Below are 64,633 nucleotides of genomic sequence, written 5' to 3' on the forward strand. Positions count from 1 at the left end.
GAGCTTTGTCGTCCCTTCACTTTCCTTTGTCGTTGCTGGGAAGGTCGACTTTCCTTTCCCTCTTTTGCCCTTTCTGGTCATCTCGTGGGCCAGTCTTTGACGTTTGAGGTTCGCCTACCTCTATTGCTGCAAGAGCGTCCTCTATGTTCATGTATTTTTGAGCCTTCATGAACAAGTCTATCATTGATGCCAGGGGACTTTTAGAGTGCTACTACGAATTCTTTGGATCTCAATCCTGCTTTGAACGTGGTTAGCTGCACTTGATCCTTTGCCTCATCTACCTCCAACACTTCCCTGTTAAACCGATTCACGTAGGATTTTAAAGACTCTCCTTCTCCCTGTTTGGTCGTTAGTAAATGATTTGATAGTCTTTTTTGACACTGTCCTCCAACGAAGTGACACACAAAGAGGCTGCTAAGCTGGTCAAAATCATCAATGGAAGACTACGCCAACTTACTGAACCACACTTGAGTTGCCCCTTTGAGGGTGGTCGGGAAGGATCGACACACTATTTCATCAGGGGTCTATTGCAGGCTAAAGGTCATCTTGAAGGTGGTGATGTGATCTAGTGGGTCTTTCAACCCGTCATACGATTCCAATTGCGAAAGCCGAAATTTTGGCGGGAGTGTGTGGTTGAGTACCCTCTGTGTGAATGGAGAGTTTGTCCTTCTCACCATCCTGTCCAAATTCTTGGTCGTTTTTCCTTTTATTATATTTTTGAGCTCGTCCATCCCTTTTCTCATACTTCTCATGAGGTCATTGTTGGCCTCGTCAGACCGCTTCATCCTCCTTAAGCCATCTCTTCCTTGGCTCCCTTTTGGATCATACACTTCGTCCTCATTCCTATTGTTTTCAATCCTTTTTGGCGAGCGATTTTCTTCATGTTGCAGTCGTTGTCTCATCTCACGGTTTTGCTTTGTCAATTCCTCCATAGTGGCCATGAGAGCTTGGACTTGCAATGCTAGGGCGGCTGACTCTAGTTGTGCACTAGACTCCATCTGGATGACAGTAAGGGAAAATCAATGTTTCTGTCCTTAGGAATAGGAGAAAGAAAAAAGTTCCCCACAGACGGCGCTAAACTGATGAAACTAAAGTTGTCAGTCGAGGTTGGAATGTATTTAGTTGGTAAAATAACTCAGTATCCATCCCCTTTACCTTTGGTGGAGCATGGTATTTATAGGTCAACCTCCTAGCTGTTGGAACCACCATTAATGGTGGTTTTAATTTCTGGGTAACTTTTTTAGTATTCAATGTGGAGGGAAATGGAATCTCTTGATATTTAATGTGCGAGTATAAGGGCTTCTGAGCTGTTGCCTGGCTTTGTCCAAACCATAACGGTTTTGGCAATAATGGCAGCATTTACTGCTCTACCCTCGTCCTCAATTATGTCTAGACAAACCTTTTCATTGGGCTTATCAAGTACTTACAAGGCTTATAAACCGAAAACTCATTCATTAACTGACCAATGTGGTACTTTAAAGTCACTCACTAAATCATTGGTGCTATATATTGATATCAAAATTTTCACAAAAATAATTCACCTACTTTCTTACCAATTCTCTAATCTTGGGTCCACCGTACACCACATATCTATTTATCAAAGCAATAGTGTGGAAAAAATGGTTGGAAAATTTATGTCAATGATATTTGTTCAAAGCGAGTTTTGCTTAATGATAAAAGCAATGACATTTTTTTTTTTTTTTTTTGGATGAAGACGAAAGCAATGACATTGTCTACCTGTAGAGGCCTCTCGATCATACTTTTCTAGTTTCTTGCGACCCACAGCCTATTGACTACAAATCCACACAGCCAGTTTCTTTGAATTCAATAGAATATCACTTTTCTTTGAAATTTCCCCATTTGCTTCGATAATAATAATAATAATATATCGAGTTCTCTGACAATGGTGGACGAGGTGATTCTGCTGGATTTAAAAAGAGAGTTGATTAAATTAGAAGTACAGAAAAAATTGACAAGGTAGAACCAAAAATAACCTTTCTAAAAGTATTTTAAATAGTATAATTTTGAATAAAATAGAATAGAGATGTAGTAGAATACATATGTAATTTGAGAGTAATTTTTTAATACTCTCGAGATACAGAGAATGATGCTCTCTGCTCTTATACTTATGGCGGGATTTACCCATTAAATTTATGGTGGAGTATACTATAAATGTGAGAATAAGGAGTACTATTTCTTGTACTCGAGGAGTACTTAAGAAACCAAGCTTTGTTCACATTGGTGTCCCATATATATGTGGTCACTTTTTCTTTTCTTTTGCGAGTGGTTCTGGTGCCACAATTTGTGCAAGTTGTGGTTGGTGGAGAGGTGTCCTCATATGGATCTACCATCACCCCTCCACCTACTACACCTCGCCCCATGGGCAAGTTGTGCCACAAGTTGTGGCACCAAACTTATTCTTCTTTTGCTGCAGCTGCGTAGGCAAAATATTATAGGCTTGGATTATTAGAGGTTCGTTCCATTCAATTAAAAAATATTGTGGGAGAGCATAGGACAAATGGGGGTAGTAGTTTTTTGGCCCAGCAAATGGTATCAGCCAACCTTTTTTTTTTTTTTAATCAGTGGTATCAGCCAACCTTGATTTACCAACGACAGTCCACTAGTCATGTTATGTTTTTGAAGAGTAATATTACATACAAAAAAAACTAATGAAACTAATTTTTATATCAATTAAGTTGACAAATTGTTTTTGATTCTTATACAAGCCTATTTATCATTGATCACTTGTTTACTTACCATGACAATTTGTCACATCAATAATGGTCAAATATTTTGTGTCAGTAGAGTCTCTCTTTGAAGAGAGTCCAGTGTGATGTTATGTTTCTTTTTAAATAGAGTCAAGTAGTCATGTTGTACTTTAAAGAGAGTCCAATAGTATGTAATGTTAACATTAAGGAGAGGCAAGTAGTCCCTCTCAATCTCACACGCAATCAAGAACATCTTATATGGTCCCCCTTGCAAAGATTTAAAGAAATATTCTTTTAGCCCGGTATACGTAATTTGAAATTCATTACTGTTATTGTCCATCCTATTATATAATCTATGGAAAGTGTTAATAGAATGTGTGTGGACCTTAATTAGTCTTATCTCCTTCTACACCAGGTTCTATTCGATTGAGACCTTAAGGGGTTTCAGCACTGAGGCAGAGTGTCCTAAGATTTTTGCATGGGCTAACAGGTATATGCAAAAGGACATTATCACCAAGACCCTTCCTAACTAGAAGAAGGTATACGATTTTGTTAGACAGTTCAGAAAAGGGCTTGGTTTGGACTTTGGAGTAGACTATTTAGTGGTTAGTCCCAAATCTAGAAGTGCTATGTTATGATCTTATCATCCCACATGGATTAAGTGTAAGATTAACCATATGTTTATAAGTTCTTAAGCACTCTTCCCTTGCCAATCAAAGGTGAGTTATATTCACGGGTTTGTAACATTTGGTATCAAAGCCAACCACCACGTCAAATAATCGGATGTAGCTCATTGAATATGAGATCAAATGGGTTGTGGCTTTGTGGTCAAATCTCGGAAGGGAGCAACCTGGAGGCTAGATTGAAATATCAATCATGTCCATCTTTTGTGCACCAATATTCTTTCATATGGGATGCTACAAGAATGGGTAGACTTATTTATGCGTTTGTTTGTGTCTAAACTAATTTTTCTGTGCTAAATCTCATCATACTCCAATTTAATTTTGTGATAAGAAAATGCATCAATTTAGAATTAGGATGAATAAAAAGATATGCTTTTATTTCTAAAAAATGTAGAAGTGCATAACATGGGCATCAATATTAGCCAATAAATTAAGAATATATTAAGGATCAAAGATCAAGATTTAGAGTGATATGTTTGAACAAATTCCTACTATTTTAACTGTATTGTGCAACTATAGATGAAGCCTCAAAAAGGAAAATTTTAGAACAACTTTCTTTTCTTTGGTTAAATGATTGAAATAATGGTGTAGTTTATCTTGCCACTTACACTCTTGTAGGCATTTTTTTTTTAATTAATGTTATGGAGTTTATCTTTGTGAGCTGCTGATCTGTCATGATGAAATATGACATGAAGAAACTTCTAGTGCATAGTTACTTAAACCAACAGAATTTTGTGTCCTATCAAGGATCTTAAATTTTAGTATCAATTTTAAATTTGTGTGCTTGCTACAATAACAGGAAGTTAGCCAAATGATAGGATAATTAAATAAGGATTAATCAACTACAATAGTATAAACAAAAATAGTTAAAAGTAAAACAAATAAAATGGACCAACCATGTAATTGTAAATAATAGTTAATGTGAAATTTCCAGGTCTATTACAACCTTTCATGACATATTTGATTAACAAACTACGGTCATTGTTACAAATTCATATGGACTTTGGACTTTGGATTGTTCACCCATACTTAATGGTTTAGAATCTTGATGTTGAAATAGATAGAAGGTGAATTTTCTCTTTAGAATCATGTCTATCCTCTTTGAAACTTCAACTATATCATGTCCTTTAATTTGTTTCACCCACATGAATCCTGGCATCAAAACTCAGAATAAAAAACTATGGTCAACACCATAAATTCATTTGCTTTAACATTAGATCCTAATCACTCACCAAATACAATTATTCCTACAAATCAATAACCATTTGAGCCAAAAATCAAAACTAAAAATCATTTACATTCGAAGACACAGAAATCAAGAATAAAACAAAATTCCACCCCTACATAATGCAAAATGGAAAGAGAAGTAGAGACAAATCAACTCTTTAGAACAAAATGTGCAAGAGTTTGTTAACAGAGGATTGAGACAATTGAAGAGATTCCCAAAGATCCAAAAGAGAAGACAATGGAGCTTAAATAGAAAAAGTCTATGACCATAAAATTTTTCACAGCCTTTTATTATAATTGTGAAGTGATAAACTGTGATTGATGAAGAAACAATAGTGGAACATGAGTAAGTGATGGTTAACCACGCACAACCTGCAATATTAAAATTGTGACAAAAAAATTGTGGAACAATTTGTGATCATAGAACTACTCGCTTAAATAAGTTATCATTAATGTAGCCTTATTTTTGGTTGAGGATTGTGATTGGATATCTGGATGAAAGAGACGGACAAAATTCATACGTACATGCTCACCTTCCAAATTTTATTCTTTCTCTCGATTAAAAAAAAAAAAATTTGAAGCCATAATTACGTTAATGTAATAATTCCTAATTAAAATTGGGTTGATTGGATTCACCAGGATTTGTGTTGGACCTCATTCGTATTTTAGATACCAATAACACTATCAAAGACTGTTGAAATGACAAATTCCTAGAAATTGAGGGGAGTTCAGGACAAAAAAATTGTTAAAGTTATCATTTTTATAAGGTACTTGATGTTAAGAAAAGATCTTTTATAGGAAGGTTGGCTAGAAATTTCTTGTAAAAACACTAAGTCCCTTGGTTCATAATGAAATTATTTTAATCTTTTTTTGATTCCAGATATTCTTTCCATTAATATTTGTATCTTTTTTTACTTCTTTCCTATTTTTGTTCTTTGTCTCTCTAATGGACAAAATGGGAGTACAAAGAGAAGCCTGAAGTGCCTGAAAGGCCTGTGGCAATTATATCTAACAATTCTAACCATGCACGTGTCCCATGTTAATTCTTTACTTTTGGATACGCGTTTGGCGTTGGCATTTTAAGTTTTGCGTTTTCCCTTCTTTTTTTTTTTTTTTTGGGCACGCGTTTAAAGGAATAGTGCAGCTACCGTTTATAAACAGTAGCAATACTATTTGACTTTTCAATCTTTTTAGCATATTAGTGGGTTTCGTGAACAGTATACAGGACCCATAAATCTCACTTTTCAGTAATTTTCTCATCAAAAATAGGTCTCACAGTACTATTTATACATTTAAAAATTATTTTATTATAGTATTTTTAATTTTCAATTTTTAATTTTAGTAAAATAAGTTCTATCCCTACCGCCCTTAAAACCATAGTTTGGAAGATTCTGACCAGGGTTGGGCTGGGCATGGTTGTAACTTGCAACGAGGTTTGTGTGGTCAGTGGTGGTTGATATGTCATTGCCAAAGTGATAAATCATATGACAAAAGCAATGACATCATCTGGAATATTGCGGAAGGATCAAGAAGCATTAGAAATGTTATTACAATAGACTTGACTTGAAAAGGCATGTCATTAAATAAAAACAATTACCTTATCAAATATATATATATATATATATATAATAATTACTCCTTCAATATAAAAATAAAATAACATTTCCATTAATTTATTAAAAAATTTATATCTACCTTAATTTAATATAAGAATCTAAATCTTTTTTATTTTACATAACAATTTTTTCATTCACATAACCATTATTTTTAAAATATTCACCCAACCATCTTCACACACATCAGCCAAAATAATAATTAAAAATGAATAAAATATGCATTTCATGACCACGTAAATTTGAACAATATATATGTATATATATATATATAATTTTAGACAAATTGATATAAATAATTTTTTGAATTAGTTAATGAAAGATTTGCATTTATACTATCTGACATATACCGATGCAAGTACCCATCATTTCATAAGTTCAAAAAATTAAAATACTTAGTGTAGGGTCACGTTCCGCGACGAACCGCTGTAGTATTGGGTTCGCACGTGAATGGGCCCAAACAATATCATTTGTAGAGAGTGGATTCGCAAGGCTAGGCCCTAGTTACCCAGCGGTGGGTTTTTGTGGTGTTCATATGTGATTAAAGTGCCTTCACCCTTGGAGTCTTTCTCCTGGAGGTGGACTGGAAGCCCTTCCTTTCTGGCCAGTCTTCCCAGCCCCCTTCTCTAGATTACTTATTTTTTCTTTTATACTAGTCTGCATTCACTTTCCTTCGTCCACGTGTAGGGTCGACATTTCCAAGTCTGATACTTGTCCCGTCAATCCAAACCCAAAGTCGTTGGGGATGGTTGATAAAGCTGACGAATACGACTCTGTTAGGTCAGAGCCTTGCATGGGAAGGGCAGCTTTTCCTAGATATTTTGGATTTTCTTTCAGGCTTGTTCCTATACCGTTTTTGCCCTTCTTCTCGGTGGAATTTTGGGTCTGCCGAGGACTGAACTGTCCTCGGCAACATCTCTGGGCCATTTTGGGCTTTATGTTTTTGAGTTTGGATTGTAACCCTCTTTGGCTTGGGCCTTAGGGCTCCCCATGAATAAATGGGCTCGGCCCATAAATCGTTGGGCCCCACAATAGCCCCTCAAAACCCTGCTGTCCGACTTCCTGGTTGGAGAGGGGGGTTTTGATAATACCGAGCCTTTATTATAGCTCATTTAATTCAGCCCTTGACTGACGCTGGCGACTCTTCACCTGCCCAGGGAATGTACCGGTCTACAAGATATTCCCCTTGATTTGCGTACGATGCGTTTATGCCGTTTGGTTATCTGAAGCGCATATTTAATATCTTCCCTTTACGAGACCTCCCAGGTTCAACGGTTTTTGATGGCGTGGGGGAATGAAACGGACGTATTTATGTTTGCAGATTTCCTTGGAGATCTGAACTCATTAAGCACTCTTTTCTTCGTCCCCTATATAAAGAGAAGAAACAGGAGTGGTTTCTCCCACAAATGAATCCCTTTATTCCCACCAAAATTTGAAACCCTTAGATTCCTTCCGGAGTTTACTCTTATTCTCCGGTTATACCTTAACCTGAAACACACTCACCGTAGTAATAAGCAATGAAAGAACCATTCCCCTCCCAGAAACACCATGCTCTAACGAAGCTCGAAATGGCTCGATCAGGGCAAGGATGGCGGATGTAAGAACCAAGTACAAGAATTCTGGGCCTTAGATCCCTTGGGCTCACAATTTATTTGTAGTGGGTTTAAGGATTTCCTACAATGGGTCGTTCTCGGCAGAGAGACTCAAAGCAACACTCAGTTGAAATACTCTCTCCTTGACTATTTTCTCTCAATTTTTCTGAACCCCTTCTTCTCCCAACTTTCCTCTATTTATAGTGAAGGTTAGTGGGGAGATCATGATTACAATCACCGTTAGTGCTACTGAAGGTCCAGTATTATCTGGTTAAAGTGGTTGTTTAGGTGAAAGGGCGGTGCAGCATTTATGATCTTGGAACTTGGTTCCATTTTCACCGATTATGTTCGGCAACTCACGTTCCCGTGCATATCATGTCCTTCCGGATATGACTCATGCGCTCTTCCGGGAAGGATCAACCGGTCAACTCTGGGAACTTAATACCCAAAACTTGTTTTTACTCTAAGGCAGTGTCAAGAAGGGCATAAGGTAACTGGAATTTTCTGCTGGGCCTGCATCCAAGGCCGGTATGGGCTTGGGCCCGGGGCCTAAATGGGTCTGGGCCCAAGGACAGTATGGGCTTTGGAAGCTTGGTGCCGTACAATAGCCCCCCCTTGATTCATACTCGGTTGCCGAGGAGAATCAAGGAGCTGCCAGGGCCTTTTGATCCCGGGAACCCTCTAGCCTGGGGCTTCTGGCTGTCACTTCTCATTAATACTCATCTCAAAAGACGCGCCGTTTCGCGGCGCCAGGTGCAGTCGTCATTATTGCCTGACGGTTCGTGAACCGAAGCGGCGCGCAAATCAGTTACGCTTGGCATTCGTTGGGTCGCCCGTAGGCTGTGCCCATTTATTGCTTGATTAAGTGTTTCTTCTTCCCCCATTTCTTTTGGCTCTATAAATAGTCCTTCTCCACACATCATTCCATTTTTCCTTCGCCTCTGATCTTTAGTGCCTACTCTCCGCCGATCACATCTCTGTGTGCTTGCTCGCTCAGCGTTCTTTTCCTCCTTAGCACCCAAAGTAAGTCTTTCTTCCCTTTCCTGTTCCTACAGCTTTGTTTCTTTGAGTTCATTCTTGTAGTTTTAGGCTCTGTAGATGGGTTATTCTTACCTTCTAGATACCCCGGCTGCGTTGGCCACCTTTAGGAGTAAATTTAGTATTCCCAATGACGTGGACGTGGCCTACTGCCATGAGAGTGATATGGAACTCCACCGAGGGCAGGGTACAGCCTTCTTTCCTTTGATGTCCATTTTGGAGGGTGGGGTTAGGTTCCCGATAGATCCCCTCCTGATAAACACACTCACCTACTATGGGCTGTGCCCCGACCAGCTTCCCCCCAATTTTTACCGGGTAGTTAGTTGTGTCAGCCAATTGAACCAAACCTTTAACTTACAATTAGACCAACATGATATTAACCAAATGTACAGTCTCTGTGGGAGCAAATCCACAAATTATTACTTAAAGACGAGGGATGCTCGGGTACGGCTGATATCGTGCCTACCCGATTCGAACAGGAACTCCGCCGGGGAGTTCGTCAGGGTGCGCGGCAATTGGTTTGCCGGGGAGATCCATTGCCCCCTCACACTGCGTGAAGTGGGTTCGTACCATCCCCTTCTTATAATTGTTTGAGTAAAAAATTTTATTTTTATTTTTATTTTTATTTTTATATTGTTAAAAGCTAATGCGTCACCTGTTCTTTTGCAGACGGCAAAGTGTTTACTCAGGACCTCAGAGCCGTCCATACCAGGGACTTAAACTTCGTTCTCCGTTCCGAGATCTACGTGCATTGGGACGGGCAACTCCGGGCCTCACACCTGATCCTCTGCGTGGAACCGGTTTACTCTACTTGGCAGCCTTTCAAGCAGGCGTTGATAGTTGACAGCCCCCTGCTATCGTACATAGACGTCCGGTACGTGAATTTCTTGCCGTCGAAGCTTACAACCGGGGAGGCGAGGGAATTTGGTCGACGGTTCACTGCCGCGGACGAACTAGTTCCCCTTCGAGACGATTCCGCGGAACGGGTCTCTCGGCGCCTCAGAGAGAGAGCTCACGAAGCCATTCAACAAGGGGATCAAGCCCAAGAGCAGCCCCATCCCGAGGATCCACCCGCCGAGCCTCAACAGCAAGTGATAGAAGCGGCTAACTTGCTAGCTGAAGCAACCCAGCCCGGTGCAAGAATGGTGGCAAGGAGAGTAATGACCCTTGACAGGTTCGTGCCTAGTGCCCGGCCGAACAACCCGCCCCCGCCTACTCAAGGTCGGGGTCCAGCGTCTCAACCTCCTCCTCCTCCGCAGTCCGGACGGGCCCGTAAGAAGCAGAAAGTAACCGAGCAGCCTTCCACGGGCCCGGGGGATGCCGTAGTTCAGACTCCTCCCCGTCCAACTGGTGGAATCGTTATCCGCGAGCCGCCAACCGAAGCTGGCACGGGGGGCGCGTCCTCCTCCCAAGTGGCTCCAGCGTGGGAGCCTAAGTTCCTTTTGGACGGCAAGCCATTGCCCTCAACCGCCTCCGTTCGGATGTGGGATAAGGGCGAGGGCGGTCGTATCGCCCAGACTTTGGCTGGAGCTCTCCAACTCCCCGAGGACGTGCATGCTTTCGAGGATGGGTCCGAGGAGTCTGTGGGGCACCGGTTAGAATGGCACGCCATTGCGGTAATTCTTTTATCTCTTTACTTTCGTATATATATAGATTTCCTTTGGTTTCTTTGTTAACCCCCATGTTTGCTAGGCCGCTCAACTGGCTCATATCGTGGCTGCCCGGGCACGGGAGCTTGATGAGGAGAATGAGCACAAGAAGGGGGCGCGGGAGGCAGCAGTAAAAACGGCCAAGGAAAAGGCAAAGATTGCTGAGGCTGCCGAGAAGAAAGCTGCTGCCGCGGAGAGGTTCCGAGCATCGGCTGAAAAAAGGTGTACAGACCTCCTGGCCAGGCAAAATGAGACGGAACTCAAACTAGCCGAAGCCCTCAGCCTCAACACTTCCCATGCTGACGAGATAGCCGATCTCAGGGCAGGCTTGGCGGCCGCGGAGCAAAAGTGGTATGACGTAGGCTTCGCCGACGCCGAGAACTCCGCAGAGCCGGTTGTGGCTCGGGCTCGGCATACGGGTTTCGAGGCCGGGTGGTTTGCTGCTCTTCAGGCAATAGGAGTTCCTGAGGACTCGCCGCTGAGGGACCCCAGCCAGATTCCATTTCCGAACCCTGTACCTGCCGGCCAGGACGCCCCGGCTGCTCTAGACGAGGAGGAGACGGCCAGTATGAGGGAGTTGGTTGAGCAAATCGACTCTCATGCGGAGCCCGAGGAACTGGAGGCCACGAGCATACCTACTGTGCAGGAACTTCTTGACGAGGCCCAGCCTTTCTCCCTGATCGTCCAACAGGAAGTGCCACCACCGACTCAACCTCCTAGTTGATTTTATTTTAGCTTATTTTTATTTCATCTTTATTTGCCTATGTCACCGGGATGTGGTGTTTGAACCGTTGCTTTAATTTATTGGTTTTATTTGCCCATGTCACCGGGATGTGGTGATTTGAACAATTGCTTTTACTTGTTTAATTGGTAGTCCGCTTTCTTTTCCTGTTTCAATTTGTTGAATGAAATTATATCCGTTTGTGCTTTGCTTGAATTATACCAGTGCTATGGCTGCTTAATAGAATGGTACCCCCGAGAACCTGTTGTGCAGAGCTGTGGGTAGTTTTGAGAGCGCTATTTGGACTTAGTTTTTGTAAAAAGGGTTAGGTTTTTATCAGGTTTTGGTTTAACCGAGAATTGAGTTTTCGTCCTTCGAGCATTTGTTTGCAAAGTTTCCGTTTGTCCGGATATTTGATTTTAACCGAGAATCAAGTTTTTGTCTTCATAGATTTAATTGCAAGGTTCACACATGCTCGGTGATTTTGACCGAGCCGAGGGTCAGGTTCCTGCCCTTAAGATTTATTCGTCAGGTTTTCACCTGCTCGGCGATATTGATTGAGCCGAGAGTCAGGTTTCTGCCCTTAGGATTTTGTTTGTAAGGTTTTCACCTGCTCGGCGATATTGATCGAGCCGAGAGTCAGGTTTCTGCCCTTAGGATTTTGTTTGTAAGGTTTTCACCTGCTCGGCGATATTGATCGAGCCGAGAGTCAGGTTTCTGTCCTTAGGATTTTGTTTGTAAGGTTTTCACCTGCTCGGCGATATTGATCGAGCCGAGAGTCAGGTTTCTGTCCTTAGAATTTTGTTTGTAAGGTTTTCACCTGCTCGGCGATATTGATCGAGCCGAGAGTCAGGTTTCTGTCCTTAGGATTTTGTTTGTAAGGTTTTCACCTGCTCGGCGATATTGATCGAGCCGAGAGTCAGGTTTCTGTCCTTAGGATTTTGTTTGTAAGGTTTTCACCTGCTCGGCAATATTGATCGAGCCGAGAGTCAGGTTTCTGTCCTTAGGTTCTGCTGGCGATTCTCTTGGTGTGCGGCTACAGGGTCAAAAACAACAAAGACAAAAAAGTTCATCATACTCTTAATCTTCATAGAATACAAGTTTCGGCTTACATCGATGGTTACGCGTAGAATTTCTTCAGGTTGTTGGCGTTCCATGGTCGGGGGAGCGGCCTCTCGTCCAGGTCCTCCAAGTAGTAAGCCCCTGCCCCTGTGACGGCTGTGACTCTGTATGGTCCCTCCCAACTCTGAGCAAGCTTCCCTGCAGCCACGTCCCGCATGTTCCCCACTACCCTTCTTAACACCAATTCCCCGGCACCGAATTCCCTGGTCCTTACATTTCGCTTGTACCTTTGCGCCAGCTTCTGCTGATACTCGGCAAGACGTACGGTCGCGGCCTCCCTACATTCTTCTAGCCAATTCAACTGCTCCATCATAAGGTCGGCGTTCTGTACGGGGTCAAACCCGACGACCCGCGCACTGCATAAGCTCACCTCGGTTGGTATCACTGCTTCTGCTCCGTATGCCAGAGAAAATGGGGTTTCTCCCGTGGATCTCCTGGGGGTCCTGCGGTAGGCCCACAAAACACTGGGTAGTTCTTCTGCCCACCTTCCTTTCGCTCCATCCAACCTTCTCTTGAGCCCGTTCAAAATAGTCTTGTTTACTGCTTCAGCTTAGCCGTTGCGCTGGGGGTATGCCGGGGTTGAATACTTGTTCTTGATGCCGAGCTCGCTGCAAAAGGTCCGAAAAGCGTTGCTGTCGAACTGTAGCCCGTTTTCTGTTACTAGTGAATTCGGCACCCCAAACCTTGTAACTATGTTTTTCCACACAAACTTTTTCACGTCGGTATCCCGGATATTGGCCAAGGCTTCAGCTTCAGCCCACTTTGTGAAGTAATCCACGGCCACCAGTACAAAACGGCGGTTCCCAGTTGCTCGGGGGAATGGCCCGAGGATGTCGAGCCCCCATTGTGCAAATGGCCACGGGCTGCTGACAGGATTTAGATGTTCGGCCGGCTGATGGATCATTGGGGCGTGCCTTTGACATTGTTCGCAACTCCGAACGTATTCGGCGGCGTCCTTCTGCATCTGTGGCCACCAAAACCCCTGCGTCATTGCTCTGTGTGCTAAAGATCGTCCCCCGGCATGCCCGCCGCATACTCCTTCATGCAGCTCGGTTAGAAGCTCCTTGACTTTTTCAGGATGCAGGCACAAGAGGTAAGGGCCAGCGAAGGACCTTCTGTACAACTTTCGGTCCGAAGACAACCAGTACCTGGGAGCCATTCGTCGAATTTTATTGGCCTCGGCCTCATCCTCTAGAACTTTATCTTCGGAAAGAAAGTCTATGATCGGGTTCATCCAGCATGGTCTGGCCACCGCCACCTGCGCAACCTCTACTCCGGCCCGGTCGAGGGCAGTCTTCACACAGATGCTTGGTTCCCTTACAAGTTCAATCGTGATAAGCCTCGGGGTGTCCTCGGTAGCCGATGAGGCTAACGTGGCAAGAGAGTCAGCATGCTTGTTTTGCGACCGGGCTACCTGGGATATCTTTACCGTTCCAAACTGACCGATAATCTGCTTTGCCGTACTCAGATAAGCTTTCATTCGGGGATCCCGAGCCTCGAAGTCCCCAGTGATCTGATAAACAACCAGCCGAGAGTCTGAGTAGATTTCCACGTCCCTGGCGCCCAAATGCAATACTGCCCTTAGTCCGGCCAACAGGGCCTCATATTCGGCTTCGTTGTTCGAGGCTTTGAACCCCAATCTGAAGGAATGTTCCAGTCGCATACCTTCAGGGGTGATTATGACAATACCAGCCCCGGCCCCCATAGCATTTGATGCGCCGTCCACAAATAACCTCCACGGGCGAATCTCCGCACTACAGATTACCTGGCCTTCATTCTTAGGTGTAAATTCCTCGATGAAATCAGCGAGAATCTGCCCTTTCACCGAGCTTCTAGGTCGGTATCTTATGTCAAACGATCCCAACCGAGTCCCCCATTTAGCAATCCGTCCTGTGAAGTCGGATCTCTTCAACAGTGATTGCAATGGATACTCGGTGAGGACGAACACTGTGTGTGCCTGGAAGTAGTGTGGTAACTTCCTCGTGGCGTGTACCAAGGCCAAAACCAACTTTTCAAGAGGCAGGTACCTTGTCTCGGCATCGACCAAGGTCTTACTTACGTAATACACCGGTATTTGCACTCCCCGGTCCCTTAGTAATACAGCACTTACGGCATGATTGGTGACTGCAAGGTACATAAACAGATCCTCCCCGGGCTTCGGGGCCGTCAACCTCGGCGCCTTTGCCAAATACTCCTTTAGTTCTCGAAAAGCTTCATCGCAGCTCTCGTCCCACTGAAACCCCTTCCACTTCTTCAGAAGTTGATAGAATGGCCGGCAGCGATCGGCAAACTTGGAGATGAACCGGTTCAGGGCGGCCAACATCCCGGTGAGCACCTGCACCTCCTTAGGATTGCTCGGTGGTTTTAGGCAACTGATTGCCTCTATTTGGTCGGGGTTAGCCTCTATTCCCCGAGTGGAGATCAGATAACCCAGGAACTTGCCAGCCCCCACTCCGAAAGTGCACTTTTCGGCATTGAGGCGCAGCCTGTGTTGTCGTAGTATCTCGAATACTCCCCGAAGGTCTTCAGTATGCAGCGACTCTTTTCTGCTCTTTACTACCATGTCGTCGATATAAACTTCAACCGTGCAACCAATTTTTTCCCGGAACATCCTTGTCATCATACGCTGGTAGGTGGCCCCGGCATTCTTCAATCCAAACGGCATGACCTCGTAGTGATAGTTTGCGTTCGGGGATATAAATGCTGTCTTCTCTCGGTCCTCGGGTGCTAAGGCAATCTGGTGGTAGCCTTGGAAGGCGTCCAGGAAACTCATTCTCGGGTGCCCGTACGTGGCATCCACCAACTGATCAATCTTGGGCATCGGGAACGGATCCTTGGGACATGCTCTGTTTAAATCGGTGAAGTCCACGCAAACTCTCCATTTACCGCTCTTCTTCTTTACTACGACAGTGTTTGCTAGCCATATCGGGAAGAATATTTCTTTTATGACCCCGGCTTCCTTCAGTCGCTGGACCTCCAGGTTTACTGCATCAACGTGCTCCTTTGATGCTCTTCTCGGCTTCTGCTTTTTCGGAGGAAATGATGGGTCCACATTGAGTTTGTGAACAATGAATTCGGGGTCTACGCCGGGCACTTCATACGGGTTCCATGCGAAGACATCTATGTTCTGCGACAGGAACAACAACATCTCTACCCTTTCCCGGTCATTCATGCTTGTACCTATCTGGAAGTATTTGTCACTATCTGGGAGAATTCTTACCTTCAGCACCTCCTCGGCAACGTCCGCCCCATTTTCCTAGGGTATCTGTAATTGCTATGCAGTCTCTTTCTCGGTGTGCTCAGCTTGGCCGAGCTGTTCCTTTTCCCACTGGACCGCGGCTACGAGGCATTGCTTCGCCACCTGCTGATTCCCCCTTACCTCTACAACTCCGTACTTAGTAGGAAATTTTACTTTCACGTGAAGGGTGGACGGAACAGCCCCCATGGCGTGAATCCACGGCCTCCCCAGGATTGCGGTGTAAGGTGCGAACGATCGGACTACTATGAACGTAACTACAACTTCCTTGCCCTCCATGTCCACTGGGAGTGAGATTTGTCCCTCGGGAATCACAATTCTCCCGTCAAACGAGACCAATGGAGTGTTATACTTCGCCAAATCCTGGGCTTTTAACCCGAGCCCTTCGAAGAGGTCCGGGTACATGACGTCAGCCCTTCTACCCTGATCAATCATCACCCTCTTCACCAGGAATCCGCCTATCCAGGCTGCCACCACCAAAGCGTCGTCGTGAGGTTGGATGGTTCCTTCGAAATCATCTTCTCCGAACGAGATGTCTAGCCGTCCAACTCTCTTTTGCTTCTTGGATGATTCTCCCTCCGCGCAAGCCACTGTCATCACCATCCTTGCCGCTGCTGCCCCTCTCGGTGCGGCATGAATGACGTTGATTACCCCCCGGGGTGGTGGGAGGGGATTCCTTCTCTGTGGGGCGCCCTGCTCGGTCTCCCGGTCAGTGGAATCTGCTACAAACTCTTTCAGGTGCCCTGCCTTCACTAACTGCCCGAGATGATCTTTCAATACCCTACACTGCTCGGTGGTGTGCCCCTTGTCTCTGTGATAAGTGCAGTATAGGCTTTGGTTCCTCCGAGATGGGTCGCCCCCCATTTTGTTCGGCCATCTGAAGAATGGCTCGTTCCTTATCCGTTCCAGTATCTTGTGCACGGGCTCTTTAAACAACACATTAACCCCTTCGATCTGCACCTCCGGTTCCTGCATTCTGAAGTCCCTTTTCGGTTTTGGCGGCAAGATGCTTTGCCGAGATCTCTCCGTAAAAGGGGCTTTCCCCCTGCTTTGCAGCCGGTCATCCTCCAGGCGTTTGTACTCCTCTATGCGTCTCATCAGTTGCCTCATGTCCTCCGGGAGTCTTCTTGTCAGCGATTCCCGTAATTCAGAATCCTCGGGGAGCCCCATCCTGAAGGTGCTAGCCGCAATTTTCTCGTTTCCCCCACCAATCTCATTGTAGAGTTCCCAGTATCGGCTGGCATAACTCCGAAGGGTTTCCTCGACCCTCATTTTCATGGAAAGCAACGCGTCGACCGGTTGTTGCACTCAGCTGCATGTTATGAACCTGCTGCCGAACTCCTGAATCAGCTTGGCGAAGCTGTGTATAGAACCTTTCCGCAACCCATTGAACCATCTCAGTGCGGTAGAGCCGAGACTAGAGGGGAATACTTTACACATCAATGCATCGTTGTGCGCATGCAACGACATCATGTGGATGTAATGACTGACATACTCCACGGGGTCTGTCCTCCCCTCATAGGAATTGAATGGTGGACGCGTGAATCTGCTCGGCATGGGTGCCCGTTCAATCTCATCAGAGAATGGAGACCGGGCCGCCATCCGCAAGGCTCTGCTCATGGCGTCCATCGCGGCGTTGTGGTGCTGCCGCTCCTCTGGCGACTCTGACCCTTGGTTATCATATCCATGCGACCGGGAACGGTCCCGTCTACGACGAATATCCCGGGAGTGACGACGTGACTCTTGAGAATGGGATTGGTCTCGGTGTTGTTGTGTAACAGATCGGCTGGAACCTTCCTCGCCACGGTTCCTCCTGGGTTGGGGGTTGTGGTTCCTTTCGTGGCGCCGACCCCTTGCCTCCAGCTCCAAGTCCATTACCAATCTGCGCAACCGCTCCAGCTCCCGGTCTCTATCATCATGTTGCCGATGTGCTGAGACGTTTGAAATCGTCCGGTGCGTTTGGGCCGATCCTTCTCCCAATCCGGACCTTTCCTCTCCTCTTGAATGCTCCCTATCCTCCAGCCGCTTCTGCCTTCTCTCCCTCCACGTCGATCCCCGAGAAGATCCGGCGGAATTGCTCGGAACGTGCCCTCTTGAACGCTCCTCAGACATCTTCTTTGCTTGAGTCTCACTCGAACCACAGCTTCGTAGGATGGCCCCACGGTGGGCGCCAATTGTAAGAACCAAGTACAAGAATTCTGGGCCTTAGATCCCTTGGGCTCACAATTTATTTGTAATGGGTTTAAGGATTTCCTACAATGGGTCGTTCTCGGCAGAGAGACTCAAAGCAACACTCAGTTGAAATACTCTCTCCTTGACTATTTTCTCTCAATTTTTCTGAACCCCTTCTTCTCCCAACTTTCCTCTATTTATAGTGAAGGTTAGTGGGGAGATCATGATTACAATCACCGTTAGTGCTACTGAAGGTCCAGTATTATCTGGTTAAAGTGGTTGTTTAGGTGAAAGGGTGGTGCAGCATTTATGATCTTGGAACTTGGTTCCATTTTCACCGATTATGTTCGGCAACTCACGTTCCTGTGCATATCATGTCCTTCCCGGATACGACTCATGCGCTCTTCCGGGAAGGATCAACCGGTCAATTCTGGGAACTTAATACCCAAAACTTGTTTTTACTCTAAGGCAGTTTCAAGAAGGGCATAAGGTAACTGGAATTTTCTGCTGGGCCTGCATCCAAGGCCGGTATGGGCTTGGGCCCGGGGCCTAAATGGGTCTGGGCCCAAGGACAGTATGGGCTTTGGAAGCTTGGTGTCGTACAGCGGAGACTCAAGATTTGTCTCGCCTTTCTTTCAGCCAAAATCCGAAGCAGGGACTCGTCACGTCACATTTTTGGCGTGACTGAGCCGAGGACACACATCATCAGTACTACCCGTTCTCTCATGAGCATATCTAATATGGCGCCAGTGTGTTAGGAGTCAGGATTGGGGCAGGGACTAAGTGCCCCTGCTTCTTCCTCTCTTCGTTCACTGGTGCCTCCTTCCGCCTCTCTTTCTTCCTTCTTATCTTTTCCCTCTTCTTCTCCTCCTTCTTTTACTCATGTCTTCCATCTTCTTCGTTCATCTCCTCCATCTTCCTCATTCATCTCCTCCATCCTCTTCTTCCTTGTCCTTCATTTTCTTCTTCCTTCTCCTTCAACTTTTTCTAAAGAAAGTTCTTCTCTCAATATGAGCAATACTGAGGCAAAGATTGGAGAGACTTTGAAGACGAGTTTGAAAGACACCTGACTGTTTACTTATCTGTATTACGAATAATATTGTTGCTTCGGCAGTTTACCTTTTGTATAGGCTTGTTTAAGCCCCTCTTTGTACGTTGTAATAATTTTTCATATTAATAAAAATTGTTGTTATTTTACTTCGCATGTTCTGTTTCTATGTTTTACAAGTTTACAAGCGCTGCTCGGCACAATAATATAGCATTTGAATCAATGACAACTAAGGCCGAAATACTTGCTAATAAAAAGATGTCACCATAACTTTAATAGCATTATTTGACACAGCAATGCCTAACTGTGAATAACGATACTTACCCAAAACAATGCCGACATTAGAACTGGATGCTCTATGCGGTGTAGGATATAATCATCCGAAGACATATTTCCCGCAAGAATGAACAACCCCCGTAGGCTACCAAATAGTGGGGCGTCTCGCCATCATCCTAACACTTTTATCGGCCTCAACATTTTAAAGTATTTGAGCCGAGGGCTTTCCCCATTTGAGTACTGGGCGTCCCAATAGGTTTGAGTTCGAGGACTTCACAACACCTTGGTTCTGTCCAAAACCTAGTTTTGTCACCCAGGTAGTTGGTTTCCCCATAGGCTTGAGTCCGAAGGCTGTATTTCAGTTTCTCCCTTTCCTCAGGTATTTCGCGAGGTGCCGAGCAGGAGGTTGTCCTCGGTAACGATTATTCCTCGGCGTGGGCCATTGTCCCTGGGCCCCCATGCAGAACGGGCCTGGGCCGCGAATTCACTAGGCCCACAACTTAAAGGGTATTTATGTAGTTTTTGGTCACGCAGTACTTTTTGGCGTCCCAATGTTCGAGGTGCACCTTCCCGAGACTCCTTTAATCCCATGGTTGTAGGTGGCGTTGGAGATTGAGCCAGAACCATCTTGTTTGTAGCGTTCCTTGGGACGCGGCGTGAATTAAATGCCACTACCTTATCTCTTTAAATAAATAGGAGAGAAAGTTGCTTCACCTACGCACCAATTCTTCAGTTTCCTCCCAAATCACAACTCCCATATCCAGTGCTATCCCCCCTTAGCATAACATGTTTGAGGCGAGGGTTGGGGAAAAGAAACTCTCTCCGCCACAGAGGCGCCGTGTCCTCCTGAGACTCAGAATAGTGAGGTACGGGCAAAGGAAGCATAAATTTAAGAGAATACTCCACTTCGACAGAGGGGAAAGGGTGTTTCTCCCTCTTCTAGTCAAAATCCGAAGCAGGTTCTGTTCATGCCAGAATTTTGGTGTGTCAGAAGAAAGATTCTCCGCCATCAGCGTCTCTGCCCTGTCGCAGGCAAATTTTTGGTGAAGGCTTCTCAACTTCCGGCTCCCTGCACCTTTCCTTCAGCGGTGTGAGGCTCAAGTTGGGTTTCTTTTGCTGCCTAAGTTATGGGCATATAAAGGCATTGAGGAAGAACAAGGTCTTGGAGCAGTAGCCAACCTCTCCTCCGATCCACTTCCTCGGCTTTATCTTATTTTCTTGTATCTTTCTTTCTTTTTGGTTATGTGGTTAGCTTTAGAAGCCAACCTCTCGTCTGTACTGCCTCTTCTGCTTTGTTTTATTCTCTTGTATCTTCCTTTCCAATTATGTAGTGAGCTCTGACATAAGCTGATTCCAGCTTTTCATTGTACGCTGTACTGTTTCTTTGTTTTAGTGAAAATGGAAACTTACTTACTTGTTTTGGATACTGTTCTTTTGGCAACACCACTTTGTGAATGGGTGTGCTCCATGTGTTTGTTTCTTCTCGACGATATTTAAAGCAAGAACCCGTGAAATACAATCCAACTAATTCTAATTTGCCGACACTACTAGGCATAATAATAACAATTCGTAGTAAGTTGAACTTAGGAAACTAACCGAGATAATGGTTGAACGTTCTGTAATAAGTACGAGAATACTGTCTGAGAACGACAAATTCTAAATAATTCATCCAAGGGGATGACCGAGCATTGAATGACTTCGCTTATGCTTTTGGAAACATGTTGCTCCATTCCGTACTAGTCCCTTTGGTGTTGAGGATCCGAGGGCAAACTAGAGAATCCATGTAGTTCAGGAATTAACCCAATTGTTAATGGAGAGTTTTCCTCGGGGAGATTCTAAGGTCCACGTAACGTAGTTTTTCCTTTTAAACAGTTGGTTTCCCCAGAGGCTTGGGTCCGAAGACCATACAAGGCCTTGGTTCTGCCCAAAACTTGTATTGTCTTTGTAAGTAGTTGGTTTCCCCAGAGGCTTGAGTCCGAGGACCATACAAGGCCTTGGTTCTGTCCAAAACTTGTATTGTCTTTGTAAGTAGTTGGTTTCCCCAGAGGCTTGAGTCCGAGGACCATACAAGGCCTTGGTTCTGTCCAAAACTTGTATTGTCTTTGTAAGTAGTTGGTTTCCCCAGAGGCTTGAGTCTGAGGACCATACAAGGCCTTGGTTCTGTCCAAAACTTGTATTTTTCTTGTAAGTAGTTGGTTTCCCCAGAGGCTTGAGTCTGAGGACCATACAAGGCCTTGGTTCTGTCCAAAACTTGTATTTTGCTTGTAAGTAGTTGGTTTCCCCAGAGGCTTGGGTCCGAGGACCATACAAGGCCTTGGTTCTGTCCAAAACTTGTATTTTTCTTGTAAGTAGTTGGTTTCCCCAGAGGCTTGAGTCCGAGGACCATACAAGGCCTTGGTTCTGTCCAAAACTTGTATTTTTCTTGTAAGTAGTTGGTTTCCCCAGAGGCTTGGATCCGAGGACCATACAAGGCCTTGGTTCTGTCCAAAACTTGTATTTTTCTTGTAAGTAGTTGGTTTCCCCAGAGGCTTGGATCCGAGGACCATACAAGGCCTTGGTTCTGTCCAAAACTTGTATTTTTCTTGTAAGTAGTTGGTTTCCCTAGAGGCTTGAGTCCGAGGACCATACAAGGCCTTGGTTCTGTCCAAAACTTGTATTTTTCTTGTAAGTAGTTGGTTTCCCCAGAGGCTTGGGTCCGAGGACCATACAAGGCCTTGATTCTGTCCAAAACTTGTATTGTCTTTGTAAGTAGTTGGTTTCCCCAGAGGCTTGGGTCCGAGGACCATACAAGGCCTTGGTTCTGTCCAAAACTTGTATTTTTCTTGTAAGTAGTTGGTTTCCCCAGAGGCTTGGGTCCGAGGACCATACAAGGCCTTGGTTCTGTCCAAAACTTGTATTTTTCTTGTAAGTAGTTGGTTTCCCCAGAAGCTTGAGTCCGAGGACCATACAAGGCATTGGTTCTGTCCAAAACTTGTATTTTTCTTGTAAGTAGTTGGTTTCCCCAGAGGCTTGAGTCCGAGGACCATACAAGGCCTTGGTTCTATCCAAAACTTGTATTTTTCTTGTAAGTAGTTGGTTTCCCCAGAGGCTTGAGTCCGAGGACCATACAAGGCCTTAGTTCTGTCCAAAACTTGTATTTTTCTTGTAAGTAGTTGGTTTCCCCAGAGGCTTGGGTCCGAGGACCATACAAGGCCTTGGTTCTGTCCAAAACTTGTATTCTTCTTTATTTATTTATTTTCCGAAGGTTAGCTCCTCGAACAAGGTGGGGGAAGCTAGCCTGATGTTTGAAGCCCCCAGACTTGTCCATGCCATTGACACCGCGAGGCGTAGCCCCTAGTGGGAACTTATGTTGGGATGACAACACTGTGTCGCCGGTCATAAAGGCATCCTCGTAGACCTCCGCTCGACAAAAGCTTAACTCCACCGTCGTCTAAACCAACGCGCAAGCCTTCCCCACAGACGGCGCCAATTGTAGGGTCACGTTCCGCGATGAACCGCTGTAGTATTGGGTTCGCACGTGAATGGGCCCAAACAATATCATTTGTAGAGAGTGGATTCGCAAGGCTAGGCCCTAGTTACCCAGCGGTGGGTTTTTGTGGTGTTCATATGTGATTAAAGTGCCTTCACCCTTGGAGTCTTTCTCTTGGAGGTGGACTGGAAGCCCTTCCTTTCTAGCCAGTCTTCCCAGCCCCCTTCTCTAGATTACTTATTTTTTCTTTTATACTAGTCTGCATTCACTTTCCTTCGTCCACGTGTAGGGACGACATTTCCAAGTCTGATACTTGTCCCGTCAATCCAAACCCAAAGTCGTTGGGGATGGTTGATAAAGCTGACGAATACGACTCTGTTAGGTCAGAGCCTTGCATGGGAAGGGCAGCTTTTCCTAGATATTTTGGATTTTCTTTTAGGCTTGTTCCTATACCGTTTTTGCCCTTCTTCTCGGTGGAATTTTGGGTCTGCCGAGGACTGAACTGTCCTCGGCAACATCTCTGGGCCATTTTGGGCTTTATGTTTTTGAGTTTGGATTGTAACCCTCTTTGGCTTGGGCCTTAGGGCTCCCCATGAATAAATGGGTTCGGCCCATAAATCGTTGGGCCCCACACTTAGTATTTTTAAAAAAAAATTAAAAGTGAAAAAAATTAATTTCGGTACTAAATATTATAATAACTAAAACATTTTCCTTATGACTAGAGATATTTTAGTAAGTATAATAAGTATTTTTATATTAAGTAAATTTTATGGCATTCTTATCCTCAGTCGTGAAAACGCGTTTTATGTTCTCACGCGTTTTGAGGTTTTTTTTTTTTTTTTTTTTTTTTTTTCAGCCGTATCTTTTGACTAAGTCTGCAGTAAACAGTATATTTATACATTGTTTATAGGTCTCATAAATTATACTTTTTAACAATTTTTTCATTAAAAATAAATTTCACAATATTATTTATACATTTAAAAATTATTTTATTACAATATTTTTATTTTTCAATTTTCAATTTTAGCAAGAATAAATTTACTCAAACGCCCATAAGCCATATTTTAGTGAAAGCCGCCTGACCAACCCCTTGACTATAAACTGACGCTCTCTTCCAAGTCTCCTTGCACTCTCTCACACTTATTTTTGCATCTCTCACTTACTTCAACACCTAGAGTTCTGTGACAATGGCGGGCGAGGTGGTTCTGTTGGATTTCTGGCCTAGCATGTTTGGGATGAGGGTCAGGATTGCTCTGGCTGAGAAGGGTATCAAGTATGAGTACAAGGAAGAGGACTTGAAGAACAAGAACAAGAGCCCTCTGCTTTTAGAGATGAACCCCATTAAGAAGCAGATCCCAGTTCTCATCCACAACGGGAAGCCTGTGTGTGAGTCGCTCATCATTGTTCAGTACATAGACGAGGTCTGGAATGATAAGTCTCCATTGTTGCCCTCTGATCCTTACCAGAGAGCTCAAGCCAGGTTCTGGGCTGATTTTGTTGATAAGAAGGTACCTTTTGTACAATTTCTTTTCCTGTGTTTTTCTTTTTCTCGGTTTTCACTGGTGTCTGAGTCTCATACATTCGACCCCTTTTTTTTGGTTTTATTTTAGTTTTTTAATGTTCAGTTAATACTTAATACTGCGTGAAATATTTTATGTTTATGTTTCTGAGGTTGGATTCGCTAGATTTCTTTTAAAATATGTTATGTTAGAATGTTAATAGATTCTATTATAATTTACTAATTCGTAGGTCATTTTCAGGCAGTCATTCAATTAGACATGCAAGATGACTGTATAAAATATTTGACCAAAGAACTTTCTAATTCTATGAAACTATATAAAATATTGTGATTAAAAAAAAAATTTTGTGAATTTGGACTTAATATTAAAACTCCTAGTGTTTTATCATTTGATAAGTAGTGTTAAGTAGAAATGGCAAAACAAGTTAGAATTTTCTGACCCGACCTGACCAGAAAAATATCTAACCTAAACTCGATTTTTTTGACCCGAAGTAAAAAGGGTTGACCCGTGACCCGATCCTTGTTTTTTGCAGGTCAACCCGACCTGACCCAAATCCAAACTATTTTTTAAAACTTTTTTTTTATAAAAATAAAATAAAATAAAGACAATATTGGTTTAATTGTTTGGTGTGAGTTTTAAGGAAATAATTGAGACATTTACATAATTATATGCAAATTAATTAAAATATGAATGATTGAGCATTCTGTAATGAGTATAGAATTTTAGATATCAAATAACAAAGTACATGTCAAGATAATCTGATAACAGTATAGTTAAAAATATAGATTTAAAATTGTAAATATGTGTGAGAAACATTTACAAAATTAACATAAATTATAAATAGTTAGACCTATTTTTTAACAATTTATGTCCAAAATAAACGGCTTTTCAAGATAAATTATGAAATTTCCTAGAGTGTGTGTTGCTAAACAATGATATGATATTCATAAAAAATACCATGTATAAATAAGTAAATAATCAAACTTTAATATATATATATATATATATATATATATATCTCAAATTGAAGTGTCAACCACAATTGACAATAGATTATAAAATTAATTTTCAAGATTGTCAATTTCTTATATGTTTTTATTATTTGTCAAATGAATTATCTAATATGTTATTTGTAATTTTGTTTTATATTTTGGGATGTTGATATTGTGTAGAAATAAAATTTGTGTGTTTGTTTTACTTATCTTTGTGTTATTTTGTTTTTAGATAGTAATGTTAGGATTTGTATAATTGTAAAATTATTGAATAAGTATTAATATGTGTAATTCATTTTTTATATAAGTGGTGAATTCAAAGTAATGCATTTTACCTCAAGTAATTTGTTACATGACTTTCTAAATGGCAAATACATGTTATTTTCTTTAAAAAAAAAAAAAATTAATGTGAAAAATATGGGTCGACCTGACCCAACCCAAAACCCGATTGACCCGAACCTGTTTTTTAACTAATTTAAAATGACCAGTTTGACCCGCAACCCGATTGACCCGACCCGCAACCCGAACCGACCAACCCATTTTTCCATGTCTCTTAAGATACTGAGTCTTGTTCTTTATCCATTAAGTTGTTCACCTAGGATTTCATATATTTGAGGAAGATTAAATAACAACCTAAAATATAAAATTCAGAAAATTACATGAAAATTTTTAAAATTAACAGTGGATAAAAGGCAACCCCATACTCTGTCCTGCATCATCTTGAGAATTCACGAAAAAAAAAAATGATTTCCTTCTGAAATTAAGGTACTTTTTTGAGATATGGAGCTTTTATATTGGCCTTCAATTCAAATTGAAATCTATTATTTCTCGGTTAAAGTTTTTTAAGAATTTCTTTTATTACTAGAGTAGTTCTCCTTGTGGAATCAAGAGTCTCTTACATCTGCTCCTGGAATTCACACTTAATTTCAAGTTTTTGTCTCCAATCCTAGGAGATCCTAGAGATCAAAGCAGAGTGTCGGCAGTGAATTAACTTAAACGCCCAAGTGATTACTAAGATGTCTTTCAGAAAAAAGGAAAAACAATTGAAAGAAATAAGAGCAGGGAGAAAAAGAAGGAAAGAAATTTGATGGTTTATATTTGCTTTTCATTGACCATGTTCAATTTATGTAGTTGTTGGGTACCAAATTCAAACTTTATTTCTTTCCACTCTTAGCATTAGTCATGTTCAAGACCCATTCGTTTGTGTGTAAGTCACTAATTAAAATAAAATTTAGGAGAGTTCTGTAGTCTCTCTCTATCATACAATCAAGAACATATTTAATGGGCCTTTCCCACTTGCTCAGGTCTAGAGAAATAATCAGTTTGCCCAGTAGACTTGATTTGAAATTCATCACTGTCATTGCTCATTCTAGTAATACAATGTGTGGAAAATTCAGGTTTTTGGAGATGCACAGAAGGTATGTAGCACAAAAGGAGAAGAGCAAGAGGCAGGCAAGAAGGAATTCCTTGAAACCTTAAAGACATTGGAGGTGGAGCTTGGTGACAAGCCTTACTTTGGGGGTGAAACATTTGGGTATGTGGACCTTTCTTTTATCACTTTCTACAGCTGGTTCCATTCCTACGAGGTCTTAGGCAATATCAACATAGAGGCAGAGTGCCCCAAGATTATTGCATGGGCTAAGAGGTGCATGCAGAAGGAGGCTGTGGCCAAGTCTCTTCCTGACCAGAAGAAAGTTTATGAGGAGCATGTTGCTCGGTTGAGGAAAATGTTTGTTTCGGAGTAGGGTAATGATTGGGCCTCAATTTGGAAGTGCTAGCATATTATGGTTTTGGATGGTTATGTAATAGCGTTGTCATTAGTTTCCATTTAGCTTGCAAGACAGTTTGATGTGTCTGTTGAGCATTTCTAAAGGGCATGTATTGTACTGTCTAACTTGTAAGATACTATGATGTGTCTCGAGAATTCATTTTTATTACAATAAGCGGTTACAAGTAAAGGAATCTCAATACTTAATACCAACCTACAATTGAACTTTTACCTCAATACTCAATTGGGCTTGTTCTGTAGTGACAATATCTCCTTTTATTGCACGGCTCTCAACACGTGACTAACCAATTCGTTACGCGAATCCCAGTACGCGGCTTACTTACCAACTTAAGAAAGATGTTGGCTGCAAAGTTCATAAGTTCATCAACACGATGAAGATCATAAAACTCTTTAGTTACAAAATCCTACGGTGTACAAACACAGCAGTTTCTTCAAGAGAAAGATGAACTAGGGCAAATTTTGTCTCCGGTCACAATTTGTATGAACACAACTTTACTTCACACTTGTGCAACCTTTGACGGCCCTTAAAAAAATCCTTATATATGTTTAGGATTGTGAGAAAAGAAAGTCTAAACATGTATTCACGGATTGGATTGAAATCAACTCTGAAAAATTGAATTTCATAAACCTCGGTAGATAGTTTATCTATCGAGCTAGTTGTCGAGAATCGTGCTTCAGCAGTTTTTTAAACGTCGATAGATACTAACTGTCAAGTTTTAAAATCCAACACTTATTTACTTCTTTCTTGGACAGACTTGCATGGTTTTAACACTTAATCTTGAAACCTTATTCCTTAAAGTATTAAACACATCTTAGATCTACTCAAATATAAGTAAAGTGCGTTTTGTCAAAGGATTAGCCAATTCTGATTTGACATATGTTCCTAATATTAAATCACATATGTCCTAACAATCTCCCCCTTTGGCAATTCGTGACAAAATCACAACAAACAAATGAATATATGAAAAAAGTCATAAATCACTCAACTCATACTCACTTGTTGAATACAATAAAATCTATCCTAACACAAAATCTTGAAAAACTTTGCAAGAAGAGAGTTTATGACAAAAAGACTTTAACAACCTGTATTTTTGAAACACTTTAAACAAAACTCATCAAGGCATCTTAGTGTGAAACAGAAATAATAGATTGCATACACTATATAAGAATCATGTGCATAAAGAGAGAAAAGAAATAACACATGTAAAGATAGGTGAATAACATACATCAGTAGATATAAATCAAATATAAGTATAATGTATGTCAAATGGTCAAAGACCAATATACATGAGGTAAATGTAAAAGAAAGAAAAAAATATACATAAAAACCTCACTACATCCCTCATAAATACTCCCCCTATCACAAAAAATCTCCCATGCTAACTCTCCCCCTATGTATATGACTACTCTCATATCAAAACTACTTCCACTTTTTGTCACGAGTAACAAAGAATAAGTACATCAAGTAGACATCTCATCATCACTGGGCGAGCTAGCATCCTCGTCCTCATTAGCATTATCACTGCCAGAGCCATCATCACTCTCATCCTTTAAAGCCGGTGGAGATGGAAAGGTACAAGCAGTGAAACCACCCACGACAACCTATCGTCATGCGATACAACCAACACAAGTTTTCACCTAACATAACTTATCACTGAGTGTGTCAAGACGAGCATCCATGCGCACAACCTGTGCCATAATGGACTCGAGAGTCACTCCCCGTGGAGGACGAAGGAGCGGAGGTGGATGGAGCGATAGAAGCTGGAGGAGTCACCATCTCTATTCGGGGCCGCCTCTGTCTAAGCTATGCCTCACTCTGTCAAATAGTAGCAGCATCTATAGCACTCATAACTGTGAAATGAGGAGACTCGGGAAAGGGGACAGAAAAATGGCGAAGAAGCCTCATGATAGCAGAAGGAAAAATGAACTTATCACAAGTCACCGTATCCCTATAGACATCTATAAGGGATAGAATAAAATGAGAATGGAAGTCAATAGAAATGTCCTATAAGAGGGATAACAAAAATTGAGCACGAGGCTCTGTAATAGAGTTATAGTAAGACAAAAGATGAAGAATGAATGTCATCACCATGTTAAGAAATCTCGGACCTTTTGCAAAGCTCGAGCAAGGGGTGTTTTGACGGTCACCCCAAGATGAAGGTGTCTCATAAAATAGAGATAAGAGTTCACCTTTGGACACAGTCTTCAGACGATCGCAGCCATGGTAGTCAAGATTCGCTACCCTAGGAACGTGTAGTGCCTCGGATACAATATCCAAAGTAACTACAATGCTACCTCGAATGCGAGAGAAAAAAAATGAGGTACAGAAGTATTAAATCTGTGCATATTGGAGTAAAACTCTTATATGATCATGGAGGGACAAGTGACCGGGATGTCACATAGTGACCCCCAACCCCGACTGTAGATGACAGTGGGATGGTCAATATCGGAAAAATCCGATAGAATGACTTAGCGTTCCGAATGAATGCATCATCGAGAAAAGTTCTTTGAAAAATCATTTTGGGCTTTATCAGGGACGGACCCAGGTACAAGGCAAAGGGGGCCCGAGCCCCCCCTAGGCCCAAAAAAAAAAAAAATTTAGCAAGTAAAATTTTTCCAAAATAAAAAAATAGGGGCTTGGGCCCCCCTGAAATTTTTGCTCTGGCCCCCCTTCCCTTAGCCCATCATCCGGCATGAACCCCCCTTCCCCTAGCCCATCATCCGGCCAGCTCAGAGCAGAGCAGAGCCCATAAGGCCATAACCCATGTCAATCCACCACAAAAAAAAAAAAAAAAAAAGAGAAAAAATCTCAGCCTCAGCAGTCCAAAACCAAACGGAGAAAGCAAAAACCAAAGGAAAAAAAAAAAAAAAGGAAAGTGAGAGACCGAGAGGCGAGAGCTACGAGCGAGAGTGCGAGACGGAGAGAGACAGAGAGGCAGCGGTGTCGCCGTGACGCCGTGACGGAGAGAGACAGAGAGCGAGACGAGAGCGAGAGAGTCCCTGAGTGAGAACCCAGCTGCTTCGAGCGAGACCCACGCTGGCGAGAGCGAGACCCACGCGGGCCACGCCGCCACGCGAGACGAGATCAACTTGTTGCTGCTGCCGCCGGTTGCCGTTTCCCAATCTGCCCAGCCCAGCTTCGAGCCTTCACAGAATCACAGTTCACAGAATCACAGTTCACAGAATCACAGGTATTTACTCTTTAACTCTTATCTTTTCCTTCAAATTTCAAAACCTTGTGAATCTGTGATCTGAGATTCTGAGAATCAAAGAAACTGTGCAGCTGTGCTTGTGGTGTTTGAGTGTTTCTTGTTTGTGTTTTTAGTTTTTACTGATAACTGATTTGGTGATTTGGTGCTTGTGTTGTGCTGCGGCTGAAGCCACTGAACTGAACTGTGTGTTTATTTTTTATTTATTTTTTTTTTTTGTTTTGGGTTTTTGGCTTTGTGACTGTGTTTGTGGCTCTTGCTGCCTTGCATTATATAGATAAAAGAAATAGAATGATAGATAGAGTCAGATGCTTTGTTGACCGGTAGTTGGAGTGTTGGACATTAGTTGGACATAATAATAGGGAATAGGGAAAAGTGGTGTGGAGTTGCTGTTGGGCAAAGACAAGCGACAGGGGAGAAAACAAAAAAAAAAAAAAAAAAAAAAAGATAAAGTTAAGAAAAGTTTTTGTTAGTAGTGCTTGACTGTCTGTAGTGGGATTCATTGGATATTTGGGTTAGTGGGTCAGAATTAGGAAGATGAAGACAAGAGACAATACAAAGATACAAAAAACATAAAAGATATAAATAAAGGAAGAGACAACACAGAGACATAAATAAAGGCAGTTTAAACACAAAGATATTAAAGGCAGACAAAAGACAAAAAGAAAAAAAAATAAATCATATAATATAAGAAATTATCACACAAATTTTAAAAAATAACGGTAATTCTTATATAATTTTTATTTTATTTGTAGATCATGAAAAAATCAACTACAATGCTTGATTTTTTCAAAAGAAAAGGTTCAACTTCAAATTCTTCTGAAGTCAACGTGGAATTGCCAACAACTAATGTTGCTATTCCAATTCCAAAAAATGCGGATGTTCCAATTCCGGAAAATGCGGATGTTCCAATCTCTCAAACACAATTTCAAAGAATTGACCTTGATTCTTTGGATTATGATCCCGGAACACGCAAACAAATATGGGAATATCATGTTAATCAACGTGATGAAATTCGACGGGCTTACATTAAAAAAGGTCCGCACCAACCTCCTCTAGAGACATTCAAAAAAAGTGGAAAGCAGAATCGTAGTTTTCAAGCTTCTTGGTATAGAAATAATTCAAAATGGCTTGAATATTCTCCTACAACAGATGCAGCTTATTGTCTACCCTGCTTTGTCTTTCATAATCCAATTGTGGTTGTGGGACAAAATACATTTATTGTTGGTGGATTTAGAAATTGGAAAAAGGTTGGGGGCAAAGATTGTTCTTTTCAAGTTCATATAGGAAAAGATCCTAACTCAGCTCATAGAGTTGCTGAGCAAATGTGTAAGGATTTGATGAACCAATCGCAGCATTTGCAAAGAGTAGTTGATCATTTCACTACTGAACAAATTGCAAATAATCGGTTGCAATTGAAGGCCACAATTTTTATTGTGCGATATCTTGCCTTTCAAGCTATAGCTTTTAGAGGTCGAGATGAAAGTTTTAGTTCATTAAATCGTGGGAACTTTCATGAATCATTGGGTATTGTGACTTTTTGGAATGAGAAGGTTGCTGAAATAATAGAAAAAGCTCCAAAAAATGCAACCTACACATCACCTAGGATTCAAAAGGAAATTCTACATGTTTTCTCAGCCAAAGTGAAGAAGGCCATTCGGGAAGAAATTGGTGATGCAAAGTTTTGCATAATGGTTGATGAAGCTCGTGATGAGTCCATGAAAGAGCAAATGGCTATGGTGTTTAGATATGTTGATGTAGAAGGCTTTGTGAAAGAACGCTTTTTTGGGCTTATTCATGTTGTTGACACTGCAGCTTTGACTCTAAAGAAGGGGATGTATTCTTTGTTATCTCAATATTGCTTAGATATACAAAATATTCGAGGGCAAGGATATGATGGAGCAAGCAACATGCGAGGTATGTGGAATGGATTACAAGCTTTGATTTTGAATGATTGCCCATATGCTTACTATATCCATTGTTTTGCACATCGCTTACAATTGGCATTAGTAAAATCATCAAAACAAGTTGTTCCCATTAGTCATTTTTTTCTTACATTGCTTTTTCTGATCAAAATTGTTAGTGCTTCATGCAAGCGCAATGAGCAATTGAAAGTTGCCAATGCTAATGAAATAGCACGTTTGATTGATCTTGAAGAGCTTGAGACCGGAAGTGGACTTAATCAAATTGGCACTTTACAACGACCTGGAGAAACACGTTAGAGTTCACATTTTAGATCAGTTTCTAGCTTATTAAGGATGTTTAGTTCAACTGTTGAAGTTTTACAAAATATAATTGATGGTGCAATTGATGGAGAAAATCGGGCAGAAGGAGAGTCAGCTTATGAAGGTTTAACTTCATTTGAATTTGTTTTCATCTTGCATCTTGAGAAGGAAACTATGGAGATCACTGATAAACTTTGTCAAGCTTTGCAAAGCCAATCTTAAGACATTTTAAATGCTATGCATTTAGTTTCATCTACTAAAGCACTTATCCAAAAATTTAGAGATGATGGATGGGATGGCTTACTCACCACTGTGATATCATTTTGTGAGAAGCATCGCATTGATGTCCTGGATATGAATGCTCGATATGTTGCGAGGCGAGGTCGAGCTCGTAATCAACCAGATAACGTTACAAATAAGCATCATTATCGAGTAAATATTTTTTATGCTACAATAGATTCTCAACTACAGGAACTAAATTATCGGTTTAATGAAGATGCAATGGAGTTGCTTAGGCTTAGCTCAGCTTTAGAACCTCGAGAGGCATTAAAATCTTTCAGAATTAGTGATCTTTGTTTGTTGGTAAAGAATTTCTATCCATAAGATTTCACAGATTATGACAAACAAGTGTTGGAGAAGGAGCTTTATCATTTTGAGCATAATGTAGTCCAAGATCCAGAGTTCAAAAAATTGAAAAGTTTATCTGAGTTGTCTCAATGGTTAGTGAGAACTGGAAATTCAGAACACTACAAACTTGTTTATAGAATGGTGATACTTGTGCTTACTCTTCCAGTTTCTACTACTACTACAGAGTGAGCATTTTTAGCTATGAAACTTGTCAAAACTGAACTTCGAAACAAAATGGAAGATGACTTTTTGAATGACTCTTTGATGTTATACATTGAAAAGGATATAGCTTCGACATTTAGTTTGGATTCAATAGTAGATGATTTTGAAGATTTGAAAGAGCGTCGAGTTTCCTTTTCATAGATGATTGTATAAAGAAACAATAGTGTTTCGCATCTTTTGTTTTTGTTAGTAGATTGTATCTTAATATATTAAGAAACAATAGTGCTTCGCATCTTTTGTTTTTGTTAGTAGATTGTATCTTAATATACTAAGAAACAATGATTTTTGGGTATTTGTCTTGGTTGATAATTTATTAATACTATATGGATGCGTATTTGAAAAAAAAAAAATTTGCTTATCTCTAGCCCCCCCCGGCTTAAAATCCTGCGTTCGTCCCTAGGATTTATCATCACAGAACCGTACATGAGAAGGAGTAGAATCAAAAGAAGAAGTGGATGCCCCAGAACGAAGAGGGTTTTGGGATGGAATGGATTTGCATTTGGGTGCCATTGAGCAGACTAACGCGAGAGAGAGAGAGAGAGAGAGAGAGAGAGAGAGAGAGAGAGAGAGAGAGAGAGAGAGAGAGAGAAACAAAAAAGAACCAACAATATCAATATAAAAGAATATAAAGAATTGAAGGTACGTATGCATGAAAATGCATGAACATGTGACATGCAACATAAAATCATCATGGGCTCAGCCCAATCCAAACCTACCAGTACACATTATTGCAACAAAGTAAACACACATCTAAAAATGCATGAATCATAATTATAATGCCAATGTGATGCAATACAAGAATACTTAGAATCGTTTAAACAAAACCCATCCCAAAACTTTAGCAAAAACCTCAATAATTTTGAAAAATCTTAAAAATTTTCAAAAACCCAAAAGTTAGGTCAAAAGATATGAAATGCATGATTAATGAGTGAGAGAACATCATACCAGATGAAGAAAATGATCTTAAGACCAAAGATTGAGTGGGGAAGAGGTTTGAAGTGATTGAAAGGTGTTAGGGAAGGTAAGGAGACAAAAGGAGTCAAGAGAGATTGAGAGAAATAAGAAAGAATTCGCTGACCCTTTATATAGAAATCCATAATTCTTAATAGATCGAGAGGTGTCAAGAGGTATCGAGGTTTAAAATGCGTGAATCAGCTATCAAAGAGCTGTCTAGGATCTGTCGAGAGGTGTCCACAGCTAAAAGATCTCGATGGATCGAGAAACTATTGAGAATCTATCGAGGATCTAGAAGGTTTCTTGATGGATCAAGCAGCTATCGAGAATGCGATAAAAAGAAGCTGAAAGGATTCGATAGATAGCCTAGCTGTTGAGAGGTGTCTAGCAGCTATCGAGATTGCTTAAAACAGTTTTTCAAGAAGAGAAAAACACAGATATGAATGCAATCAAGCATGCTATACAACCAAAGATCCAAACAACACTTTAAGCTCTCAAAATCATCTCTCAACAAAAAAAAGTCAAGTTCATAGATCCAAAACACACACACACACACATTAAACAAGTCTAACCAATTTTATATTTCAAAACCAAGTTAAGACAGTTTAGTGAGCATACATTAATATATGTATTCCTTGTGATGGCCAAATCACATTGTACCTACACATGTATCAAAAGTAGCAAAGAATATTGCGTGTTGTGTGTGAAAAACATTGCAAAATTGTATAAGTGTCTATATGTTATGACGATTTGAGATATAAAAAAATCACTTTAACTCGCACATAATCATAACTATTTGATGGGGACTATCACCTTCAAGGTACATCCTATAACTCCCACATCTCCTAAAATACACGCTTGCAATCATATATAAAGCATTTTGATTCTTTTTGCTTTTTATTATTCTTTGCATATTTTTCTTTTAAGCAAACCATGAATGGGCATATAAGAGATAGAAAAGAAATACCCAATGATATTAAGCATTTGACATTCCATTTTTGTTATGCCGAAGCATACAAATGTCATTTTATGATTGGCAGGCAACAGTGATGAGGTGGTTATTTATGCATTTCTCTTTGGATTTTCTAGTCCTTCTCGTCAAAAAGAGTGATACAAATGTTAAGTACAAAAGATTACTTAATCTTACTCATCACAAACATAAGCCACAAAGCTCACTTACTTAGTTGTGCATAGAGATACTCATTTAAGCTATAAATGATACAAAGTTTAGAAAACTTTATTTCAATGGCCATCTAAGGTATACAAGTACTAATGTACAAAAACACAAATTGTTTTTGTATTTTTTTGATTTTTCAAATTTTTTTTATGAAAAACAAAATAAAGCAAAACTAAAAAAATAAGCAAACAAAAACATGTTAAACAAAATAATGCATAAAACTAGACTGACTCAAAACATGAAAGCAAAACACACAAGCAATGCAAAAATAAAAACAAGAAGGGGAGAGAGAAAAAAAGTGACTGAATCACTTAGAGCCTTTTTTCTTCCATACCTTGGACGAACCTTTCCGTTTTGAAAACCCTTGATCCGGCGGTGCGGGGGAAGAATTGAAACCGTTCAAGTTCGAAAGGAACATGAGGGCTTTGAGAAGATCTCCAAGAGGAGCAAAGGAGGATGGAAATTGATTCTAGTTTCCCAATAAGATCATATTGTTGCTCTGTTGAGTGGCTAACCACCTATAGCAATTAGGTCGTGTGTGTCCAGCTACTCCATAATGATGATAGAGATGTTTCTTTTTTTGTTTAGGCTTTTGAGTGTTTCCCTTCTTAACCCTGGGGTTTTTGATCTCTTTCTTATCCTGCTCAGGGGGTGCTTCTAAGATAGATTTATCCTTATCTATGTTCTCACTAGCTAACACATTTTGCACATCATTGTTTTCAGATTCAACATTATTACTAGGAGGAACAAAAATAGTAGTACTAGCAGAAGCAATACTAGGAGAAAAGAAATCATACCCTAAACCGGTTTGATCTGAAGTAGATTTCTGAAGACTGAGCATTTCATCAAGCTTTGCACTCGAAGTCCTTTCCAACTGGGCTCTGACTTGGAACAGTTCTGCCTCAAGCTTCTTGGTCTTTTCAACCAAGAAATTATTCTTAAATCTCAATGCTCCAATAGTCTGATTGGCTTCATCAAACTTCGTGGAGATTTCTTTCCATTCAAGCTCCACATCACTGAGCTTCTTGGTGGTCAACCTATACAATTTCTCATACTTTTTCGAGACCTTGTATAACTTTGCATAGGCTGTGTGAATGTCATCTTACTCATCCATCTTTTCAAACTTAGACTTCACCAATTCCTCTTCTTCATCCACATTTTCAACAATCCCTTCAATAGGATTTACAGTGGCGGTGAAGGCATTTAGGATTCCATCATCCTCATTGTCAGAATCATCTTCTGGCTTGGTGTCACTCAAGGTAGCAACAAGTGCCTTGCTTTTCCCGATGGTCTTGAGATATGTAGGGCACTCTTATTTCATGTGTTCGAAACCTTGACATACAAAGCATTTTGGTCCTGAGGGAACAGTGTACTGATCGCTATCCCTAGCATCCTTCTTTCCTTTGTCCTAGTTCTTGAACTGAGACGAGCTAGATTGCTTGCGGTCTTTGTCAAATCCTTTAGCATTGGCATCCTTCATAAAATTTTTGAATTGTCGAGAGATATAGGATTTCATCTTAGAATCTTCATCATCTGAAGACTCATCAGTGTCACTATTCTTGGCCTTTAATGCCATGCTCTTGCTCTTATTCGATTTTTTGATCCTAGAGAAACCCAACTCATAGGTCTATAGATTGCCAACCAACTCTGTCAAAGGAATTTTGTCAATATCCTTGAGTTCTTCAATTGCGGTGATCTTGGCATGAAATTTCTCGGGTAGAGATCTAAGCACATTTCTAACAATCTTGGGGTTGGGAATGGTTTCCCCAAGATTAAAGGCTGAGTTCACTATATCCTTAAACTTGGCATAGAACTCATCAAATGACTCATCCTTCTTCATCTTAATCTCTTTAAAGCTCTTAGTAAGCCTCTGAAGTTTTGAATCCTTGACAGCCTTGGTTCCTTCATAGGTTGTCTGGAGGATAGTCCATGCTTCCTTTGTAGTTTCAATAGAGGATATCTTCTTGAACTCCTTATTCGTGACTGCACTGAATAAAGCATTCAATGCCCTACTGTTGAAGTTAGCCGCCTTGATCTTAGCATCATCCCAATCAGCCGGCGCTTCCTTAGGCTTGGTCCAGCCTATCTCCACAGCTTGCCACACTTTCTTATCTAAAGACTGCAAGAAAGCTCTCATATGTACTTTCTAGTAAGCATAGTAAGTGTCATCAAATAAAGGAGGTATAACAAGAGACTGTCCTCTATCCATGACAAACAAGGGTCAATGGATCATACAGCAAAGATTAACCCTAATCAGAGTGTGCCTGCTTTGATACCACTTGATAGGCCAAGAATGTATTGACCTCTTGTGATGAATTAATAAATTAATTAGCCAAATTAATTAATTAATTCAATTAGCATGCAATACGCGTGGTAGCACAAACAAATCACCAAATAACTAAATGCAGTGGAAATTAAATTGACACGGTAACTTGTTCATGAATGGAGAAAACCTACGCGGCAAAAACCCCATTGGGTGATTTTAAGGTCACTACTCCTGAGAGTTCACTATTATCACAATAAGCGGTTACAAGCAAAGGAATCACAGTACTTTATACCAACCTATAGTTAAACCCTTACCCCAATACCTAATTGGACTTATTCTGTAGTGAAAATCTCTAATTTTATTGCACGGCTCCCAGTACATGACTAACCAATTCATTGCGCGGATCCCAGTACGCGGCTTGCTCACCAACTTAAGAAAGATGTTGGCTACAAAGTTCTTTAGGTCATCAACACAATGAAGATCATAAAGCTTCTTGGTTATAAAACCCTATGGTGTACAAACACAGCAACTTCTTCAAGAGAAAGACGAACTAAGACAAACTCTGTCTTCGGTCACAATTTGCATAAACACAACTTTGTTTCACACTTGTGCAACCTTTGATGGGCCTTAAAACAATCATTATATATGTTTAGGGTTGTGAGAAAAGAAATCCCAAACATGTATTCACAGATTGGATTGAAATCAGCTTTGAAAAACTGAATTTCATAAACCTCGATAGATAGCTTATCTATCGAGCTAGCTATCGAGAATCATGCTTCAGCAACTTTTTAAACCTCGATAGATACTAGCTGTCGAGCTAGTTGTCAAGTTTTAAAATCCAGCACTTCTTTACTTGTTTCTTAGACAGACTTGCATGGCTTTAACACTTAATCTTGAAACCTTGTTCCTTGAAGCATTAAACACATCCTAGATCTACCTAAATACAAGTAAAGTGAATTTTGTCAAAGGATTAGCAAATTCTAATTTGACATATGTTCCTAACATTAAATCACATATGTCCTAACAACAAGAAAGACACTTCGTTGTGTGAGCTAAATTTTAGATCAAACTTATTCAAACTCTACCATTTTGCCATCAAGTGTATACAAAAGTATTGGTACCAACAATCCGAGGAAACAAAACTTTTTACTTTTTTACAATATTTTTCACACTTAACATAGAATTTTGAAAAATATTATGAAAAAAAATTGTCTATGGTATATTATAAGGTCATAAAAAAATAAAAAAATAAAATAAAAAGCATTACGTATGTAGTGAATAATCACAAAAATTTAAAAAAAAAATAATAAAATTAATACACTCATTTCACCCAAGTAATCATTAATAAGTGAATAATCACATATGAAAATCAATCCGTCAAATTCACATGAAATATTTTGTTTTTTTTCTTTCTATAGGCAAAAATTGAAGGCGAAAACCACATTTTCGTCCCTACATTTTCATGCGATTCCCACTTTGGTCCCTATATTTTATTTTCACCGCTTTTAGTCCCTATTTAGAAAAATGCTATTTATTTTAGTCTTTTCCGTCAGTGCTTTAACGGCAAAGTCCTAGGTGGCAAACGAAATGCATCGTTGGCACACTAAATGCTGACGTCAGCATTAAAATAATAATATAATATATTATTTAGCATTTTAAAAATACCATGTCATCTTTTAAAAACAAAAAATGAATTTATGAATTTTAAATAAATGAAAAAAAAGGAAAAAATAAAAATAAAAACCAAAAATAATATAAATTGAGATCTAGCTTTATTTTGAGTATGAACAAACAAGAACACAAACCCAGTCATTGTTTTGTTGGCAACCAAACACAATATCAACTAAAACACACACGATTAGCCAAAACCTAGAAATACCATAGATTGGTTAAAAAATCTAATGAGAGATGAGAGAAAAAACCTAGATTGAGCACCCAAAATTTTCAAAACCCAAAGAATACAAACCTAGAAAATTAACACAAACCCAGAAAACATCGACCAAGTAGTAAGAGAATCAGATGTAAATTATAAAATTACTAGGAGAAATAAAAATTACGAAGTAAATTTCAAATGATCATATCCAAAATGTGAGAACCTTCAAACCCATGAGTTAAAATTACAAACCAATGGATCTACGAAACATAATTTCTTTTAAAAACATTATGTGTGTTCGTAAATATTAAGGTTTGGAAAGCAACAAACAAAAAAAATTTGGTGTTTGAGATCAAAGGCAAATATCTGTTGCAACAACATTTAACTATAGCTTAGAAAGAGAGAGATCTAGCTTAACAAACGCAATCATAAAGGCATGGCTTTCTTGGCATCCATAATCTCGTCAAAAACACCTATAGATGACATTGTAGTGGAGGACCCATCAAAAGAACTGCTATGCCTGTGCCCACCTTTGCTACCGCCACCACCACCACCACCACTCTTCTCTCCATTTCCATTACCGTTTCCTTCAACGCCACTCTGATCCGCGCCACTGAGTTTATCAACATCAATGTAGGTTGAGAAAAGGTCATCCTCGGATCCGAACTCGTCCAAACTAGCAGTGGAGGACCCACCACCACCGCCACCGCCACCACTCAGACAGTAATAGATCCATCATCATATCATCGGATAGCCGAAAGCTGACCTCAGAGTGAGCCCTCCTGTGGTGTCCCCCACCTTTCTGGGTTTGTATTCTTTGGGTTTTGAAAATTTTGGGGTGCTCAATCCGGGTTTTTTCTCTCATCTCACGTTAGTTTTTTTGAAAATCTTTTTTTTAACCAATCTATGGTATTTTTGGGTTTTGGCTAATGGTGTGTTTCAGGTGATATTGTGTTTGGTTGCCAACAAAATAATGACTGGGTTTGTGTTCTTGTATGTTCATACTCAAAATAAAGCAAGATCTAAATTTATATATATATATTTTTTCTATTTTTTTTTTCCTTTTTTTCATTTAGTTAAAACTCATAAATTCATATTTTGTTTTTAAAAGATGACATGGCATTTTTAAAATGCTAAATAATATATTATATTATTATTTTAATGTTGATGTCAGCATTTAGTGTGCCAACATGCACTCCGTCTGCCACCTAGGACTTTGCCATTAGGGCTTGACGGAAAGGACTAAAATAGATGGCGTTTTTCTAAATAGGGCCTAAAAACAATGAAAATAAAAGATAGGGACCAAAGTGAAAATCGTGTGAAAATATAGGGATGAAAATGTGGTTTTCGCCAAAATTGAAATACATATCTTCATACCAATATCTTTCGGTGGAACAATTTTTCATGTAAAGTCAATTGAATAATTAAGGCACAAATCCATTCAATCTATCATAATAAAATAGATTTTATAATACTATTTTGAAGATTGGAGATCGGTAAGATCCATAAAAGAAACTACATAGATTACTGCACATAAAACATTTTCACAATCTTAGAGTTGTGAATTAAATTTTTTAAGATTAGTGCTCTTTTTTTTTCCCTTGCTGTTAATGCTTTACATATTTCTAATCCATGTAAAGGCCAATCATAAAATAATATTTGTTCACTTATGGCCACCTTGCATTTCATGGAGATCTATTAAGTAAACAATATGCTTTTATTTTTAAGAAGTAAACAATATGCTATTTCTACTCGCATAGGGATTATTGCAATATATGAAGCAAGTTGTGAATGTGTTTATTTGAGATTGACAATTCAACATATTTAAGAATGATGTGAATTTTCATTAATCAAAGATAACTTGGCAATATTATACGAAGACAATGTTGTTTGTATCGCTTATATTAGACATTCATTTCTAATAAAAAGTTCCTACAAATGTTTTGTAAATCGGCGCCCTAATTAAGATATTTGTTAACTTTTTTCACTATTTAATGGTTTACTTTTGATAGAGGCATAGTTTTGAGGATTCTTACTAGTGTTGAGCTCGGTGTGATCGTAAGAATTGCAACGAGGTTTGTGTTGTTGTGGTGGTTGATAAGTTTGTAGATTGAGATTGTTGATTTTTTTAGGCTATTAAATTTATGTGACATAAATAAATTAAAATAATAATATAGTATGATATGATTGGACCAGTTGTATTACAGGTTTATGTGAATTCTCTTCCCAAAAAAAAAAAAAAAAAGGTTTATGTGAATTTTAACTGCTACCTTAACAATCAACCATGGTTTTTAAACTTAGACCAAACCTAACGGTCTGACTGGGTTAACTGTAAACTGTTTATCAAAACGATTTTTTATACATTTAAACCGGGTATATAGAAAATATGAGAGAACTGCTTGAACTGAGGTCTGACCTGAAAAACTGTTCAAACCATAAGCCGGTCCAACCGTAAGACGTTGGTGAAATTTGATTTTCCGATCTGAAATTCTAGCATGGATCTGAAGTAAAAAATATAAAAATAAAAAGAAAGAGAGAAAGTGATGAAGAAGATCTGAAGATGAAGCAAGAAATTTAAAGAGCACCGATTGATGGCATGATGAGATTAAAAAAAAAAAAAAAAAAATAGATGAGCGTAGTTGCAAACGTGACTCGTGAGGAAGAAGAGGGGAGGACGGTAGGAGTATTGAAGTGGAAGGCTAATGCTGGATAACCGTATAAGAAGGAAATAAAGCTTTACAAATAAAAATAACTATTCGCTAACCCATGTGATGCACGGGATAGTTTCTTAAAAACATATATATTTACTTTGCTTAGAGAAATAATCACTTGAAACAAATAAGAATTCACCTCTACTTACTATGGCTCAAAACATAAAGTATAATTTTATGCTGACGTGTGATCAAACATTAAAGGAAACTAAACAATTGTATATCAATTATTGCAAAATATCTAGATGAACAAAAAATATATAATAAATGAATGCTTAGGCGAATATTCCATTTAATATTTTTTGTTTATTCATCTTTTGACTTATTTAAAAAATATATTCCTTATACTTTGTAATCTAGAATAGTAGATGACACTCATATTCTACATGAGCACAATATAAAGGAAGAAACTCATAACAAACTTTAGGGATAATAATTTAATGATTTAACTATTTTTAGTGATAATTTTATAACTAAATTCATACAAATAAATTATAAACACTCCCTCTCTCGGAAATTTTAAAAACTACTATTCAAGCATAAGTAAATAAAGATACAACTACCAAAATAGCTTTCACATAAATATTTTGAAATTCCCAAGGTCTTTATACACAAAGGCAAAACAAATCTCCAGTGTACAACTCCTAATCTCCACTTGAAAATATTATCTGCAAAATAAGAGAATTCATACCTAAAAAATAATTCATTTAGAAGGAAATAAAAAGAATCAATATAAATTTTCTACTGTTAATGGAGGCTTGCAATTAGTATGCACTTCCCTTCCCTCCTTTTACCACTCATCTGAAACAATGGGAAGAATACTTTACATAAATCCATGAACTACATATACTCAGGAGATAAAGCAATTATGAAAGATACCATTTATTTCAAAAAATAATAATAATAATAATCATAATGAATCAAAAAGCAAGCAATATGGATGGCTTAGGGATGATGATCCAATATGTTTTGAAAATATTGAACATCAATGCAAGAACCTATTTGTGACTTTCATTAAACATTACATTTATCATGAATTCTATCCAACACATGCTAGAAACTCTTAATTCAAAAACTTTTCACAACTAAAGAAAATCAAATATGACTACAAACGATGTGAAAAAAAAATTTAAAACTTTATTAGCAAAATATATTAAAAAACAAACATAGACCAAATACAATAGAAACTGATAAGGAACTTCATTAGCACAACTTTCCAATCAAAGCTCGAAAGCGTACGAAAATAAAGAAAATGCTAAATGAACTACTAATTTTACAACAAAAGGCTTAGACAACTAACTTCAACGAACAATTGAAGGAGTGACATTTCATAACTTTGTACAAATGAGTCATTCTATCCACTACAATGACAACCTCAAATTCTAAAGCATCATCCAAGATGTTGGATTTGTGAATGTAGTATTATACAAAATATGAATAATTTCAATTCATGGGCAACTAAAAAGGCCTAATAGATGTGTCTAATAAGGGAAACATGAAAAGAAAAAAGGTCAGCTCGAATTTTATTTGCCTTAGTCAAATGAATTTGATGTTGTTCTAGACAAAGAGACTTTCAAAGGATGTTACAAACCCCAAGAAATTGCACATACAGTCTAATTAGATATAGAAAAATTCAAAGAAAAGACAAAAGAAAAGAACCAATTTATCTTAATTAGATATAGATCCAACCACAATTCTTCCAACATACAGTCTAAATGCATAAGTATAGAGAATCAGGACATTTTGGAAGTAATTTAACATAGAAACAACTTTGAAATACAAAATAATTTCAACTTAAAAGGCATAATGCTATGATGTTAACTATTTCATTTGGTCATAACTGGTTGGGTTAACAGCATTTACTGTAGAATTTTGTGCTACATTAGGGCCAAGGCTAGTCCAATAATTTTCTTAACAGATTTGTGAAGGACATAATAGCTTACACTCATGATTCTTATATTTGAATTCAGTCAGCTGGTTAACTCAAAGTTTTGTTGACTTGGGTAAAAGTGACTTAGAGTAATTAATAATATGTACAATTCCCCTACTACATAGCTAATTTGTCTTTAATTGTGCATGCTTAAATATCTAAAGCATTTAAAGAATGTAGATGTCAGTGGTACTGAACTCTTAACTTCCAAGGATTTGTTCACAAATGATGGAAATATTATACCTGAACACTTCTTATCTCTAACTAATGCATAAATCATTATGAAAATTGTAATTCTCATGCCTATGGTGGTTCTTTTTTAAGAGAACCATATATAGCTCACAACATCAATGGAATAAGAATAACAAATTCTAAAAAAATATAAATTATGCAGTAAACAAAGAAGGCACCAGATTACCAATCAAAGTGAGTATTGGCTTTGCAATGCCCCATCTTCCCTTTGCCCTGCTCTTCCTCATTTATTGGAAGGTAGAGAAGTACCACATTGGCTGTAATGGCCATTGAATTGTACGCTGGAGTTGCAATTGTTAAAGATAGTGCTTAGGCTGGTGCTCATGTCAGTGGAATTTTCATTCCTTCTCTCTTTGTTTTGGGATTGGAGAAGTTCAAAGCAAGTGTAAATTTGATGAACATAGATGCAAAATGAGCAGTACAAATAACATATGAATCCAACAGGAACTACAATCAGAAATGAAGTCCTACTTGTTGTGAAAATCATTTATCCTCTGAATATTTAGATTCAAGACTTAGCTTGTTAGATAAACCCCTAAACCCTTTAATTTACAAAAGTAAAGCAAGCTGAAGAGTAAAAATTAAATTTAAAGCATAAGTTTGAGCAATACATGCAGTTTTTGGATTTTGTTTTTTTTTTGAGAAAGCAGTTTTTGGATTTTATATAGCAAATACTTCTGGTATAATACTTCAAAATCCAAATAAAGCCATGGTATTGCATATATAGTTTAGATTAAACTTAAATAAACCAATAATGATATAAAAAAGACTCCCACAGATACACATAGTCTACTCCAACCCTGCCCCAAACAAAAAATCTACAGGGCATTCAATAATCAAATAGAAAATAACAAACTAAATATGAGTTTCTAGCCAGTTAAACAACTTCTTAATTGGATGCTTACATAATAATTCAGCCAATATGTTTAAAACAAGGCATTCCCAGCACAATTAGAAACCTAAAATAAACTTAAAAGCTCAAGTAACCAACACCCAATCGTGCATAAATTACAATAAGAATTCAGAGATTGGCAACCATACATGAACCCAGATAAGAATTCACAAAATTAAATCCAAAATAAACTGAATAGAAAATCAGAATTATAAAGAGAGCAATAAAAATTCAGAATTATAAAGCGACGCTAATGTCAAATTGGTGAACGAATCATAAGTAGATTGTATACACAAACATCTAATGCCTTCTAATGGCAATATCGAGATTTAACCTAGTCAAGCACAAAGTGCAAAGACACTTAGTTGAAGGAACCAAAGGCTTGGCAGTAAATATTCGGCAAACACATCATGGGGCAGCATTGAAGTTTTATAGGTCAAACCTCATACTCAACTACTTTAAATTTCAAATTGAAAAATAATAATAAAAATTTCCAACCAACTTCAAAATTATAAAATCTACAGAGAATTTATAATCAACATTAACATTCAAACTCTCTCATGTTCCTTCAATCAAACAATAAAAAACAGAATATTGATTTAAAACAGCAACCATATATTTGTTGTATGTTTAGAAGAGAGCATACCCAAACAACCTTCAAGGATCCTTTGTTGTTTCTTGAAATAATCAGCTACCCAGTCTCCTTTTCCTACAATTAAATGCATAAGATGAATGAATGCATTAAAAATCATCAAATTTTGATTTTTTAGTTTCTAATAGAGCTTAACATCAACTATGTCAAAGAATAATAAATTGTTCAATGATATTAAAACTCCAAGCATAAATACAGAAAATTTTCCTTTGTTTCAATGTCTTTAGTACCAACCTTCATGACTCTTACAATTTTATTTGGATTGTGTGTCTCAACAGCATACTAATGCAATTATTAATTACTTAAAATTCAATATATATATATATATATATTTATACATGATAAGTTACAATTCAAATTGAGTTTCATGAGTTCTTTAAATGTAAAGAGAAAATTTAGAAATTAGATGTACATAGACAAATAGATGTACTAAAATATATTCAGAAATTTAGTACAGAGGCAAACAAATACCATACCTTTAACCTTGATTCGAATGGAGGAAAAGACTGAAGAGAAAGGCAATAAAAAAACAGAAATTAATCAGGAATATTAGATCTAAATAAAAGTGAATGGAAGAACAAAAATTAAGAATGAAACCTATAAATTGAACAACCATGAAAAAAGAAGAAGAAGAAGAAGAAGAAGAAGAAGACTAATAAGAATAAACTATTTATAAGATAATAGTTATAGAGTCCTAATTAAATTTGTATATTAGTTACCTTTGGGCCAGTTTTGACTGGCTGGGTTGGGTGTGATGGTGTAGAGCCAATTGGGCTGGGCTGGGCTGGGTGTGATGGTGTATCGCCGATCAACAAAGTTGAGGTTGCATGTGGTGGTTTGTTGGTGGGTTTGCATTTTGGAGGAAGGAGAAGTGGTCTTTGTCATGGGTCTGAGGAAGGAGATCTCTATTGGTTTATGGGTATGGTTTTATGGTGTGTATGGTGGGTATGGTGGGTTTTGATTGAGGAATCTGTGGGTATGGTGTCTTTGGATGCTTTGCTGTGGATCTGAGGAAGGAGATCTTTGCTGGTTTGTCATGGGTTTGAGCGATGGTGAAGCTGGTAGAGGAGGAGCGTTAGGGGAGCTGGTAGAGGAGGAGCGTTAGAAGGAGTTTATGGTCTGCATTTTGGAGAAAGAGAAAGGCAGGGCATTTATCGGGTTTGGGTTTTAGAAAGGTTTTATTTTTCTTTTTCTTTTTTTTTTTTTTTTTTTTTAGTTTTAGAAAAAAAATATTTTAATATTGTGCTGATGTGGAAAATTGTGGGAGTTCCAAAAGTTTCGGTTATATATATATATATATATATAAAAGCATTGGGAATAGATAAATCAAAAATCACGTGGGTGGAGTCAGAATGGATGAGTGAGTTTAAATTTGAAACGGAACCTTCTGGTTCCTATTTTGCAAAATGCAAATAGTCAAATCCCCACTATATTAATTTATTTCCTCATAAAAGTCTATATTTGAGTTTTTTACTTTAGTCATTTTTTTTAATAATAAATCTCATCATCTCTCCTCTTATTTGGATTTTTTAAAAAAATATTATGGTTAATTCATTAATTTATATAATTTAGGTATAATACAAATAAATAATAAAATTTATTTTAAAGTTTGTTTCAATTTTTAAAAATATTTTAGTCAATTTTATTAATATTTATGAATTTAATACCTTTATTTTTATTTTTATTAAATATTAAATTAATTATGATATCATCACGGTTCGATCCCGATTCAATCTCGGTTCAACCTCAAAAACCCTGAACCTCTCATTTTCACGGTTCAATGAATGGTCCGGGTTTCAAAACCATGCAACCAACTTGGATAGAAAAGCTTGTAATATGGTAAAAAATAAATTTTTAATATGAGATGAAATAAAAATGACATTAAACTTAAATGACAAAGTTTATTTACAAAATTGGTTGTAACCTAAGGCTACAACCTTACTCAATATCATTTACATTACTACATATTTTGAAAATCTAGCCGTTAAATTGCATATTCTTTACGTTCTTAATACACATTTCAAATTTTGTGCTAATTGGATATTATTTATTATATAATCTATAAGCTTACATTTTATGCATAATTTTAAACTACGAAAATTTGCGATTTAAACAATTTATTGATGACATAATTATTGATCATTAATTTAATAGAAATTTTGTAAACAATGAGGGTATAAGAAGAAAATGTAATCTAATAGTAGATTTGTCAAAATTTACCTCCAATAAAAAGATATTGAATAATGTTATGGCTTTAGGTTACAACCAATTTTGTTGCAATTTTGTTGTTAAACTTTGTCCAAACTTATGGTTCATTTGGATTGAGGGAAAGGGAGGGGGAGTAGAGTAGAGTAGATTTAACACAAAATTAACTTATTTTTAGCCAATTCTACTCTACTCTACTCCCCTCCTCTCCCCCTCCTTCCCCCCTTCATCCAAACAAGCCATTAAAATATGCGATGTATAATTTAGTCAAAAAGAAAATATTTTACTAAAAAAACAATCAAAACTCTTTAGAAATGTAAAACGATTCAAATATATTATCACAAGGAAGAGGACTTGTTGAATGACAACAAGAGCCCTCTACTTTTAGAGATGGATCCCATTCACAAGAAGATCCCAGTTCTTATCCACAACGGGAAACCAGTGTGTGAGTCTCTTGTCATTGTTCTGTACATTGATGAGGCCTGGAATGACAAATCTCCATTGTTGCCCTCTAATCCTTACCAGAGAGCTCAAGCTAGGTTATAGGCTGATTTTTTTGATACAAAGGTACATTTTGTGCATCTTCTTTTCATTATATGTGATTATCCTAAAATTAATTTTTCTTAACTTCACAGAATGATTACCGGTAAGAAAGTGAGTTGATTAAAGTAGAAGAAGAAAAAAATTTGACAAAGTAGAACCAAAAATAACTTTATTAAAAACAATAAATAAAATGGTAAAAAGCATGATTTTAGATAGAATAGAATAAAAAAGTAAAATATATGTGTAACTTTGGAAGGTTTTGTTACGCGGTGTCTCATATATTTGTGGTCACTTTTTTATTTCTTTTGCTGGTGCTACATATTTAAAATATTATAACTTAGGAATATTAGAGGTTTGTTCGATTCAATTAAAAAAAAAATTGTTGGAGAGTATAGGACAAATGTGGGTAGCACTTTTTTGGCCCAGTAAAAGGTATTAGCCAACCTTGGTTGACCAAGGAGAGTCCAATATTCATGTTATATTTTGAAGATTAATATTGAATAAGTGTTTATTAGGTTGACAATTTTTTAATGGTTCTTATATGGCTCATCATTGATCACTTGATTACTTACCACAACAATCTGCCACATTAATAGGTGTTAAATTTTTTTGTGTCCATAGAGCCTCTCATTGGAGTCTGGTAGGTTGTTATGTTTCTTTCTAAATAGAGTCTAGTAGTCTTGTTACCATTAAGTAGAGGCAAGTAGTCCCTCTCAATGTCACACGCAATCAAGAACATCTTATATGGGTCTTCCCCCTTGCAAGATTTAAAGAAATATTCTTCTAGCCTAATATACGTAATTTGAAATTCATTATTGAAATTATTGTTATTGTTCATCCAGTTATATAATCTATGGAAGGTATTAATAGAATGTGAGTGGAATGTGTATGTAGGTTTCTCAAGTATCAAGGAGGTATGGACCACAAAAGGAGAGGAGCTAAAGGCAGCAAAGAAGGAATTTCTTGAAACCTATAACATATTGGAGGGGGAACTTGGTGACAAACCTTACTTTGGGGGTGAAAGACTAGGGTATGTGGGCCTTACTCTTATCCCTTTCTACACCTGGTTCTATTTTATTAAGACCATAGGGTGTTTCAAAATTGAGGCACAGTGCCCCAAGATTGTTGCATGGGCTAAGAGGTGTATGCAGAAAGAGACTATCGCCAAGATCCTTCCTGACCAGAAGAAGGTTTACGAGCTTCTTGGACAGTTTAGGAAAAGGGCTTGGTTTGGAGTAGACTAATGGTTAGTCCCAAATCTAGAAATGCTATCATATTAGTGTGGTTTTGGATGGTTAATTTTGTTGATTTCGAGTTGTAATGTTAAAGTTTGGGTTTGTTTCTCTTTCCAACAAAAAAGTTTGGATTTGTTTCATCTTTAAAGTTGTAAGACATTTTAGTGTGTCAGCTGAGTTTTAAAATCTATTGGGTTGTGTCTTCTAAATTTTAGTTAAAATATTTTCCACCCTTGTGCCCTTGTGCCGTTTTGAGTATACAATTTTATTTTTATTAAAAATAAGAAATAAATTATTAATATGAGTAATAAAAAATATATATTATTGATATATTAATATATTATTTGTGATATAATTAATATATTATTTGTGATATTATTGATTTAAAATAATTTTTTATATTTAATAATTTTGAATTAAATATATTAATAAAGCTCAAATCAATGCTTAAATTTAATTAATAAAAAAATTTCTGTCTTATACGTTACTCAAGTCATTTAAAATAAAAATTAAAACAAAATGCTAAAACCACAAACTTTTTTACAGATGTTGATGTAGTAATTGGTCATTGGTAAATAAAAATATATTATTAGCGGTCGGTTCAGATGAGAACTAATAAAAATTTATCACATCAAAAGCTTATAAAAATGTTGTAAAATAGTTTACGATTGTAGTATTGCTCAAAATTAAAATATAAATTGATAGTTTTTAGACCCCTTAAAACACAATTGGATTAACCTAGGTAATTAGCCAAGTTGTTACTTAGTCCAAATTCCAAATCTAGGTTATCACAATCAAACAATCATATCATGCATAGCAGCGGAAAGATAAATAACACAAAGATATGATCACCTAGGAAACCAAACTGATAAAAACCTGGGGAGGATTTAACCTAGCCATCCTCAAGGTAAACCTGAATCTACTATCTTGAAAAAATCAAAGTTCATACAATAAGGCTTACAAGCCCCCACGCTCGACTTCTTATTGCTACTCACCAGTAGAACTTATTGACACGACCACGTGCAAGCTCCGAATCCAAGCACTCCTTCTTTCTTGGATTCACTACCAGATACAAGCACAACTGCTTGTGTTTCTTTAAACTTCAATGGCAGCAACTGAATTGATCATCAAGGTGTAGATAACATCTCCTCCTTGAAAACCCTAAGTTTGTGTAAACGAAAACTACTCTAAATCTCACAAGAGATTTACACAAATAACAATATGAGCAACACTAAAATGTGGCTAGGGTTTGCCTTTTATACTTAGGACAAATTAGAAAACCCTAAATGTTTTAAACAAACTAGGACTGAGTTGGAATTCTGCAGAAAAACGCCTTTGACCCGATTTTCGATTGATCGAGCCTAAGCTTCGATCGATCAAACCAGGCCGAGAAGCTTAAATGGTTCCTGCATCAGCTTACATAAACGAACCAACTTTGAGCAAGTCTAAACACAACTAAACATATTGTTTTGATCATGGTTTGCCAACAATACACATTAGAGTTCTAAATACATGAAATCCTAAGTCTTTAGAACCTAACAAACTCCTCCTTTGGCAATCCGTGACAAAACACAACTTGAAGCTCAAAGTTTACAAAGAAAAGCCCATTACAAAACAAATGCTTATAAAACAAATTCAATCCTAGCTACTATCCATCAGTTGCAAGTGTAGATAGTAGCTCAATTGAATCAACTTGTATATTTCCTGAAACACTAAACAAAATGCATAATCGCATGTGTGGAAAATACAAGTAAACAAAATAAATTCTTGATTTCAAACAACACACAATAAAGACATATATCAATGAAAAATTCATAAATATAAATCAATAAGCAGTTGAAAACAAGAAACATATAAAGCAATAAAAGTAACTCCCCCTAACATGAATAACCCAACAAAAGTATGGCAAGACCTAAAAAGGATAAAATACAATGTGAAGCACCTAGATACACTCTAAACTCCACAAGCTCTAACGAAAAAAAATACTCTCCCCCTGAAGACAAAACTCTACAAGAGCTCAACTCAAATATGTACTCCCCTTTTTTATGACGGAATGTCAAAGGGCAATCAAAAACCATCATCAAAAAGGAGGTGGCGGTGAAGATCATCTAAACTGTGCCAACTCTGCATGCAAAGCATGGATCTCATCGAGCACATCCACTAAAATTTGTCCATGAGCCGCCTGAACAGTCAAGACATGATCCAACGTACGTCGAATGTCTAAATCACCCGAAGTAGTCGGTGGAGGAACATCAGCATCAGCAACAGTAGCACCAGACGTTGCAGCAGCATTAGCACCTGTAGAAGAAGAAAGAGGGGGAACAACACCAGAAGGCGCACCTCTAGGACACGTAGGATCAACTCTCAAGTGAGTAGCCCTCTACCTAAGAAAGGTGGCACCTATGGGAGCAACAACATGAACAGGCTCACCAGAAGGGAAACCATCTAGACCAAGAAATCACAAAATCCTATGAATGAAAATAGGATGGACAAGCGCATGCCCTATGGTAGATCTCCTATGAACCTCGTTCAAAGAATGAAGGAACAGATGTGGGAAGCTGATAGACACACCAGAAACAAAAGCATACAAAAACACACATCGCTCTAGAAGGATAGTGTGGAGATGAGAAATAGGCCACAAAGAATGACACGCTATCCTAAAGAAAAGATAGGCAGTCTCAGTAAGCTCAGCAGACGTGATCTGAGGATCAAAACCCCGGCCCACTGAATAGAAGACCCAGTGATGTATGACATGACAACATCTAAGGGTGGAGACTCATCATAGGGATAGTCAGGCTCCCTAACGACCAAAACCCCAAGAGCTTCAGCCACTACCCGATGAGTAATGGTGAACTCAACACCTCGTATCCAACTCCTAACAAGAGTGTTGGAATTATAGACATGGCAAGAGAGATTCGAGAAGAACTCTTTAATCAGGGCAGTCGGGGGTGGATGATCTATCTCTAATAGGGACAACCAACCTTTAGACTCAAAGTTAGCCCTAATGGCTAGATCAATCTCATCTAAAATCACAGAACGCTCAGCCCAAATCTTACGCTTACAGTTCAATTTCTCAAAGGCCTCTCTGCTTTTGTCATTCCTAAACGCCTCACTCCTAGAGGGAGGCTCAAAGAAAGTGGAGGGGGTCCTATGGGCTCTAGTCTTCCTAGGCATGGTGCTAGGATAAGGACCAAGACACAAAGCAAAAAAAAAAAAAAAAAAAAACAAAGGCAGATTGCAAGTTAGCACAAAAAAAATATAGAACAAAAATCTATATGATGCATGAACAAATTAAATGTAGTGATGCATGGCCTAATGCAGTGCAATTAAGTTCAAATTAAGTTCAAATTCACAAATTTGGCTTGAGCATAGAGTCTCTAACAAAAACCCCAAAATTTTGAAAAACCACTTGATCAATTTGTAAGAAATTAACGAATTGATCATTACATAAGATAGATGACATAAAATAATGATCAATTACATCACTACAACAAGCCAATTTCATCAATTGAACCAATTTGAACAAAAACCCCAAATCGGGTTCAATACAAGCCCTAGAATTTTCAATTTATCACAAAACCCTAAATTGATCAAATTAACCATCATATAACATGATTATAACAATATAGGAACAAAACCCAATGATCAATTTCAGAAAAAGAAGCTTGATTCAACAAAAATCCCAACAAAATGCATGAGTTTATGCATGAAAACATGAAAATAAAAGCAAAGGGAAGGGTATAAAGGTCTTACCGGCCTTGGGAGAGGAAAACCTTGCAAAGAGAATGGACGAAAATGACAAAAATTTGAGATTGAGCCTTGACTGAGTCGTATGGAGAGAGAAAAGGTAAAGAACTTTTTGAAAAAGTGTTTGTCTCAACTAAAAATCAGTTTTTAAAAAACTTCCCGTACGATTTTCGAATGATCGAAGTATTAGGTTCGATCGATCGAAACAAACAGAGGCTCACCCAAAATTTTAAAACCAATTTCGATTGATCGAAAACCAGACTGAATCAATCGAAACAGACAGAGACATACAAATTTTGAGAAAACACAATTTTTGAAAAAGTTTTAGAAACATCTCAAAGCATTGAAATTAAGGAACAAAATGCATGAGTATGTGATGATATGGTTATCAAAAACAAGAATTAAAGCCCATTTTTCCCAAAGTTAAAATTTCTTACGTTCTCCATAAATTTTCCAGCATCAAATCAGTTTTGCACAAAACTCAAAGTATTTGCAAACTTGGTTGGTCAGACCAAAGACACACACAATAACATGTACAATGTTTAACAAAGAGTAACTTGTGTAGTGTGTGCAACTAACAAAAACTTGAGATACATGTGAGGTGATATGTAAATATAAATCAATCACAAAGTCTACAAAATTCATCACATTGAATTTGAAAGAGACTATCACCTAAAAATTTACATCATATAACTCTCACATCTCCTAAATCATAAGCTTGCAATCATGTAAGTTTCTTGATTTTGCCTCATATTGTACACACAAATTTTAATTATTCAGAAACTTATTAAAATAGCCAAGATAATGTTCACACCAATTTTATTTGATAGATTTAATCATTAAGTCCAATAATGTACACACCAATTTTAGCATTTAAACTGAGGCTACACCTTATGTTCTTTTTGTGCATGTGCTACACTTTCTTGAGCACAAAATCTTACGATATACACTAAGGTATTCATGACTAGCTAGTGAACAGTGGTGAAATGGTTATTTATGCCTTTCTCTAAAAGTTCAAGTCCGACAGTAAAAAAAAATGTGACTTCAAGATCAAGACAAAGTGATCAAAACCATAAACATCTTTCCCACACAACATGCACTAGAAAGCTTCAACTAGTAAAATGCAATAAGTAAGCTCATCAAAGCTAAACAAGGTACAAAAGACATGTTATGTGAAAATAAATTTACCAACCTTGTTCTCAAAAACCATGAAAATAGTGCAAAACACAATTTGGATTCTTTTGCTTCCCCTTTTATATATATATATATATATATCTAGAATGAAATGCATGAACGTTATGCAATGCAAGTCCTAGAAACAAGAAAACACAAAACCAAAAAACAAATGGTCACAAAGGGTAGAGCAACGAAGCACAAGGACCATGTCAGAAAGAGTCAATTAGTTTGAGTCTTTTGCATCCAAAACCTTTTAGATGCACCATGAGCATTGGAGTTCTTATTCACATGGGAATGATTACCAACTCTAGGATTAGAATAAAGGTTTAAGGCCTTTACCAATTCACCAATGAGTACCATAGGATCTTGTGCTTGAGGCACAGGTACTTTTGGTTTGTTTACTCTCTTTGCAGCTTGCAGCTTGTAACAGTTTGGACGAATGTGTCTAGACTTTCCACAAAAATGACAAACCCATGTAGATTTATCATGTGACTTGTCCTTAGACAGGGTAGGCTTCCTAGGTTTAGACATTTTCAGATCAACCCTAATCTTCCTAGATGGTGAAACTTCTATGGGTTTGACAACCTCACTCACAGAAAGTTCAGAAGAAGATGAAGGGACAAAGTTTTTGGAATGGGGAGCAGACACAGAGATGCTTTCAACAAAACCTAATCCAGATTTGTCAGAAGGAGACTTTTGAACACTCAGCATTCGATGAAGTTTAGAACTAGCAGATCTAATAACAGATAAATCAAGTTCCAAATATTTAACTTTATCAAGCAATAGCATATTCTCAGTTTTCACATTGTTCAAAAGTTCATTTGCATCAAACAATTTTACAAGCAAGTTCTTCTTATCAAGCTCAAGAGATTCAATTTTATTCAGGCCAAGTTCAACATTCATAGCATCCCATGTAGTAATTTTGCAAAGTTTATTGTAGGCCTCTTGAAGATCTGCATCCTTAGAGAGTTCCCCATCAGAAGGGTTCTCTTCAACAGATATGCTTTCATTTACTACAGCAGTAGCAGTGAAAGTAATGAAGTTTCCATCCTCATCACAATCAGATTCATTATGAGAAACTTTACCATCACTAAGGGTTACAACCATAGCCTTACCCTTAGACTTCAAATAGGTAGGACATTCAGATTTCATGTGACCATACCCTTGACATCCAAAACACTAAGGACCCATAGAATTATTTGAAGATTGACCTAATTTTTCTCTAGGTTTATCATTATTGTTAACCTTAGTGGGATCATTCTTCCTAAAATTTCTAGGTTCAGCAGTGTTCGTACCTCTTGCCTTTCTGTTACTATTCCTAAGAAAGTTTCTAAAGTTCTTGGCAAGGTAAGCAATCTTTGTAACAGAGAGTTCATCATCAAATCCACCAACCTCAACATCATCAACTGACTTAAGAGCCATTGATTTGGATTTGTTAGTTTTGGGTAGGTCCAACTCATAAGATTGAAGTGATCCTACAAGTTCATCAACAAGGATGGAGTCCACATCCTTGCTTTCAGTGATGGCGGTCACCTTGAGTCTAAAGTCTTCAGTTAACGATCTAAGAATCTTCCTAACAATTTTAGGTTGATCATATATTTCACCCAAGTTAAAAGCATAATTAACAATATCATTGAGTTTAGCATAGAATTCATCAAAAGATTCATTATCAGACATCCTAATGCTTTCAAATTTAGAAGTTAATTGCTGCAATTTGTTGATCTTGACAGCCTTTGTGCCTTTATGCATAGTCTGAAGGATATTCCAAGCAGTATGAGCAACCTCAATTAGAGATTCTCTTAAATTCCTCCATAGAAACAGCGTTAAAGATAGCATTCATTGCCTTGCTATTGAATGCGACTGCTTCTTTTTGAGAAGTTTGCCCCTCACTAATAGGAGTAGTGGGCTTCTCCCATCCGTATTCAACGAAGTTTCAGACTCTCTCATCAATCGATTTCAAGAATGCTTTCATCCTTAAAACACAATTGGATTAACCTAGGTAATTAGCCAAGTTGTTACTTAGTCCAAATTCCAAATCTAGGTTATCACAATCAAACAATCATATCATGCATAGCAGCTGAAAAATAAATAACACAAAGATATGATCACCTAGGAAACCAAACCAGTAAAAACCTGGGGAGGATTTAACCTAGCCATCCTCAAGGTAAACCTGAATCCACTATCTTGAAAGAATCGAAGTTCATATAATAAGACTTACAAGCCTCTCACGCTCGACTTCTTATTGCTAATCACTAGTAGAACTTACTGACACGACCACGTGCAACCTCCGAATCCACATACTCCTTCTTTCTTGGATTAACCACTAGATATAAGCACACCTGCTTGTGTTTCTTTAAACTTCAATGGCAGCAACTGAATTGATCATCAAGGTGTAGATAACATCTCCTCCTTGAAAACCCTAAGTTTGTGTAAAGGAAAGTTCTTCTAGATCTCACAAGAGATTTAAACAAACAGTTATATAAGCAACACTAAAACGTGGCTAGGGTTTGCCTTTTATACTTAGGACAAATTAGAAAATCCTAAACGTTTTAAACAAACTAGGGCTAAGTTGGAATTCTGCAGAAAAACGCCTCTGACCCGATTTTCGATTGATCGAGCCTAAGCTTCGATCGATCGAACTAGGCCGAGAAGCTTAAATGGTTCCTGCATCAGCTTATTCCAACTTTACATAAACGAACCAACTTTGAGCAAGTCTAAACACGACTAAACATATTGTTTTGATCATGGTTTGCCAACAATACACATTAGAGTTCTAAATACATGAAATCCTAAGTCTTTAGAACCTAACAAAAATTATGCTTTCTGTGTGTATGTGCATGTGTATGTGTGTGTGTGTGTGTGTGTGGTTGGGGGGGGGGGCATATTTGTAAATTGGCATATCTAAGACAAAACACACTTTATGTGTAATGGAGTCTTAGTTTCTAATGTGTTCAAAAAAACCTTTAAATAGTTATATAAGTGGTATTATTGAAGACACAAGAATACTCAAGAAATTGCTAATAAAAAAAAAACTGAAAATTGTAGATGCTGATACTTGTTTGATACCTATCGATCTATCGAGAGCAACAACAATCAACAGTTATTGTGGTGTATGATCACCCAGGAAACCAAACCAGTAAAAACCTGGGGAGGATTTAACCTAGCCATCCTCAAGGTAAACTTGAATCCACTATCTTGAAAGAATCGAAGTTCATACAATAAGACTTACAAGCCTCTCACGCTCGACTTCTTATTGCTACCCACTATTAGAACTTACTAACACGACCACGTGCAACCTCCGAATCCACAGACTCCTTCTTTCTTGGATTCACCACTAGATATAAGCACACCTGCTTGTGTTTCTTTAAACTTCAATGGCAGCAACTGAATTGATCATCAAGGTGTAGATAACATCTCCTCCTTGAAAACCCTAAGTTTGTGTAAAGGAAAGTTCCTCTAGATCTCACAAGAGATTTAAACAAACAACTATATAAGCAACACTAAAACGTGGCTAGGGTTTGCCTTTTATACTTAGGACAAATTAGAAAACCCTAAACGTTTTAAACAAACTAGGGCTAAGTTGGAATTCTGCAGAAAAACACCTTTGACCCGATTTTCGATTGATCGAGCCTAAGCTTCGATTGATCGAACTAGGCCGAGAAGCTTAAATGGTTCCTGCATCAGCTTATTCCAACTTTACATAAACGAACCACCTTTGAGCAAGTCTAAACACGACTAAACATATTTTTTTGATCATGGTTTGCCAACAATATACATTAGAGTTCTAAATACATGAAATCCTAAGTCTTTAGAACCTAACAAAAATTATGCTTTCTATGTGTATGTGTATGTGTGTGTGTGTGTGTGTGTGTGTGTGTGTGTGTGTGTGGTTGGGGGGGGGGGGGGCATATTTGTAAATTGGCATATCTAAGACAAAACACACTTTATGTGTAATGGAGTCTTAGTTTCTAATGTGTTCAAAAAGACCTTTAAATAGTTATATAAGTTGTATTATTGAAGACACAAGAATACTCAAGAAATTGCTAATAAAAAAAAAAACTGAAAATTGTAGATGCTGATACTTGTTTGATACCTATCGATCTATCGAGAGCAACAACAATCAACAGTTGTTGTGGTGTTAGTCACGTACTGAGATCTGTGTAAAAGAGAAGTCTCTACAATAACAAGTACAATTAGGTAATAGAGTTGATACTGGTATAGGTCAATATGTTCTACTGTAAGTAGGTACTTTGGAATAGGCCGGTTGGGGTAAGATTCCTTGTACTTGTAACCTATTGATTCTTGATTCGTGGATCCTTTGGGAATGGTGACTTGAAATTCACCAAGTAGGGTTTTTTCTTGCAACGGTTTTCTCCATTGTGATAACATCATGATGTCAAACTTATTTTCGTTGCACTCTATTTAGTTTGGTGATTTGATTATGCCTTAATCTGATTTGCATGTAATATTGACTAATTAATCAACTTGGATAATTTGATTAATTAATTAGGGTCAATCTATAACCCAACAAATATATCTATATATATATATATCTATATATATGGACAAAAGTTAAAGTACAAATAATTTAAAATATCCTAAAAAATAAATGCTTTTTAATAAAGCTGTGATAATTTTGTAATTTTTCTCTTTGATAAAAACTACATGATGTTTATATGAGGAGGGTTTTGTGTGTGTGTGTGTGTGTGTGTGTGTGTGTGTGTGTGTGTGTGTGTGTGTGTGTGAGTGTGTGTGCACTCCTAGATAAGTATTTATGTGAAATTAAATTTATTTTTTGTTACTTTTATTTCTAATAGCTTTTTAAGAAGATAATTTGAAATAATTTAAATAATTGAGAATTCTAGTGAGGGTTTTTTATAATAAAAAATAGGATTTAATGTAAATGGAATTCAATTTATCTGTAAGGTACATAATATTTTGTTTGTTTTGGTTAAATTTTTTCAACTGAAAATATTTTCAAAATAAATACCTTGTTTTTCAATGTTTGTGTAAATGAAAATTCTTTAGAAATTTTTTTTTTCAGTGTTTCACTCATACAAAAGATTACAAATTTCCTATATATATTTTTTAGATATTAAAAAAAAAAATTTAATTCATCACTTTAAAAAATTAATGTAGCATAATTAATACCAAACTAAAGATAAGAAAATAATGTTAGAGAAAATTACACTTATAAGCACAATCAAAATAAGAGAGCAACAAGAAGAAATAAAATCAAACTATCAACCAAAGTTAATAAAATAAGAATTATTAGTTCAACATATTAGGGTAAATTCAATTAACCTCCCCTAAAGTTTGGGCAAATACCACTCAAGTCCAAAACATTTCAAAATTAACCAATTAGGTCCCTAAAAGACAACTTAATCCCTAAGACCCTTTACACCGTAACCCCTCCATCATTTTTCTTTCCCTCTCTCAGACTTTTCTCTTCTCTCTTGTTCCTCTCCCTTTTTCAGGCCACTCTTCACTTATATCTCTCTCTAACCTTAAATCTGCTTCAATTTTACCCATACCCAATCCCAGACAAAGCCATAACAACAAAACCCAAATCTTACCACAAAACGAATCAAAAAAATTAAAAAAAAAAAAAAAAATCAAATCTCAAACCAAACCCACAACAATAAAACTCAAATCCAAAAAATTCAGAAAAATCCTAGCCAAACCCACAACAAAACTCAAATCCAAAAAAAATCATAACAAACCAACTACAACATCAGAAGCCACAACCACCCCCCACACTACAAATCCACCCATATCAAAAGTGGCTCAGGCCAATTCAGTTGATTCGAACCAGCTTTCGAAACAAGATATGCCAAGATCTATTTCAAGTTGGCTTCAACTCGAACCAAGATCTCACGATTTTTAATCCAGATTTGGTTCGTGTTGGCTCTAATTTGGTTCATAATATTGAGATCTTCTTCATTTTTACATGCTTGTGTGGCTAGTATTCTCTTTTTCCTATCAAAGATCAGAGCACCAACAAACATTTAGATGAAAACCACCACTGTATATGCTAAAAAACTGACCTCAAGCGATCTTGATCGATGCCAGTGAAAGGGAAATCGCCCATAACAATTCAATGGTACCCAACAATTTGACTGATGAACACCCCTGAGAGAGAGTGGGTTGGCTTGGAGAGAGAGAGAGAGAGAGAGAGAAACAAAGGGACAAGAAATAGAGATAGAGAAGGGAGATCTGAGAGAGAATGAGTAGGACAAGAGAGAAGAGACAAGTCTGAGTGAGGGAAAGAAAAATGACGAATGGGTTATGGTGTTAAGGATGTATGGGATTAAGTTGTCTTTTAGGGACCTAATTGGTTAATTTTGAAATGTTTTGGACCTAAGTGGTATTTGCCCAAACTTCAAGGAAGGTTAATGGAATTTACCCTACATATTAACTAACCAACCTATTAATTCTTGGTAGGACCTAACTCATCAATTTGCCTTATTGCACACTTACATTCTCAATTACAAATACCTAAAACCTCCAAAATATTATTTTTTATATGACTTTAAAAGTTTAAGGGTGATTCTTGAAGTTTTGAAGCATATCATTGTTATTTTGGATGTTTCGGGTACATTTTCATAATTTTGATGGTTTTGGAGTGTAATTTTGTTGTTTTAGTGGTTTTATAAGTTATTCAATTATATTGGTGACTTTGAAGGTATATATTTTATTTAGGAACTCCAAAACAACACTTGAAAGTTTGATGACAATTCATGAAGTTTTGAGGCATATATCATTATTATTTTCTATGTTTCGTGGGGGCATATTCGCCATTTCAATGGTTTTGGGGGTGATGTTGTCAGTTTGGCGGTTTTACAAGTTATTTGGATATATTAGTGGCTTTGAAGGAAATTTTGTGATTTAGAACATGTTAGTGTTATTTTTGTTATTATTTATTTTTAAGTTCAAAGTTATTTTGGTCATTTTGCAAGTTATGTGGGCATTTTTATCATTTTGGATATTTTAGGGATATTTTCACCATTATGGAGATTTCAATGGTATTTTGTTCATTTTATATGTTTTAAGGGATAATTTTGTCTTTTAAGAGGTTCTAATGGTATTTCAATCCTTTTGACATTTAGGGCTTTTGCTCATTTTTAATATTTTAAAGGTATCATTCTAAAAATTTCAAATGTATTCTAGTAATTTTGAAGGATTTAGGGAAAATTTTGAGGTTATTTTGGTCATATTAGAAGTTTTAGGGCTATTTTTGTCATTTGTTAAGTTTTGTTCTGTATTTCAGTCATTTTAAACATTTTAGGAACATTTTGGTAATTTTAATAGTTATGAGGGTATATTTCATTGGATTTGATTAACATATGCCCTTAGAAATCTTTTAATGGGAAAATGAAAAAGTAACTAATTTTTTGACAATTAATTCAAATTTTCATAAAAAGTTTCCTAAAATGAATGATTAATGGATGCTTAAAGGGCATTTGTTAGTAAAACTCATTTTCATTTTGGGAATTTTAGGGTATCTTTATCAGTTTGGAAGCTTCTATAGTTTTTAGTCACTAAAGAGAGAGAAAAGCAAGGCTTTAGTTCTCTTGAGGTGAAAACGGTTTACGCTCATTAATTGAGAGGCGTAAAACATTTTCAGCCCCAAAGAGGGATTTTTTTTTTTTTTTTTCTTTTTTGAGGGAAAATGACTCTTAACAAAACATGATTGCTTGGATTTTCCCTGTAGAGATTTGCTTTTATTTCTAAACAATGTAGAAGTGCATAATATGAGCATCAATATTTGTCAGTAAATTAAGAATGTATCAAGTTTCAAAGATCAAGATTTAGAGGGATACGTTTGAACGAATTCCTACTAAATTAAGAATTTAGCAACTATAGATGAACCCTCAAGAAAGAAAATATTAAAACAACTTTCTTGTTTTTGGTTAGATGATTGAAATAATGGTGTAGTTTATCTTGCTACTTATACTTTTGTATGCATTTTTTTTTTTTAAATTAATGTGGTGGAGTTTATCTTTGTGAGCTTCATAACTCCCGAGCAATCATGATGAAACGTAACATGAGGAAACTTTTAGTGCATAATTACTTAAACCAGTAGAATTTTTTGTCCTATCAAGGGTCTTAAATTTAAGTATCAATTTCAAATTTGTGCGCTTGCTATAACAGGAAGTTTGCCAAACGATAGGATAATTAAACAAAAAGAATTAAAAGTAAAACCAATAAAACAGACCAAACGTGTAATTGTAAGTAAAAGTTAATGTGAAATTTCTAGATATATTACAACCTTTCACGACGTATTTGATTGACAAACTACAGCCATTGTTACAAATTCATATAGAGTTTGGACTTTGGATTGTGCACCCATACTTATGGTTTAGAATCTTGACGTTGAAATTGATAGATGGTGAATTCTCTCTTTAGAATCGTGTCTATCCTCTTTGAGACCTCAACTCCATCAAATCCTTTGTTTCACCAACATGAATTTTGGCATCAAAACTCAGAATGAAAAACTATGGCCATCACCATAAATTCGTCCAATTTTACAATAAGATCCTAATCACTCACCAAATACAATTATCCCTGTAATTTAATAACCATTTGAGCTAAAAATCAAAACTAAAAATCAATTACATATGGAATGAAACAAAATTCCACCCCTAAAAAATGCAATACAGAAAGAGAAGTAGAGAGAAACCATTTAACGAACCCTTAAGAACAAAGCGTACAAGATTGTCATAACAAAGGATTGAGACAATTGAAGAGACTCTCAAGAAGTGAAAGAGAAGACCATGGAGCTTAAATAAGAAACCACTAACCATGGAGCGTGATATATTTTTTTTTTCTTTTTTCTTGGCTGACCTTAGCCCCTTGCTGCGTCAATCGTTAGATTGGTTTAAGTCTGTGAGAGCAATGTAAATGAAAGTGAGGTCAAGTGAGTTGGATACAGGCTTGCCGTCTAGTGACAAAGTCGTAGAAGTTGATACCGCCATCTTGACGTCTTCGTCTTTAAACACTTCATCTTCCTCCCCCACCATGTTAAGGGCTTTCCATGCCCAAAAAGAAGTGTGTTCTCTGGACGAGGATACGCTCTTCAAATTTAGGGATAGGTTTCAGATTCCTGACAAGACTAGGATCCATCTCCCTCGTCCAGGTGAGAAGGCTTGCGCCTTCAATCCTGGGGAGCTGTGCTTTTATGAGGCTGCCCTTTTATGCGGCCTCAGATTCCCCATCCATCCCTTTATCATGGAGTTTCTCCACCACCTAGGTATAGCATCGGGGCAACTTATACCCAATTCTTGGCAGATCGTCATCAGTTTGATGGAGATATGGATGATGGTAACGGAGGGAGATATGATTAAGGTGGATGAACTCTTACATTTGTACAATCTAAAAGAGTCGAAGGAGTTTGGGTACTATGAGCTGGTGCCGTGGGATAGGAAGTCTTGCCTCATCGCGAGTCTACCTTCATCATTCTGCTACTGAAAGTATGGTACTTCTTCGTCTCAAGAGATGGCTGGGAAACCCTTTTGGACGACCTACAATATACAAGTTCAGATTGCAAGAATTTTCAATGTGTAAAATAAGGATAGCATGTAGTGTTCCAAGGTAACACGACCATGAAATGTCTAAAATCATATTCATCCATTTCAAAATTTCAGAATTTGGTTTTGTCACCCCATTAACATTTAAAAAAAAGTAGATTATCACAATATCATTTTGATTTGAACCCAACTTGTTTCGGTTGAAAATACTAGGAAGAGCTGACTGGTTGCTTCTCAAAAAAAAAAAAAAAAAAAAAAAAAAAAAAAAAAAAAAAGAAAGAAAAGGAAGAGCTGACTAGTTGATTTAACTATCAAACCTGTACCTAACTATT

At 37.9% G+C, this 64,633-nt stretch overlaps 4 protein-coding genes across 4 annotated transcripts; 3 read left to right on the plus strand and 1 right to left on the minus strand.

Annotated features, from left to right (window-relative positions):
* Positions 1-23,664: 23,664 nt before the first annotated feature.
* Positions 23,665-27,044, plus strand: LOC126722506 (glutathione S-transferase U19-like). The gene is made up of 2 exons (XM_050425665.1): positions 23,665-24,082; positions 26,484-27,044. The coding sequence occupies exons 1-2, from the start codon at positions 23,762-23,764 to the stop codon at positions 26,829-26,831; spliced, it is 669 nt and encodes a 222-aa protein (XP_050281622.1). The 5' UTR covers positions 23,665-23,761; the 3' UTR covers positions 26,832-27,044.
* Positions 27,045-28,763: 1,719 nt separating this feature from the next.
* Positions 28,764-32,306, plus strand: LOC126722031 (uncharacterized). The gene is made up of 2 exons (XM_050425166.1): positions 28,764-28,818; positions 30,886-32,306. Exons 1-2 carry the CDS (start codon positions 28,764-28,766, stop codon positions 32,304-32,306), a joined length of 1,476 nt encoding a protein of 491 aa, XP_050281123.1.
* A 7,548-nt stretch (positions 32,307-39,854) lies between these two features.
* On the minus strand, positions 39,855-44,591 carry LOC126722034 (transcription factor RF2b-like). The gene is made up of 2 exons (XM_050425167.1): positions 44,488-44,591; positions 39,855-40,143 (listed from the first exon to the last, which is right to left on the minus strand). Exons 1-2 carry the CDS (start codon positions 44,589-44,591, stop codon positions 39,855-39,857), a joined length of 393 nt encoding a protein of 130 aa, XP_050281124.1.
* A 3,869-nt stretch (positions 44,592-48,460) lies between these two features.
* On the plus strand, positions 48,461-49,857 carry LOC126722035 (probable glutathione S-transferase). The gene is made up of 3 exons (XM_050425168.1): positions 48,461-48,609; positions 48,706-48,716; positions 49,508-49,857. Exons 1-3 carry the CDS (start codon positions 48,461-48,463, stop codon positions 49,855-49,857), a joined length of 510 nt encoding a protein of 169 aa, XP_050281125.1.
* The last annotated feature ends 14,776 nt before the right edge of the window (positions 49,858-64,633 follow it).

The sequence above is a fragment of the Quercus robur genome, chromosome 4 (assembly GCF_932294415.1).
Source record: "Quercus robur chromosome 4, dhQueRobu3.1, whole genome shotgun sequence".
Taxonomy (NCBI): domain Eukaryota; kingdom Viridiplantae; phylum Streptophyta; class Magnoliopsida; order Fagales; family Fagaceae; genus Quercus; species Quercus robur.

Excerpts from the sequence above, each read along its gene's own strand:
- LOC126722506 (XM_050425665.1), top strand. The coding sequence starts at position 23,762 with ATGGCGGGCGAGGTGGTTCTGTTGGATTTCTGGCCTAGCATGTTTGGG. Across the intron at positions 24,083-26,483 it reads CTGATTTTGTTGATAAGAAG|GTTTTTGGAGATGCACAGAA; the intron begins GTACCTTTTGTA and ends TGGAAAATTCAG.
- LOC126722031 (XM_050425166.1), top strand. The coding sequence starts at position 28,764 with ATGGCGAAGAAGCCTCATGATAGCAGAAGGAAAAATGAACTTATCACA. Across the intron at positions 28,819-30,885 it reads TGAACTTATCACAAGTCACC|GTTCAACTTCAAATTCTTCT; the intron begins GTATCCCTATAG and ends TCAAAAGAAAAG.
- LOC126722034 (XM_050425167.1), bottom strand. The coding sequence starts at position 44,591 with ATGGCCATTACAGCCAATGTGGTACTTCTCTACCTTCCAATAAATGAG. Across the intron at positions 40,144-44,487 it reads GCCAATACTCACTTTGATTG|TGGTGGCGGTGGCGGTGGTG; the intron begins GTAATCTGGTGC and ends TTACTGTCTGAG.
- LOC126722035 (XM_050425168.1), top strand. The coding sequence starts at position 48,461 with ATGGATCCCATTCACAAGAAGATCCCAGTTCTTATCCACAACGGGAAA.